The sequence below is a fragment of the Vanellus vanellus genome, assembly GCF_965231255.1.
Source record: "Vanellus vanellus genome assembly, chromosome: 1".
Lineage (NCBI taxonomy): Eukaryota > Metazoa > Chordata > Aves > Charadriiformes > Charadriidae > Vanellus > Vanellus vanellus.
Genome location: NC_138905.1, coordinates 51,783,679 through 51,855,767, shown reverse-complemented (window position 1 = coordinate 51,855,767; position 72,089 = coordinate 51,783,679). Strand labels below are relative to the sequence as shown.

The window sequence follows — 72,089 nt, the reverse complement described above, 5'->3', positions numbered from 1 at the left end:
ATAAGAAAAATTCAGGTTTATGAAAGATAACTTATGTATGGAGTTATCTCAGACTGCCCTCTTATGGCAAAATTTTAAACTGTCGGCTTTCTTAGGCTTTTCAAAGGTTTTGCAAGTTCAGTTACTGAAAATTCTAGTCTTAAAAATTACTGAACAACGAGACAGAAGAAGCCATGGTTGTCTGATTCATTTCTGCCCCATGCAGGTCCTGTCATTAATTCATCCTGCCGTGCCCAAGCACCACCAACCCCTGGTCAGCAGCTTGACCACCACCTGGTACCTTTGTGCTCACCCATCCTTCTTCCTCTGGCAGAAGTGTGCCCAGCTAGGTGTGTGTGGTTGGAAGTTTTCTCACACGCTCGTGCATGTACACGCACATAAACAGGGTTCTTTGTGTATGTTAAAGAAGGTTTGGCTTCATGAAAGTGTCTTTCACATAGGAGGCAGGCTATCAATGATCTCCAAATCCTGGCAAACTGGAGGAGTTTCTCAAACCCAGGGGCCAGCCACCAACAAGGTTTTGTGAAGCCACAGGTGAGCTCTCCCCTGCTGCAGAAAACTCCAGAAAACCAGGGCATCAAAATTGCTGGTCACTGAAATGCTCCTAGAGGCCATCTCAGCTGGCTGTGGACAAGAGCACAGACATGGGAGGGCTCAGCATGGGTCAACAACCCCAGCCATGAGTGGAAATGACCAAGTGGGGAGGGTTTCCACAGGCAGGGTAATCTGCAGCCTCCTTCCCAGACCTTCAAAGCTGCTCTGTCCACTTTGGTCCTGGCTGCTCCTCCCCAGGGAGCTCATCTCACCCCACACATGCGTGGCCAGCGTGGGGCTGTGAGTGAAGAGGGCTTCCTGCAAAGGAGTTTCTCACTGTTTTAGTGCAGGGGTGGGGAGGAATCGATCTAATCTGTGGATTCGTAATGTCCATTCAATGTGCAAATGCTTTAAAAAAACAGCAGTCACTTACTTCAGACATGCAATCTACACAAATGGTAGTGAAAGGACTAGAGAGTATGCTTTCACTGTCACCTAAGCCTTCACAGTCCATGCTGCGGTGGCTGCCTGGACATTTGGAGCCTTGCAGTGGTGGCACTGACACCTTATGTCCTTCAGCTCCCAGGGATGTTCCTCTTGACTTAAAGTGTTTCCATCAGAGATGGGGCCTTGCAGTGTGCCTGAGCTCTTCTGAATTCACCCGCTAGAGGACAGCAGGAGGTGTCACATAGCCACGGGCATGGCGAATGCATTCACGGGTGTATAAACACATCTGAAATAACAGAAAGTAGTTTGTATGCCCGACTGCAAGGAACTGGTGGCTCAGGGAGGAAGCCAAAAAGAGGCCTCTGCCCCAAAGTGGTGTTAGTTCAAGCCACCATTAGTTTCTTTTAGGACAGTGCCCTGGGTCTTCTGTAGGTATGTGACCAGGAAAAAGGCCAAGGACATTACCTGCAGCATACAGACCCTTGGAAAATGCTCAAATGCCTGGACAGAGAAAGAAAACTATAGCGGCAGTGTTACTTGTACTAGCAGTGACCTGGAGAAAAACTGTGTCTTTCATTTCTGGCCATGTAGAGACAGAGATTACTTAATCCAGGAGATACATTTACACACTCCTAACCAGCACCAGCCCATCTGAGGTACAGTCCTCTCCTGACTGCAACAACTTACAGGCTGGTGAAGGGACATACATCTCCTGCACGACAGTACAGCCCTCTGGAAGGAGTTATTTCCTCTTACAGATGATTTATAGATAAAAGAAGGTGAGCAAATACTTGACTCATGAGCATTTTTTCAGTCCCATTTGGGTCCCAGCTCTTAGCATATGTTAACTGGTCTGAGTTATGAAGTCTCAACGTGCTCCTTTATTTACATATTCCATCTGGAAAAACAATATCCTAGACTTTCGATTTCTAAACCAGGAGTCGCACCTGGATAATGCATTACAGTCCTGCAAGGAGTGAGGAGGGAGCCCATTTATATCCCCCAAACAGCAAATTTAAAACTTTTCTAAGGATTTGACGTGAGAAACAGTTATATTGTATAAATGTCAGCAAAACACCTTCCTTTGAAATTAGAAGAATATAAACAAGAAAGCACTGAGTTGCCAGAAGATCAAAACTCAAAGCATGAAACCAATGAGGAAGCAAAGTAAATACAGCTTTGGTTCCTCTCTAATGAGAAGGTGCCCCTGCTGTGGAAACCTTCGCGGCAAGAGACATGGGCTTACCTGCTGACTCTTCAGTTTGGGAAATGGGTCTGTCCTCCCTGCAGGGACTTGGAAGAAGTCATTTCTCTCCCTCAGCCATCTGCTTTCCTGTGCATAAAGTGGAGATGATCATCATTACTTTTACTGCCTTTATTCATCTTGGATGATGGATTGCATGAGCGTGAGGACTTTTACAGGCTCTGTTCCACTTGTGGGGGGAATATAACATTTAAGCCTCTACTTTTCAGGCTGCCAGCTTTGACACATGAAGCCCAGACTCCAGCCTCCACTGTGCACCCCCCAAACAAGAACAGATTTGAACACGAGACATTAAAGCACGGCTGTGCCTGTGCCAAAGGAGGCTCTGCAGGGTCCCCTGTGGTTCCCCTTCCAGCTGTTTCCTCCGGAGCCACTGGGAGTGGAGTTTGTTTCCCGGCTCTTGTCCTCAGACGCCCTGAAATCCAACAAATCCTGATGGTTTGCAAAAAGGACTCACAGTTTTGCCCCAGTCCACAACCCAGTTATCTCTCCCAGGCCACAGCTGCCCCAATGAATCTTTAAAAAGTTTTGATACTGCAGTGGGGCTGCTGGAGGCAGAGGCGCAGGCTCTGGGTTTTGGCTTTTCCCAGCTGTTTTCCCCCGTGGGTGGCTGCAGGCAGGCAGCACCATGTCTCTCCTCCCTCAGACAGAGTGGCTCGAAGCCTCTCGTAGTCCTCATGGAGGGCAGGCAGCATCCCATGCCTGCCCCCTTCTTCAGGGAGGCGGGGGAAGCTCTGCTTGAGGGGTCCTGGGTAAAGAAAATTTTAAAAAGGGCTTTTAAATCATCGAAAATATGAAATATGTGACATAATTCCTCTGTCTCCATTCTCTCCCAAGCATCAAAGCAGATAGGGGCAAGCAGGAAAACCCCATGCAAAATGCTTAAATTCAGGTCATGCCAATTCAGTGCAGTGCAATTGCCGCTTGCAGCGAGGATGATGACCTGCCTTCGCTCCAGGTTAACCTCTCATCTGGACTGGCTAGGTCCAAACCTGGCTTTGTTCAGCCTCACCCAGCAGCGCTTGAGTATGTTCAACTTTCTCTTACATGCTGACATCCAAGACATCTGATTCATTAATATTTCTCAGAGGTTTTGAGAGCTCCAAATGAAAACATGCCGGAAAGATAGCATCTTTTCCCCACGAGGTAAGAGTGAAATCTGTGCTTGAGCTGTCTGGGAGGGAGCCTGCACGGATCCGGCCCTGGCGCACATACCAGGGAGCAACAGTGGTAGCTACAGCTGTGGACCCATAGGGGTCAGTTTATACCCAAAAGAAACTCAAAGTCAGGATTTCATAAAGAATGTTGGTCAGTGTTTAACAAAATGGCATGAAAAATAAATAAATAAAAGAATAATCACAAGTATTTTTAGTTTTAATAATAGTTTTTTTAACTGAAGACACTGGCAAAAAATGGGCACTTTTTGCAGCCTTCTTTGTTTCCCATACAAGAGCCTGGATGTCTTTGCAAACTCTTTGCAGACTCCTGCTGGGTTTACCTTTCACTTTAAATAATAATTTGAAAGCTCGTCACTGTGGTTGGCATCCTTCCAACCACAAACTACCTACAGTGGTCACCACTGGGAAGCCCCAGTGCTTATCGCCAGTGACCACACCATTTAAGGCCTATGCACTGCAATTTGCAGCACAGCAGCAGTCCGGCAAGTCCATCTGTGCCCTGCTCCTAGTGCCATGCCCAAGACACCACAACATCTATAATTAGAGCAGGAAACGCCTGTGGCATTGTGATGAACACTACCAACAATTTCCTTTCTGCTGCTGCTTGCAAGAGGTTGCTGCTGACATACCCAAGGAATTACGAGCCTAGTCGAGTTGCAAGAGCAGTGTTATTTTCTCCATCTTCCTCCCTGCTTCCCTGCCTGTACTAATGCTTTTTTCCTTGCTTTTCATTTCGCTTAAGTGTCTCAGTGGAGGGACCATCTTTTCATCCTATGGTTACAGCATCCATGACCGGGAGATCCCAGCCCCTGATGGACACAATGGCAAGATAACTGTTCTGTGTTAGCGATGTGCATCCTGCCTGTGAGGCTGAAGAACAAGCACTAACCATCCAACATGGCGTGGCAAATCTGTTCTGCCTGTAATTCAGATTAAAACCAACTTCTGTAGTAGCCTCCAGTGCATGTTGATGGGCCCTGAGAGGATTGCAACGGTAGGAAGGACTAGGTTATACAGGAGCACAACCTCATAAGTTATGCCTCTATTTCCTAGTTTAATGTCTAGAAAAAGAGGATTTCTTAAAATATTCCAAAATATGCCCTTTTCATAAAGACTAAGGCCCTGCAGCGTGGGAGTAGCCCTGTCCTGTTTTTTTACCCCCAAAATCCCACCATCAAGTTCATAACATTGGGCTACATTAGCTGGATCCCATCTCATAGAGATAACACAGTCGCAGGACTCTGACACCCTTTTTGGGGACAGAAAAGCCTCTAGCAAAGGTGGGGACAGAACACCAGTTCCTGATTCCCAGCGCTCCAATGGTTGGAGAACAGCGGGACAAGCTGGGACCCCCATGAAAACCTGCTTAAAAGCAGGAATAAAGCACTACTATATCTACTCTGATAGAGATTCACCTAACTTATTTTTAAAAATTCAGTGACAGCAAGTCCATGACTGTGATGGTTGACCAGGCACTACTCCACTGCCTGTACACTTACATATTTTTCCCGGGTTCCCCTGCATGATCAGCATTGAAAATTGTGCGTAATTTCTATTTTCTTACTCCCAATGGCTATCAAAGACAAGTAAAGACCACCGGCAACACAACAAACCTCTACCCATCAGAAGACCTTTGTTACCACTCCCCCTCACTCCTGCTCTACACATGCTCCATTCATTTCCAGCTGAAGTAAATTCAGTTCAGCTTTTCCTAACAGATCAGTTTTCATCCTTTTGGTAGCTCTCTGCACCTGCCCACCATGTTTCTTAAATGACAGCGCCCACAGCTGGATGCAGTGGCTAGGCAAGGCCCTTGCTGGCAGCGGGGAGCATGGAACAAGCACCACGTCGCACCTCCTCAGCTCCTGCTGGTCAGGACAGCCTGGAGGGAGGCACAGGTCTCATGTACCTGTCCCACGAGGAGAGGCTGAGGGTTGGGGGGTGGCTCAGCCTGGACCTAAGACAGCTTTGGCGGGACCTAACAGCAGCCCGTAGTGAGAGGGTTATGGAGCAGAAGGAGCTAGGCTGCTCGCAGCCTGCTGGGAAGATGAGCGGCAACGGGCATGAGGTGAAACATGAGTTTCTGATAGAATATAAGGACATAATCTTTCCTAATGAGGACACTCAAACAGTGGGATGGGCTACCCAGAGAGGCTGTCCAGTCTCCATCTCTGGAGGTTTTCAAGATTCAACTGGATAAAAACCTGAGCAACCTGGTCTGATCTCACAGCCACTCCTGCTTTGAGCAGGAGGTTGGACTGGAGACCTCCTCACATCCCCCCCAGCATTAAGTAACCTATGGTTCTGTGATCCTATGATTTTCCAGATGACAGAATCGGATACATATGCTGTATAAGCCACTCCCCACAGAGAATATACATTTAAACCTAAAGCTGAAAGATGTTTGAAATAGAGCTCATGAGGTGTATAGAAGGACCTAATTCAGTGCTGTATTCCCAGGTCAGTGTGCGCTTCAAGGAGAGGCCTACCAAAAAGACTGATTTCGGTGAACAGCCTGGGAAGTCAGAAAGATCTCATCGCTTTGAAATCTAGTCAATTAAAAAAATCAAAGTGGTTTCAAAGGTTGTGCCTGCCAAATGCCCTTTGCCACCATCAGTGGTTTCGCAATCTTGCCCTCCCATTTTATTGCAGTGTTTTCTCACTTTTATTGCATAAAAGACTCACTCAGCTGGTGGAGCACCAGAACACCCCGAACAGCTAGAGAAAGGAAACAAGCAGTGAACCTCATTAAGCCCACAGTGTTGTTGAGGGTTTGAAGTAAACAAATGGGAAAGATGTTTCCTTTAATTGCTTCTGGTTCTAGTACACTAAGGAGGTAGTTTTACCCATATTAGGTGAAATATTTTCAGAACTGGGTTTTCAACTGGTGTTTCTTAAAGTGACATCTCAAACCTCTCACTGCCTAAAAAGAGCACATCAGAGTTTGCAACGAGCCCTGGTTCCTCAGTCGCTTGGCAGTAGAACCACAAAAATTACACCACCACCTCCTCTATGTAAACTAGAGTGTCTCATCTGTTTTGTAACTGCAGCTTTTATGAAACTTCACCGCAATAGCACTGAGTGACTGCACAGTAAACTGTGCTAAATGTCAGCACTGGATAACTAGAAGTTGTCAAAATTCTAGGTTAGGCTTAACAGTCAACACTTGATTTTTACATTTTTCTCTGTGAGCAACAAATGGCGGAGGAAAGAGAATCCTCAAAAAAAATTTACAAAAAGTGAAACATAAATGTAAAACATTCTAGCATCACTATTATTAAAACAGCATCAGGCATGTATTTAAAAAAGAAAGTTGTTACAGGCAGGAAGGTGTGTAAATATTCATGCATGTATATTCATGCATGTATAAAAGCGGCCTCCAGGGGCTGCCTTTGGGGGCTGAGGGAGCATGTCCGCTCCTGGATCTGGCCATCCTTCCTCTTCCTCCCTCTTGTTGGTGGCCAACGTTCGGGGGAGCTGCGAGGAGGCTGACTCCTGAGCTCCTTTGATGAGGGAGTCCAGCCTCCCTGGCTCCTCCCCATCATCTGGGGAGGGAACTTCCACCGTCTGGAGAAAACATCATTAGCTTACCAGCATGTTCCTAGATGTTCATTATTTTTATTTTTTCTTCACATAAGAGCTTCCTGAAAGGCACCTCAAGTTTTGGGAAGCCAGCTGTCACCCAGAAGAACTTACTGGTACTTAGCCCCATGCAGGTGAAGCAGCCCAAGAAGCACGACAACTACAATAAATTAATACCATACACTTCCTCTCCTATCCCCTGTGTCTATATTGTCAACTTAAAACACAGCCTCTTCACCCTAGGAACTTCCTCTTGCTATGCATTTCTACCACGCCTAAAGGAGCAGGATGCTGCTGTCAGTCTGTCACATCTTGTGGGAGATGAACTTATGTGGTTGCTGCTTCATGCTCTTCTGCTGTGGAGCTGCCCCTCGTGCTCTTGCGGGGCTATGCCGCGGCTCCCAACCCACCCCGTGCACCCACCTGTGAGCACTGCTCTCCAAACATAGAGTTGATACACCAACATCTTGAAGATGGTAGGAGAGACCTGAAAGGAGGGAGGCAGGGGTAAGAGCACCGAAGTATGCATCTCATCTGCCTTACAAACGACTTTGGAGAGCCTGGATGAGAGGCACGTGCAGAGGCAGACATACAGCCCCTCTTTGGGCACCCCTCTCTGAGGATCTGCTGGCAGCTGCCCGCTCCTGGCATAAGGCTCATGTGGAGACTCAGACACCAGGTCATGCCAAAGATCCACTATCTGGTACACTGTTCTGGTATAAATGAAAAGTCATGATTATTTGTTGCATGGATTGCATACCATCTTACTTCCATATGTATATGGGCATACGCCGACCTTCCATTCAAATCTGTGAATGCTTCTGAACAAATACCACGAAAAAATAAATATATGAAGCATAAATCATCCGTCAAGACCAGGTCTGTGATTCTTGCAAATCCCTCTGGAACCAAGGGAAATACAGCAAGCACAAAAAGTACACGTTGTTCAATAGATATTTATTTCTTTGCTTTCATTGCTGCGTGATGGGCTCATGTGAGGCAGCTGTTGGCTCTCCACTCCCGATGTTTAAGCAGTAACAGAAGGGAAGCAAAACAAACTGTGACCTAAACCCCTGGAAACACACAAGTAGATATAAACAGCTGGGATGGAAGAAACTCTTTTTTTCCATGCCCCCGCTGAGGTTTTATGGTCTTTGCTTCTCCCACAGAGTGATTGCTGGGCGAGAGAGATTGCAACCACCAGAGGATATAATTTAATTATTTGGAAGTCTTGTGAAGTTTGTATACAAAACTGTTCATCTAATTGCTGCAATTTGGAAAGCTGAAACGTTCCAAGGTTTGGTTGGTTTTTTTTTTTTTTCCTAATGCAACTTCTTTTTCCGGACTTGAAACCCTCTTTTAAAAATGCATGAGGAGCATTTTCTGCAGAGTCGACTGAGCACGCTGCAAACACAGCACCAGGTTTCCAGCAGTTCATTCTGGGGGACAGTACCTATGTCAATGGCAGATCTCTTGCAGTCTCATATGGATGGACTTTCTGCCTGACCCTACTCTGGGAAGGGACCAAGGGAACCAGAGGGCCCCCATTCACACCTTAATCCACCCCAAATGACAAATGCGCTATTTCATGGCCTCTCCTTATCTCTACCATCCTCCTTGTACGCCTAACTCACCATCTCCAAATTGGGGAGAAGGAACAGCAACCATTTAAACTGCTGTTCTACAGCCAGGGAAATTACAGCAAATTTTGTTTTTACAGGCGGTTATGAAAAAGCGACCCCTTTTACAGCAAAACTGCTCTTATTTTGTGTGCCACTTTCACATTCTGGTTTTGTTTTCTCCCTCTGTAATTTACTCAGCAGGGGAGAAGCATATAAATTTCCTGTGCATGCTCCCAGCAGTTTTTGCCCTTGAAAGCTCAGATCAGCAGGTAGCGAGCTGGGGTTCCCCGGGATCAACACGGGAGCGGCAAAATCAGCGCCGGGATCTGCAGGAAGCAACGAAATGACACTAACTTGGTAGGGGCGTAATTCAGGAAATGTCTCGTTGTCGCATACCTTGGACAATAGCAACCACAAGACTCGCAATCAGAGTGATAGCAGCAGTAGATAGTGGTATCTTTATAAATCAAGTTCAAAGAGGGGGAGGAGGGGGAGGGGAAAAAAAAAAGCGAAAAAAAGCCCAAACCAGCCTTTCATTTTTTCCCAGAAGCTGGTCTCTTGCAACTTGAAATAAAGTACTGGAGCAATATACTGTTCTCTAGGGGTTAATGTTACATTAATCAGAACTGACAAGCATGAAAATCATTCTTTGTTGTCTTTAAATTGCTAATTTAAGATTGAAATCTAAAACGCTTGAGCACTGATCGTTAACACTGACGCTCAAACAAAACCCAAGTACAATCATCGCTCCTATGGGCCACTACACAATTGTTTTACATTTGGTTGAGAAAACAAATGCAAAGTCTGTAACTAAATCCTAATGTATCGTTTAAGTGTTTCCATTCACAGGCTTTCTTTGGCTAAACTTCAACGAATTGTACTACAGTTTAATTGAAAAGCAGCATTTGCACAGGCATTTACATCTGAAGGCAGAAATACTGGCATTGTGTCGTGCGGTGCAATGGTAACAATAATTCCCCAAAATCCAAATTTTTTTTTTTTTTTGCAGCTATTATTTATCCAGTTGCAGTGGTATTTTAATGAGCTGGTTCTCAACTGAGGTAACCAAGCAAAGTCTGACACACTCAGTAACAAAAAGCTTATTTTAAAAGCTTGTTAATGTTTAAAAAAAAACTATTAAGGGTACAATATGTGGCTACAAAACTAACAAAAAAAAGTACGTAGTAGCAAAACAAATGGGACAAACATGTCTTCCTCCTCTTCAATGGAATTATAGATTGTGTTTGGGGCGAAATCAAGTCCAGTTTCTTTGTCCAGCTTGACTCTTTGCAGGCTCAGGTCTGTTCACAGACACAGCTCCCACTGAAGTCCACGGACATAGGCACTTGCAGCCGAAATAAGCTGAATCTTCAGGTTCACTGAAGCAAATACTGTGCCCTAAAATCACTTCTTTAACTCCAAACGCATCAGCGGATCTGTTTTGATCTGGTCCCTTGTGATAAGGAAGGAGGAATAAAGATATCTGTGATAGAGTGACACTCTATATGACTACGGATGCTCCATCGGAGGCTTGTGAGGATGAGAGCAGAAGGGCTGGGGGCAAAGCCAGCTGTGCCCACATTCTTCCCTCTGAGGAGCCGGAGAGCTACAGTAGCTGTGATATCCAGCATCCAGAGTGAAGAATGACACTTTTATCACATGTGAGCACTTTGCCTTTCTTTGCAACTACAGTGAAGCAGGGTTGAGCTATGCAGACGTACTTACCACATCCATTGACCTCGATGGGAGATCCATAGCAAATCTTAGGGCAAAACTTGCCACACAAAAGACGTGTTAAAGGCACAAGCACTGTCATGCAGAACAAGCTCTTAGAGCAGAAGAAAAGGACTCAGCATTTGGCCAAGGAGTGGGGTCATGCACTGAAGGTGCTTTGTATTCTGGGGAGGACGTGGGACGATGGCTCTCCAGGCTCACGCAGAGCAAAGGCAGCGGAACATAGGGCTGAGGGAAAGAGAAAATGAATATAGGGTTTAGAGAAAGAGAAAATGCGAGAGATTCTGAGCACTCTTTTATCTGGCAGCCGGATCCAGAATATGAAGGTTCCTGCAGAGGAGGGCACTTATCTTTTCTTCTGGTCGATGGAGCAGGCGTGTAAAACTGCCCTCGAATTAAGACGTAATCTGAGCCACATTCCTTTGTTAACCCCAACATCACTAAGAATTCTTCTAGTGTCTAGACTCAAAGTCAGATCTAATGTCAGTATAAGAAAATCAGATGTTCATGACGTCACATGCTCCTTCACATCACCCCTTGTGTATAGTAGTAGCACAAGTCTCAGTAGAGCAGATGAAGAAAATACTGACAAGCGTGTTTTCACCAGAAGGATATGTTGGATTCAGAGTGGAAGGGCGTGACTCCTGAGTCTGAATACCAAAACCACTTTTCACTGTATGCTTGTCTTTACAAGGAGCAGCTGCAAGATTTGGTGGATATGTTTTTGCTGCATTCAATTCTGTCTCTTGACACTTCCAATGCATGTTTCTTTGGCTTATATGAAAGACTGGCAGGAAGAGGACCTGTCTGAGCATCTTTAGTAACAATACCTGTGTTAGAGCTGGCACTCAGAAGCTCACCAGCAGCCCAAGGACCAAGGAGAGCAAGCCAAATGCCTAATAATGAAAAGTAACCTTAGAGCCTCAAACTTTCAGTTAAAATTAATAGCACCTGCCTAAACAATCATTTGTTAAATTTTCACTTTTATTTCAAGCTATTTTAAAATGAGAAATAATAAACAAAAAACTTCAAAGTGTCATTAAGCATTTTGGTGTATTCAACATTGTCAATAGGCCTTCAAAGCCATAGGCCCAAATACTTCTACTGTTAAACCATTTTAGCCATGGGGATGGGTTTGTCTGCATTTGCCTGGGAAGGGAAGTTGGATGGGAGCAAGACGAGTGGAATAAGCTTGACATTAACCTTGACAACGACGATTTTCCTCAAATCAGCATTAAAATGAATATTTTCTGTTTTCTTTATTCTTATGCAGAAAAGTAGGGAAATCCTTGAGAAAAATATCTAGTGATTGGTAACATCATATGTACACTTTACATTTTTTGCTTTGTTTTTAAACCTGCAGATCATTTAAAGACTCAGGAATTACTCCGGAATTCTCCCAAACTTTCATCCCATTTGTGAAAAATACATATTTGCAAAATATATCTTCTATGTTTGGACCCAGTCAAAGTTCAAAGAAGGGAGTAGGGCTGGGATCCAGTGCACCAGGCGGACTCACAGACCTAAGTATCCACACACAGGCTAAGTGCAGGGTCCAATTGCCTAAGGATAAGGCATCTATGACCACAGAGGGACCTGGGCTGGGGAGAGGTGCCAAGACCCACAGGCAGCTCCAGGAAGGTTTAGTTCTTCTGCAGACCCTCCATCATGCCTGTCAGCCTCTGCAGATGTCTTTGGTGCCCATGACCAACTCTAGGGCCTATATTTAGGCAACTAAATGTGTCTGCATTCCTGTTACAGCCAATGGAGATCCAAGGCTTGATTCAGTTGCCTGCATGTTGGCATCTAAAGCAATGTGAGAACACCTGAGTTACCTGGGACATCTCCCTGGAGGTAGTAGATATAGCACAGCACATATGGGAATTGATACCTTTCCAGAAGGGTATTCTGAGACCAGGTAGGACATCCCACAGCTCCTTAAGTGGCATTAGATGTCCACAGAATTGATTGAGCTCTTGGTCAGTGTATTCAAAGGAGTCTAGAGATTGATTCATTTAACAGGCCATCAGCTATTTGCTTAGGGTCAACCTAAAGAGGTCTCCAGTGCTCAGTTCAGCTGTCTTGGCACCAGTACCATTTGAGAGACTATAGGCTACACTGTCTTGTCTCCAGCTGCTGCTCCAGAAGTGCACTACAGTCTTGTAGGTTGTGTGCCAGGTTGGCCAGCTCTGTCTGAATGTCTCACACACCAGAAGTACCTCAGACGTAACTGATGCAGGACCCTTTTCCTCCCCTAACTCTACTGGGAATTCAAACACCTAGCTTGTACATAGACACCAACATGTACCTGTATTCATCTTGAACTGAACTGCAGCCCAGAAGTTTCATGGGTGCTGGAGAAAATCCTGTGTTATTTTCAGCGTCACACACACAAGCAATTTCTCTTTGAGTCCTGAATTTTTTTATAGATAAATTAAAATATTTTGTTTGTATCAAGAAATATGGCAACACAAGAAATGCCCAGTGCAGATGTTGCATGAAGGTAAACATGCAAACATTCCCAAAACATGTAAATGCTGGTGCATATGTGTATCAAACTTTTAGATGAGCTTTCCAAGGGTCCCCTTATTATATGCTGTTTTAAAATTCTCCCACTGTTTTAGGGAAAAAAAAAATCTATTTATCATCTAGGGCTGAACTGGAAACCATCAAGCTGCTTGTATTAATATACACAACTTTGTGATTTATTATTGCTCCCCTCATCCCATCTGTTTTCTGCGCCTCAGATGTGTAATTAACTCCACATTGTCAGCCCCATCTGCATATGTCTACACAGGACATGTCTGTACTGTCGTAAAAGCAAAAGAACACATTTCCTGATCACCAATATTGCCTTGCACTTCAGGGAAGCTGGCTGGCTCTCCAGGAGGACAATTTTCATATAGGAGCAGCTTGAACTCAAAAGCGTTCCTGGTGCAAGCAGTGTGGATGTGGGCAGCTTGAGACCAGAGCGGTGACAAACGTGACCTCACATCCGAGCAGTGTGGCTGCCAGGGTGACATCATACACTGCAAGCGCTGTCGGCACGCGGGGGCACCACTCCTAACTGGGGTGCTACGAACAACTATCAGCATTCACATCCACAAGAGCAAAAGCTGGCTGTGTATTTGTTTAAAGCTCGTTCTTCATTTATTTTCCTTACGTAAGGCTTTCTCTTCGTCTCTCCCTTTTCGCCAGTTCTGAACATACAAACCACAAAACCAGACGCAAACCTAGTGGAGACAAAGATGCCTACGCATCCAGTCTTCGCTGATCCACTGTATCACATCAACTCTCTTTTCAGATAGACTCAGAAGGTTTGGTTAACCTACCCCTCTGTTGTTCTGAAGTATCAAAACCTATTACTGTTTTATAATTATGTTTATGTTTGTCAGAAATTTAAATTTTGGTCATTTGTAAAAGTTCAGATGCTTCATTTGAAATAACAGCTTATGATGTCTCCATCCATCAAATGGACTACATAAATATTTTTTCAGTTTTATTAATGCAGTAAGTGCCCACAATGTATATAATGCTAGGGATCATTTAAAAAATACATTAAAACTATTGGAAAGATTTTAACATTGAGTCAGAGGCGGTATTTTCCCCTCCAGAGAATGTTTTTACACATAATAGAAAGATATGAGATTACATTACTTTTAGGGATTCATTACATTTTCTTTCTTTTTGACAATATATTCTATATCTGGCATCTATTTTCATATATGCCCAACGAATGTAAAATTAAATTACATTTGGGAAATCAATTTCTGACTGTCTCAATAAATCACAAACATTTCCAGCTGTAATGTCTGGATGGTGGAAAGGAGCTGGATCTTGTGTGTGTCTCTAAGGTTCAGGAATTCTCTTACCAGCCCTGAATGTTTTTAATGTGGCCATTATTTAGGAGAATAAATACATGATTGTGAGAAAGGTTAAAGGAAGGTGAAAAATTTTAAGCTGGATGTTACTAAAGGCACACATGAAGCAGGACAGATATGGTAAGACCAGCACATAGCAATTCAGTGATTTATCTGTTATGCTGGAGCCAAATTCCAATTCCAAATCAATACTTTGCAATGGATTAGCCAACGTGGCAGGAACAGAGATTGAAGGGTGCCCTAACCCCGTAAGGGTATGAAGCATGCTTAGTGAAAATCAGCGGAAATGTCCATTGACACAGGGAACCCACCCACACAAAAAAAAAAAAAAAAAGAAAAAAAAAAAAAAAGAGGAACTTTATCTATTCTGTGCTAAATCAGATACTGCAGATATAGCAGAGACAGCACAAATCTCTGTTATCACTAGAACAGGATTTTGAAAGATAGGAACTATTTGGTGAAAGAGAAAGGCGTAGCACTGTGCATTAGAGAGATGATAGGCTACCAAGATATAAAACCAGCATAAATAAATAAGACTTTTGGGGGATCTTAATTACTTTGAGAATGGAGGCTAAACGTGGCCACTTAGGGCATAAAGTGGTTGGTGGCAAGGCCTCAGGATGTGTCTGAATGAGCAACCGGCTCTGGAGCGGGGTTAAACATATGCATGGCCGAGAGCCATCATTTGCCATTTACATTGCTGGCCCTAGCCTTCCTGTGAACAACCCAGGATCAAAGACTCCCTGAATGCTTAGCAAAACCAGGATTTGGGATTATTTCTCGGTGCCCTGAACGGTAATATCCTGAGCCTCATCACCTGAGCTTCATCCACCCAGAGCACAGGGACAAGGCCTCTGGTGGGTGCGGAGGCATCAGGAGCTTGGGCTCTCCCTCTCCAGAGACTTAAAGGGGCTGAGGACCTCAGGTGAAAGCAGCCTTCAAACACAGCTGAAAAGGTTACAGTAAGAACGGTGAGTCAGTCTGGTCATGACAGTCTGGTCATGAGAGCAGATCCAACATCCACTTAACCAACAGACAGACATGCACACAGAACTGGATTTAGATATTGAGTGTGTGAATATTGTAAGAGGATTCCAGTGATGTATCACTATGGGAGAGTTAGTTTCCCAACTATGACTGCAGGAAAAAAAAAACTGCTGCTGTTACAGACGGAGGTAGCAACTTGACAAAAATAAATATAGTTATTTGAAAATTGTGCAAGTTTTCTTAAAAACATTTAAGAGGGATGTGCAAATATGTGGAATCACTGTGCATGAACAGTTATCATGGATATTTTTATTAGGCAACAGTATTCCTCACTTTAAAGTTACAAGTTAGAAGCACACTGGAATCGTGAGAGAAGCTTGGTGAGTTTACTTTATCAGTATACTCTTTAAGAGCTTCTGAAAGTACCATGATAAAGTGACCCCGCAGAAAAATGGAATTGTGTCTCTCTTGGCCACATCCTTCTAACACCACCTCAGCAGTCTCATTAGAAACAGCAAGAACTGGAAAGTACGACTGGAGGGGAACTGAGACAACTGGGGCCTATAGATTTCATTTCAAGTTTTAAACCAAAACACATTTTCTGTGATGACACAATTAGAAACGCAGAAACAGATGTGCAAGATTTTGATGCCGTCATGAAAACATCATGATGCATAATGGATCCAAAATGGGGAGGGGGGGGGGAGGATCTGAAGCCTTCACACTCCACATCAAAGCACTGCTTCTTTATTGTGGCTAAGCAGCAGCACACACACATCATGGACATGTTCTGCAATCACCAGCAGCACCATGCACCGTCTTGCTGGGCAGGTTCATTTCAACCAAAAGCCAACCTGCTTGAGCGTGGATGCCAAAAAAACCCCCCGATGTCAGCCCAGTCAGGAGGGAGTTTTCACCTCACACCTCTTGCCCCAAAGAGGGGCAGCCCGTGCATGGCTGCCCCGGCACATCCCGGGGCAGAGCAGAAGGCAAGCGCAAGCATAAGCTAACTCAATTCAGGACAAGCAGAACTGGAAAGCAGCTAAAAAAAAGAGCTGGCCGCATCTCAGAAAGTTTAGTTTTGAAAGGACCAGAGTAAAGACGCTTCAAATTTACAAAACAGGACATCTGCAGGATGTGAGCTCACAAGCTTTTTGCCTATTTAAGTTTCTGTAATGAAACCCGAGACTGAAAAACTACTTGATAGATAGGCAACAGGGGCCTGATAAAAGGTTGGTTTTTTTTCTTGTTTTGTTTTTGTTTTTAATTTTCGTGTGAGCTGCTTTGCAGAAGTTTCCGCAAACAACACGCAGAGAAGAGACGTGAAGGAGCCCGAAGTCCCCTGTACGGTGTGTGTTTGACCGTGAGGCCTCGGCACACAAAACCCCGGCAGCGGCGAGGCCAGAAATGGCCAGAAAGGGCTACTGGCAGCACCTGGCGAGCCCGGGGTGCCCCTGGGCAAGCCCAGGGGTGCAGCGCTGCCCTTTGCCTGCCGCGGAAATGCAGACAGAGCACTGCCTGAACGCGAACGACGCCACCGAAGACCAAACACGAGTGAAATAACGTAGGAAGGGACACCAGGAAGACCCCCGCCGCGGGCAGGCCCGGGACACGTCCTCTTCTTCCCGGTTGGGTGCAGACCCGCCTCAGGGAAAACAGGTGCGGGTACAGGCCGAGGGTAGAAGCGGCCCCGCGGGAACTGGCTCCAACCGCCCGCCCGCCCGCCCGCCGTGTGAGGGCAGCGGCCCCGCGGGACCGGCCCGCTCGGCCCGGCCGCCGGCCGGTGGTGGCGGCGGGCGGGGGAAAGCCGGGGGAGGTGGGAGGAGACGTGGGAAGGACTTCGGTTGCCACTACAAATCCGGTGACAGACCCGCCGCCGGCACATGGCGATCGGCCCTTCCCGCCCCGCGCGCGGCAGGTGGGTGCGGGGCCCCAGGGCGCTCGGGGGGGGTGACGGGGTTGTCTACCGGCGCTTCCCGGCCGGCTCGACATCGGTTGTGTCCCGGCGGCCCCCACCCCCCCCGACGCCTGTGGGCGTGCGGCCGCCGATGAGGGGCGGTGGGAACGGGAATCCCCGCGCCGGGCGGGGGGGTGGGGGACGGGACGGGGGGGGCGGTCTCCGCGCGGCGCTGACGTCGCTGAGGGGCCGCTGAGAGGAGGCTGCGGCTCGGGGCGCCCAAGATGGCGGCAGCGGCGGGTGACGGGTGCGTGCGGGGGTGGCCGGCGGGAGCGGGACGGCGGCTCTGCGCCCCCGCCGCTCGGGGGACGGCTGGCGGGAGCTCGGCGGAGGGGAGCGGGGGCGGCGGGTCCGGCGGCACCACCGGCTTCTGTTGGGGGTAGCGGCGGCGCGGTGCCCGTGGAGGGGCACCTGAGGAGGGGACGCAAGTTGCCGCGGGGGTGAGGGAGCTGCGGCCGTGCCAGCGGCTCTGGCCGGGGAGCGGGGGCCACGGGATAGTTCTGTCCCGCCGCGCTCGGGGGGGGTGTGTGGTGGGGAGCCCGAACGGGGCGGGTGAGGCGCACCGGGCCTTATGCGGGGGGGTGGAGGGGGCTCCCGGTACACTCAGCCATCCCGGAGGGGTCGGAAAGGCGTCGAGGTGAGGGAGACCGGGGGGGGGGAGGAGGGTGTTGGTCGGGTCTCCTGCGTGTGCTGCTTGTTGTCGGCGAGAGGCGAAGAGTCGCGCCATGTCGTGGGGCCGTTGGGAAGGGCCGGACCTTGCGAGGGAAATAGCCGTGGGCACCCTCGTGCTCCGGTATCGAGCCGTGGGTGAGCTTAGCCGGAGCGCCTTTATTCGGAATTGCTGTCGGGACGAGAGCCAGGCGGTGTCCGAGGAGGAGCTGTCGGGTCAGTCAAGAGATGCGTATTTTTTTCTAAATGGGAAGGACTTTCCCGGTGTGAAATCCAGACTCGGAAGAGGTGCTGTGTTTGTCGTTGCTTCTGTGAACATGCTTCAGTCTGAACTGTTTGTTTGCCATGAACTCTCAACTGTAGGAAATGCGCAGATTGAATGTAATGCTGTGTCGGTGTCTGGTGTCCTGGCAGCGTACTGTATAGACATTCCTTAGCTGGCGAAAAAGGGGGGGGGGGGGGGGGGAAGGTAAATGACGATCTGTATGGCTCCAAAGAAAGGCGGCTGGGGGGGGAGGGGAGGAAATGTGTGTTCTTGTTAAAGGCTGTACTGTTGAAATTCGGACATAATTTACAAATGTTCTTTTTGAAGTGTTGTTCTGATTTCCAAGTCTTACTGTTACGCCTGCAGGACTGTAGTGCAGTGTGAAGTTAAGGACATCGATGTTTTGTTGGGGCTGTTTTATTTTTTTTTTTTTATTGTTAAGAAAGCAGAAAAACAATACATCTGCCTTCTAGTTAGCATACTTGTTATCTCAAACTTTCAGTTGTTCGAGTGCCCATGATTCCTGTTTATTCGCATGAAACAGGTAGTCTGAACCTGATGTAAATCTGATTTAAAAGCCAGAATATTAATGGCACAGGTGAGCACAGTTTGTGTGTATCTGTTGGTAAAACTATGTACTGTATTTCTAGTTTAAAGCTTGAGATAGACTGATTTTTTTTTTTTTCATTTACGTGCCAAGCAATTAATTACGAAAGTAGTGACTAAGGGAAAAACATTTCCTTTTGTTTATATTTACGCTTACAATTTTAAAATTTATCAGCTGCGAAGAATAATCTTAATTTCTTGTTTACGTGAAACACAAATGGGAGAAAAACATATTTTCTTGACTTCTAGGTTGTTGGTTTTTAACATTTAGTACTTTGCAGCTCATGAGTTACCCAAAAGTGTACATTTTGCCAGCCATTTAGTGGAACTAAAGAAACGAGCACGTCAGTGAGGTTGAAATATGGCTCAATGAAAAAAAAAAAAAATCTATTTCGTATATCTTTTTCTTGCTTATGAAACTTCAGCGCAAGAAAAGACTTTTGCATACCTCTATTTTCCCAGATAACTTAATGCTTTCAGTAGTGCTATTCTGTGTGGTAGTACTTGTTATTTTGCTTACTGTTTCAGCTCAGGTCTGTGCTAAGAACACCGGGGGGCTTGATCTCTGAAGTGCTGGTCAACTAATTCACAGTTTCTTTGTGTGTGTGCACAGAACTGAACCTCGGGAGAGAAGAATGCAGAAACTAGCACTGAATAACTTTCTTTAGGGAATTTTAACGTTGGAGCATTTGCTTGTACTATTTTATTTCAGCTGCAGCTTTCTAGTAGGTGTGAGAGTGAGTATGCCATGTTTTTTAGGTTTCTTTCACCATTATCTGGTACTTTATTATTTTTCCCCCATGCTATTTTATCTTGCCAATTCTTGGTTCTAAGGTAAAGGTTTTAAATTTTGTGACTTGATGAAGTTTCAGTACTTCAGTGCTCCAAGTCTTAAAACATTCATGTGGTCAGTGTGCTGCTTGACATTCAGCTGAAGTTTTCTTGGTCTCAGTTTTGTACTTTCAGCTTTTTCAGTCTTTTTGGATATTTCTGTCTTTCTGACCAAACTCTGCATTTTGATTTCTTCACATTTTCTTCAAAGATTTCTCCCGTGCCAAGATGTTTCCTCCCCCTCCCCCCTTCCACTCCCACCTCCTTTCTCCACACATCGACGTAGGTGGGAAAATGTCATGCTGGCTTGATTGCTGGTAGGGGAGCTGAGGTTTTAGGTTTTTCTCTTCAAGGCGCTGATCTTGCGCTTTCGTAGAATCGTATTGCTTTTGTGTGAAGCTTGATTGTGCAATGCTGTTTTACACAGTGGTCATCCTGAAATCAGTCGACTACTTTTGTCCTCAGTCCAATATCTGCTTACATTGAGGCATGTAAGTAGTTTCACTCTTGATAATATTTTTTAAATGAAGAAAAACATTTTTTTTTCTGACCATATAATATTAAAAAAGAAGGGGAAAAAAAGGCCCAGTGTTTACACAGTGACTTTAACAAAACCAGAAAGGGTCGACCTCTCAGACTCCTCTGACAGCATTGCTGTATGTGACAGCCCTGTGGGAAGGCAGGGTTTAGTGTCCTTTTCTGGCCTGCTGGAAAGGACCGTTACTAATAATGTTATGGAGGAGAATCTATTTCTGTTAGTCCAAAAACACAAAGATGAGTATTGTCTCTTAAAATCCTGTCTACCATATTTAGTTATTGCAACACACTTTATGTTGGTATTACTTTAGCATTCCAGGAAGAATTAACGAACACAGTTCAACTCTGAAATTTATGTAAATTTTATCAGTGCTAAAAACTGGCTTTAGGGAAGACAGGTTGTCAGACTAGGAGAAGACATGGGAGAACGTAAGTGGTCTTATTTATCAAGACAGTATAAAAAGCAAGCCTAGTGTGCATGACTGTAAAAGAATCTCATTGGCAGCCTCTGTATAGACTACCTTGTAGAAGGAATGTTATGGAGGCTAGCAAGCTGAAAAAGTTCATCAAGCCATTATTTTTGTGATCTGTTGACCATAGCACACAAGGGATCTCGACCCCTGTAATACACTATGGCTGGTACTTAAGCTGGGAATTACTGAATGGGTACCCAGAAGTCATGGCGCCTGAAATTTTTCAGTGCAGTGAGTATGAGCTGGAGACAACTCTTAAATAAATTAAATGAGAATGATTAATATGAGCATGTAAAACTGTGTACACTTTATTAGTTTCACTACAGCTGTCTCAACTTGTTCAGTGTTAGAGTAAGACGTACACAACACGTGCTATGCTGGATACTGGCGATGTGTTTAGAGAGTTATTATAGTTCTTATGCTGATATCTGTATTGTAACATTTAAAAAGGCACTAACTGTGGGCTGATTAACCAGTCAAAGGCATTTTTTGTTAAATCTTCTAAGTACAGTTTTTATCTAAGTACCAGATAAAAAAATAAAGCTCCTTTCCTATCCGGTTGCAACGTTTTACCTGTTTCCCTTCCTTAGTGGTGTCATATCATTGTACGTTAGGGTTCACTCGATCTAATGCTTATTCTAACCTAGACATCTGTTCTGAATTGAGTAACCGATTCTTGTGTATTTCAGAACTGTAAAACTGGATAAATACTAGCATATTCAAGGATAATAGCTGGAATATAATCTTTTGGGTTCTGTCCAGATTTGTGTAAATCACTCAGCATTTTTGTAGCATGGTTTACTTATCTGTAAAACATAGAATCCTGGACCTTGATGTTCACTGTATGCTTGCATTTGTAATAGCATTACTTGTCGTGCGTGGCATAGCCTGGATATTTGACAAATCTGTGGTACTCCTCAGATGAAGTAAGCGTTTCATCTGGCACGTACTGTGCGTAGTGGTACTAGTGCTGTGTGCTATTTAGCCCTTCTAGTCAGTGACATCATGGGCACGAACACCACTGATCAAATATAATCACTTCCTGACACATTATTTGTCTCTAGATTATATCTCCCAACTAGAGATAGTTGAAAGAAAGATGGTGAAAATGTAAATAAAGAATTAATTTTAGTTAGAGCCTGCCTGTTTGTTTTAGGTAAGTGCACCTTATAGGAGAAAGCAAATACAGCAGCTTTAATAAATTTATGTGGTAGTATTTATTTGTTCAAAGGATGTAAGCCAGTGCTAACCAAATTTTTCAGTGATTTTTTTTTTGGAAGACACAGATTGGAAAGATCTGTTCAAAATACAGGTTTTTATAAAGTTTGCAGCAACTGAGGGAGATATCTAATGGTATTTCTGTTTTATAAGGAAATAAAGTTCTGTTTTTCCAAATCACTCTTTGTTTTGGAGATGTTAGGATGACATGTTAAAATGTACTTATTAAAGATACATTGTTGTAGAAAGCAGTGGTAAAATGGTCTTGCCTGAGCACAAAGGTGCAGTGATTTAATTAAGGGTTTGAGTTGGATAAAGAGCCTCATTTGTCTGAACTGTTGGCACTGTGTAAACACAATAAATTTAAGTGAACTTTGCACTTCTGCACCTGTATGCTTAGGTATAGAATTAATAGGAGCATGTTAGGATCATAGAATCACAGTGTTTGGGTTGGAAGGGACCTTCAAAGATCATCTAGTCCAAGCCCCTTGCCATGGGCAGGGACATCTTCCACTAGATCGGATTGCTTGATGCCCTGTCCAACCTGGACTTGAACACTTGGAGTGATGAGGCATCCACAGCTTTTCTGGGCAATCTGGCCCATTTTAAATTGTGTTTGTATCCAAACTTTGTAATATGTCTTTTAACTAAATCAATGCTCCTTAGAAAAAAAAAAAAAAAACAAACAAAAAAAAAAAAAACAACAAACAAAACAAACAAAACAGGCCTAATCTAAAGTGTAGCAAGTATGCTTCAGTCCTGAGCCAGAAGGTGCTGGGACTATAAACAGTCGTATTCAGACCATTTAGCCTGAATGTCGACCTGCTGAGGATAATGTTGATTGTGGCTTCACATAACTGACCGCCTTTATATGTTTAGTGGGGCTTAGTTGGATAGAGATCATGATCAAGTATGAGATTGATATACTGACATCTGTAAAAATGATACAGCTGGATATTTATGAACTGTAACATAACTATTTTTTTTTAGTTGCAGATTGAAGTATCATGGACAGAAAATAATTTGGATGATGTCTTTTGCCAGCGTGTCCCTGCAATTTCAGTTTTAACGATGGATAAGTGTAAGCACATAGGACGTCTGCGACTGGCCCAAGATCACTCCATACTGAATCCTCAGAAATGGCATTGCGTGGACTGCAATACTACGGAGTCTGTGTGGGCATGCCTCAGCTGCTCGCATGTGGCATGCGGAAGATATATTGAAGAACATGCACTAAAGCACTTTCAGGAGAGCAGTCACCCAGTGGCATTGGAAGTAAATGAGCTGTATGTTTTCTGTTATCTCTGTGATGATTATGTTCTTAATGATAATGCAACTGGTGATTTAAAACTGTTGCGAAGTACATTAAGTGCAATCAAGAGTCAAAACTATGAGTGCACTACTCGAAGCGGGAGGACTTTGCGTTCTATGGGTAGTAGTGATGATTCTTACCTTTCACATGGTGGTGCGCAAGCCTTGCTTCGGAATGAAGATCGCATGTTCACAGCTCTCTGGCACCGACGGCATGCGTTCCTGGGCAAAATATTCAGATCATGGTTTGAGTTGACGCCTACTGGAAAAAAGATTTTGGAAGAAGAAAGGCGTCGGGAAGAAGCAGAGGAAAGAAGGGACAGAGCTAGGAAGAGAAGACAGGAACGAAAGCGTCAGTTGAAAGCAGAGATGGAAAAGATGCCTCCAAGAAAGAGCAGTCGTTTACAAAATCAGATTAGAGTGTCCTCAGAAACAGCACCCTGCCTGCAAAAAACATCACAGAACATGGAATCTGTGGCAGAGTTGGAAAAAATGTATACCTCAGATGAAGAAAGATTGAAAAAAATAAGTGACTCTCCAATTAAACGAAGGCCTACAGTGACTCCTGGGGTAACAGGACTGAGAAACCTGGGAAATACATGCTATATGAATTCTATCCTGCAGGTATTAAGTCACTTACTTATTTTTCGAGAATGCTTTTTAAAGCTTGATCTCAACCAAACTCAGGAACTGCTGGCAACAGCAACCAATGGTAAAACCAGATCTTCGTCTAAACACCTGTCAATAGCTGCCTCAACATTACATGTGAATGAGAACCAAGAGAAAGTAAAGGGATCCTCTTCTGTGAGGCGGCCTAGTTTATCCTCTGGATTGAGTGGAGGAGCATCAAAAAGTAGAAATATGGAACTTATTCAGCCCAGGGAGCCCAGTTCAAAGCATATTTCTCTCTGTCATGAGCTGCATACTCTGTTTCAAGTTATGTGGTCTGGCAAATGGGCACTGGTGTCTCCTTTTGCCATGCTTCATTCTGTGTGGAGACTAATTCCAGCCTTCAGAGGATATGCCCAACAAGATGCTCAGGAATTTCTCTGTGAACTTCTGGATAAAGTGCAGCAGGAACTGGAGACTACCGGGACCAGATACCCAGCTCTCATACCTGCTTCTCAAAGAAAACTTATAAAACAGGTTTTGAATGTGGTTAACAACATTTTTCATGGACAGCTATTAAGTCAGGTATGTTTTATGACTTTTTTTTTTTTAAGGTGTGTAATGACTTCTAGTTATGAATTTATATTGGTTAGTGATAGGCATGCTTCAAAGGTTTATACATTTATAACTACTGAAGGGAGATGGGGAAGGTATAATAAACACAATTTCAGAAGACAGGTAATTTCTAAACCATGACAGTACTCCTAAAACTTTCAGTAGAAGAGTCACCTGATAAACTAAGTGTTAAAGTTGGTATTTTAAAGCACACCTTTACAACTACTGAGAAATATCTGGCTTTGCTATTAAGCACCAACTAATTTGCAGGAATAAAGAATTTACAATTTTAAGCATCTAGCTTATCACTGTAGTGATACTAGATAAAAGCTGTTAAGGAAGGTGTTAATCTTGTCTAAGTGGAATCTGATTAGGTAATGGGTGCCAAGCAGGGAATTATTTCAGTAAATAGCCTGAATTTGAGATTTATTACTACAGAATAATTGCCTGTCATGATGCTATGTATGGGAATACTAATACTTTCTTTCTCTTACAACACAAAGACATAGAAGGCTCTGTCAACACAGGAACCAAATTTGTAGGGTGGAGGTGACAGTTGTTTTCCTTTTTTCTGCCTGACTACTCTCCTTTTTTCTTCTTCTCAGCTTCCTGTTAAGTAGTTCAATGTGTCCGCTTACTATTATGCATATCCTAACTGTGTGCGCGTACAAATGTCTGAGAACTGGCTGAACAAATGCTGGTTTCTGTTGAATTAATCTGAAAACTAACCACATTGAAGCAGGAACAGGGGTTGAGAAAGTCTTGCCCCCCTTGGAATTGGTCTTTAGTATGCATGCACACGTAACTGAGGGAGTGCAGAAGCATTTAATGGATATGTTGTGTGAAGGAGTAGAAGTTTAATACAAATTAACAAAAATGTGGATGTTCCCATTATTCTGACTATTTGATTGATAGCTTAATGTTTCAGTATGTGAAGCTAGAAATCCAAGTGTTTTTTGACTAAGGTAGGATTGTTTACTGATACGATATCCATAAACTTCATAATAAGATAACAGGACTTTAAAGTTAGGGTTGTTTGCAGCATATGATAGCTTTTAGGTCATCTTAGCTTTTGTGTAGCTACTAGAAACTTGTATCTACTAATAAAATCAGATCATCCTCTACCTCCCATTTGGACCAACGTAAGAGCATTTCTGTTGGTATACTGCCTTTCCTCGGGGTCGTTAACATACCTTGTATCAGGGTTGTGCTAATTTAAGGGTTTAGTATATTATGTCATTAAGGCTTTCTATTTGAAAATCACATTCCCCTCCAAAATTGTAACTTTGTTAGTAAAACAAAGTAACTGACAAGGCTTGGTTGCATTCCAAGCCTTCTTACAGGACTTTATGGAAGAATTTTCAAGGCTCTGAAGACGCAAGCGTTATTTCAGTAGTACTGCTTCTTTCACATGTTTTTAGCTTTGTAATGTGAAGAGGCTTGTTACTAGAAACCCTCCCACCTTCCTGAAACCAGGGAGGCGAATAGTGAGAATTCACTCAAGTATCATCGAGTAAGACTGAAAGGGAATTAAACAGTTTTGAGCTATCCTGTGACTTCTGTGACTGCAACACACAGCTCTTCTACTGCAGCTGGTCAATGTCTGTTTGCAAAATACAGCCTTGATGCACTTCAGAATGGCTGGAGTGAGAGGAACAAGGAGAAGAGTGTGGAGGCTGTTATCTATAGTAATTTCTCCCTGGTTTGTTAAGCAGTTCCCACAGGCAGTGTCCAGCACTTTACCGCCTCATGTTCCCTTTGTCTTCTGCCACTTGTTTGTTTCAATTTAGTCTTCGCTAGCGCTTTTGAATGTGATATGTATTAAAAGCAAAAGGTACCCCCTGAAGATTTACATTTCTTCCTTGATAAAATATATTCAGGTTGTCGTAATGATTCAGTCCCTGGTGTTTTGCACATGGAAGGATGAGATGTAAAAAGCTGTATTAGGGAATTACTTTCCTCTCCTCAGTGAGATTCCTGCATCATGATTTTGCTAGGTGTTTTCCAGAACTGGCACAAACTGCTATAATGAAAGTTAACAAAAAAGGCAAGGAAACATCCATACAGGGCTGAAGAAAAATATGAGACTTCTTGCTATGTCATAACATCTTTGACAATGTTAGCTCTTACAAGTAAGGAGTGTATGCTTTGTCCTTGTAGGCTTAACTTTATCTACCTACTAGCTGTAACAGTATTACAGTTTCTCTCTAGAAGATAGTTGGAGCCATAGCCTGCTGCATTTATTGAAGATAGGATGGTATTTTAGTCTAGCGTATTTAATAAGCTACATCTTAATTCAGTGATTAAGGGGAATTGAGAAGCTTGTTTCTGTGCGCAGTTGCTTTCCATTTTAGGATCACTAAAAAGTTGTTATACTTACTATCCCTTTGTAATGAAAGTATTAGTTAAAGATACTTGATTCTGTGAGATACTCAAGTGCAGTGAAGTCAATCTTCTTGACCTTCAAACTTCATGAATACTATGAGCTACTTTTGATACAGTACACAGGGTCACTTACAGTGCCGATAAGCTGTATGTTTACTTAGGTTTCACATGACTTTCACCTGTGCAATAAAACATTTTCCCTTTTCTTCTAGCTGTTCTATTTTAACTTCAAGGGAAGTCATAATCCTGAGATTGCTGTCAGTCTGTTGCTATTGAAAGGGCTGCCTGGTTCAGCACTACAACTGAATTTAGGATTAAGAAAGGAGAAAACTGGGTGCGTGAGAATCTTATGCAGATTACTTTTTGATAACTAGAAAAATACTTTAGGTGATGTCAAAACAATTGCACATTTTATATGAGTGAGTTGGATTTGGTTTTGTTATGTTCTCAACTGATTTAAATTAGGTGGTTTTCATCTTCTATGTGAAATCTTTTAGTCTTTTATGAAACACTAGACTAGGTAATGAGTAACTCTAGGAATAGCATGAGTGGATGCCTCTTGACTTTTTAAAAAATTTTAATTTATTCCAATATCTTTTTCAGGATTACAGCTTTTTACTCTACAGTACAGACTGTGAAACTTCAATGCCCAGTACATCTAAGGGAAGTAAAGATAGGATCTATAGCTACAAAATCCTTCCCCTCTGTTCTTTCCTGTTTCACATGCCAGTGTTCCTCCAGTGATTGCCTGGACGAAATTGTGCTATAGCACTTACTGGGCAAAGGAGTCTGCATCTTGTAAATGTGTGCTTTCAGAGGCAGATCTGCTGGAGCAGTGGCTCATCCCTTTCAACCCCATTGGGACTGCAAGCAAATGCCTATATATATATATGTTAAATTCCCAGTTGTTTTCAATCCCTCAGTGCTTGTACTCTTGTGGGAGTTACCCACTGTCTCCTATCCTTGATCCTTCAATGCGAAAAGAGGAAAATACTGACTCCACTATGAAGTTACGTACCACTGGTAAACTGACCCATATGGATCCACAGATCTTTGAAGTACACTTCAAGAGCTCAAGGAGATTAGCCACCATCTCCCTCAAGAGTTTTTTGGCTGGGGTTTTTAAGTGTTCCCAGCTAAATAGCACCATCTGCAACAATCTTTAAATGATCTATATTTCAAGTTTTGCCCATATTAAGCAAGGAAGTGGGCAGGTATAAAAAACAAACCGGAGATTGGAATAGCATGTTTTAGCTTTCAAAGTAAATGTGTATTTTCAGCACTGCTTTGGGAAAATTGTCCCATGTGTCCACAGAAATCATACTAGCAGAAACTCTGGTGTGTGTAGTTATATCAGTATTAAGATTTTTGTCAGGATGATTTATACCGGGGGGACGGAGGCAGGGAAACTAGTATGAAGTATTTATGAAAGCTGATCTAGACAATCTAGCTGATCTAGGAAGGTAGTCTAGCAGATCTAGGAAATTTGCAGATTGCTGGCAAATGTTATGTGTAGACACAGCTTTTACCTCTTTTAACTTTTTTTTAAAAAGTTTAACTAAATTGGTTTACCCTTAGGATAATGTTGAGTACACAGGTTTTGATTGTTTAAAAGCTAGAGGGCTGTTTTAGATTGCATTTTTGAAGATTTTGATATTCACAAAAAGTCTGAGTCAAGACTATCAAGACATCAAAAATGGTGAAAGAATAGACTCGTGTTTCTGATACAGCTGATTTGGAGGCAGTCTTGATTTTGCAGTGTAGCACATATACGTCCCAAATAAATTGCCCAACTGTCCCCCAGTTCAACCCATATAGTATGAAGCTTTCAGGAACTAAAATGTGGTAGTTCCTAAGGAAACTAGATAATGGATGTTTCATGTATTTTGTGCTTTTTGGCTATTGCATTAGTAAAACTTCTACCACTGTGTTGTTAAAACTAGCAACTTCCTAAAGTTCAAAATCAGCTTCTTGTCATGAGAATTATCAGGAAAAATGACTTTTCTGTAAGCCAGACCGGATGATTCTAAATATTTTTACCTACTCTTAAATGATGCCAAAATAATTATGCAGATTACTGAATTTCTTAGTATTCTTATTTTTGTGTGTGCTGAGATATAAAGGCATATTTGCATCTAATAATAACAGTAACTTGTCAAAATAATCACTGAAGATCAAATTAGTATTTTAGAAAACTTTTTTGTTACAAAAGGTTGTTTGTCTTCCCTCAGTTGCTCAGCTTTCATTCCTTATTTTTCTGATAACAACAGTTAAGTTCACATGTATTTGTGTGCGTGCACATGCAGAATTGCTGAGGTTGGAAAGAACCTCTGGAAATCATCTAGTTGAAATCTGCTCAAAACAGGGTCAACTGGAACAGGTTGCTCAGGGCTGTGTGCAGTCAGGTTTTCAATAGCACCAATGATGGAAACACCACAACCTCTCTGGGCAGCCTCTGCCAGTGCTAGTCCGTCCTCCCACTAGAACCACTTTCTTCTTCTGTTTCAATGGAACCTCCTGTGTTCCAGTTTGTGCCCATTTCCTCTTGTCCTGACACTGGGCACCACGGAGGAGAGCCTGGCTCCATCTTCCTTACTCCTCCCCCCCATCAGGTATTTACAGACATGGGTAAGATCCCCCTGAGCTTCACTTCTCCAGGCCAAAAACTCCCAGCTCTCTCAGCCTCTCCTCATACATCAGATACTCCAAACCCTTTCATCATCTTCCTGGCCCTTTGCTGGACTCACTCCAGTAAGTCTGAAAGGCAGCACTGGATCCAGCCCTCCAGCTGTGCCTCCCTGGGGCTGAGGAGAGAGGAAGGTTCACCTGCCTCAAGGATGCTCTGCCTGATGCAGCCCTGGAGGCTTTTGGCCTGCTTTGCTGCAAGGGCACGATGCTGTCTCATGGTTTACTTGTCCCCCAGGGCCCCTGGGGCCTTCTGTGGGGAGCTGCTTCCCAGCCTGTACTGGTGCTGGGGTTACTCCTGCCCAGGTGCAGGACTTGACTTGGCATTTCCCTTTGTTGCAGCGCAGGAGGTTTCTGTTGGCCCATTTCCCCTGCTTGTCCTGCTCCCTCTGGGTGGCAGCACAACTCTGTGGTGTATCAGACACTCCGCCCAGGTTTGTGTCATCTGCAAACTTCCTGAGGGTTTAACAGAATCAACCCCTGGGGTACACCAGTAGTATCTGGGCTCCAGCTGCATTTCATGCCGCTGATCACTGTGCATTGAGCCTGGCAGTTCATTTAGTTTTCAGTCTGTCTTGCTGTCCTTTATCTAGCCTGCACTTCATAATTTTTTTTCTGTGGGCATGTTATGGGATACAGTATTCGAAGCCTTACTGAAGTAAACATAAACAACATCTACTGTTTTCCACTCACCCACTGGTTATCTGTACCAGTCATCTCACCGTCAGAAGAAAGCTATCAGGTTGGTCAAGTGTGATTTTTCCCATCATAAATCCATGGTGCCTGCTCCCAATCATCATCTTATCCTTAATATCTTTAGAAACAGTTTCCAGAATTATTTGCTCCCTCAGCCTTCCCACAGGTCAAGGTGATGCTGATAGGCTTGTAGTTCCCCCAGATCGTCCTTCTTGAAGACAGGAGTGACACTTACTTTCTTCCTATCCTTGGGATCATCCCCGATTGCCATGACCTTGCCAGGACCTTTGAAAGATGGAAGATAATCTTGCAATGCCATCAGCCAGCTCCTTATGTTCTTTCAGTTTAGTCAGGGATAGTTTCTAATTCTAGGCAAGCAGGAGCAGGACAGTTGATGTGTGGCTACAAAAGGCCCAGTAAGGGAGAAGACTAAATAAGGCTTGTGCTAATTTATGTGAAAGCTGCTCAGGTATGTAATAAATCAAGGAAGAAAATTCATGTTGAATTATGAATGAAGTGTTTTACTGAACTGGTGCGTGTTGCAAAGCAGTAAATAGTTGTTGATGGTTTCTTTGAATGCTGTTGATTCAATTCAAATTTAATGAAGATGATAAAGATATACCTAGTCAATGTAACTTTAACAAACAACTTTTTGGAGTGGTGAGGAACCCCTTAGAAACTGTTTTGTTTGGGATTTTGAAAGTCTTTGTGAGGATTCCACTGCTTTTGAATCTGGTGCCTTACGTAAAGGTCTTTGCCTAGATTTCTGTTACAGCAACACCAAACAGCAGTGAAAGTGAAGAGCAGTGGCTGTGCTGGTGTAGTAATGACTTTCCTCTACAGCAAAGTTGTGACTAGTTACAGTTTCTTCTTAGGACAAACCTATCTTGGGCGGTGAGCTTTTTTTATTCCCCAATAATTCACCATTTATTATAGCAATGCTTAGTAAGAACTAGCTTTTGATATCTCTAGGCATACTTAAGTAGAAAAAACCAAATGGTTTGATTACCTCCTGATCACGTTTAAGATGGAATCTGAGCAAAGTGCCTCCCCTCCAGCCCCACGCAGCACAGCAGAAGGGCAGTGTGCAGTGCTCTGAGAAATGAATATACCAAGACCAAGAGAGTGGAGTAGGTTCTAGTCAATGTAGTATGCAAATTACATTTAAAGTTTTAAAAGGCGGTGCTTCTTGTAAGTCTTGCTCCATTTACTTGCTCAACCAGTGTGTTTCAGGACAGATTGTCCGAGAGAAACGGAAATGTGCAATCTTTGGGTTGTTTGAAGCCCTTCAGTTTGGGTAGCATGCTGTGAGTTAGAGTGAGAGAATGCTGAGGCTGACTATCGTGTACTGCTGCATATTAAGTCTCACATTGAATAGACTATTAAAAACTATGAGAACTTCAGGTAGGTAATAGGAGGATTTGCACATAGACCATCCATGACCTGGATGCTGATTTCTATATTCTGGTATTGGTCTTTGTGCTTTTATGCGTCGCCTGAATTACAAAATGGTTGTCAAGTTGCTTTCCAAATAGGTGAAGGCGACATTTTTAAAACTGTTAATCCATAGGAGGCCATTGAATCAGAGATCGCAGTTTGCTATCATTATGCTTGTGTTATTCTGTTAAATAGATACAGATCATTATGACAGTGGTGTATGCTTATCACTACAAAGCTAAGTTATTTTTAACTGAAGAAATTATGGACTGTTATGTGGAATTCCATATTGTAGCAGCATCCTGGAAGTCCCTTTCTCTTTGATTACTTTGCTGTGGAAAAATTCATTTACTACTCTTTCTATATATGTCTCATAGAGTGAAAACTTAAATAACATTGAAAGCACAAAAATGGGACTGGCCATCTTATTATTCTTAACCAAAAGAGAATAAGAGCAGAGATGGTAACAGTTGTCTTTCTTCCATGCAAGTGCAGGGAACATAGGCTAAACAGTTGATGATGGAGTTGGCTTCTTTTGCAGCAATATGTTAACTATTTTCTTTGGCTGTATTTAGGCTGAATGCCATCCGGGGCAGTGGCTGTCCGTCAAATTATTGTAGGCACATTGATGCTTGTCTGAGTGGCCTCCATACTTAGCTTGAATCAAGCAATTTGATCCAGCTCTTTTCAGCTTGGCCTTTGGCCCATGATTGAATACTGAGCTGTAACCAAACAATTGTATATAGTACCCATGTTTCAAGGCACAAGAGGGTGGTCAGGGCAGAACATAAGGTAGAGATTTTGGACTAGCTAAAAACAGTAATTTACTTTCTTTGCTCTAATGTAAACTTCTCATGTAGCTTTGTTATAAATTACAGCATTAAGGCTTCTTAAAATAGCAATAATGGAATATAATGGGGAGGTGAAATCAAACTCTGAGTTTGTAAAATACAGTCATAAAAAGGATACGTGTCACTAACCAGATTGCTAGAGCAGTCACTTCCCTATTACTGCTGTGCATACTCATGCCATAAAAAGTTACATTGGACAGATGCATAAAGTTTTTGTCAGCCCTTTGAGTTCATGTTTGGGGGTGTTGTTTTGTTTTTTTAAAAAACTTCATATCTTGTTCAACCAACTTTTGAGCATTTAATACAATTTCAGTGCTTTTCATGAAAAAAAGAAATCTGGGTGTACTGTGGGAATGGTGGAGGAGTGTGAGATAAAGGAGTCCCATTTAGGACAGAAAGAGAAGTGATGGGAGCGTTGTGAAGCCTGTGCTGATGGACAGGCCAGTGCAGATGGATTCCACAGAAGTGTAGGGATCTTCCTACTTGTTGAGCAATCCAAATTGTAAGCTCAGGCCTGGCTAAGAAAAAAATACTTTCAACCTTTTTTTCCAGCCCTGATTTACCTCATTTACCATGGAGTGAGAGCATACAGGAGCAGTGGGCGCACTGTGGCTGATATGGTTGGGTGTATGCTTATCCAAATACATCACTGGGCTGTTAGCAAGTATGCAAATCCCAAATAACTCTTAATAAGAGTTTAACTCTGCTGCAGCCTCATGGTAGGGAGGAGTGTCTTGCATTTGAGGAAATAAGTGCAGCTCTGTCAGTACAGGATTTTGTCAACATAAGTCAGCTTTGCTCACAGTTGTATGACGAGATGAGAAGTGGTGCAACTGCATGAGTGTGGCTTGTTTTTTTGTTTCGGGTTTTTTTTTTTTTTGAGAGGCAAAAATTGGAAGCTGGATTGATTTTTTTTTTTTTTTTTTTTTTTTTTTTTTTTGGTCTTTTTCTTTGGGATAGTACTTATTACCTAGTTGGGAAAGAGGATCTTAAAATAACCTAGATTGTTAACATTACACACTAAATTTAAAACCTCAGAAGTTGTTAAAATTATCTGTACTGAGCTCATGTACGTACTTCATCCTAAGCCCGTTAATCTTCAGTGTGCATTCATGTGTAACAAATTCTTAAATAACTCATCAATTAAATAAACTTTTGGCCCCCAAAAAACCCCATTTGTACAGCAGAAATCTATTAGTCATTCTGTGTTTATGCTGGAGTTAGCTTGAACTGTGGCCAAACATATCATTTTGTCTCCAAGTCTAGATTCCAGCTCTGAATTACTAATAGCTTGTGGCTTTGAAACGTTGCCAGATGTTAGCACTTACAAAAGAAGTTCCTGTCAGTGTAAATTAAAACAGAAGATTCTCCTCTTTTCTGCCATGTAAGTTCAAAGTTGTGTTTTCTAAGAACAAGGCAGTGGCATTTTCCTTTTCAAACTTAAAGCAGCTAACAGCTTTCCTGAAAAATAGGTGCTGGTACAGAAATACACATTCACATTAGGCAGCTAATGCATAGATCATGGATAAGCTGTTTTAGCTAATGAATGCATTAAATAAGTACAAGAACACCTAGGAGAAAGGTATCAAAAAGTGGTAGATCTGTCTTTATATAAAAGATCATGAAATAACAGACAAAGCAGGGTGAATAATTGTGTAACAGCAAACCTTTAGAGGAAAATAAGGGAACTCTTGAACAAAAGTGAGTATATTTTTACGCTTGTGTAGGCTTACTAACCTCATTGAAGAGAATTATGCTGAATTTACGTAGAACAGCAACACAAAGGGCGTGCCTCTGAAATAACAATATTTGGATGCCTTGTGGATTTTCATTCCTTTATTATTACATCTTTGTATTACTTGTTCCAAATAACTTGTGGTATTTTCCTAAATAGGAAGCATGCTGATGGAGATTTAATTTGGCAATTATTTACCCTTGTGGTGCAAACTTAAGGAGGTATTTGATATTCCATTTACTGTAAAACATGAATGGTGGTGCCTTATCACACCTGTCTGTTATTCTGGGCTTGTAAATAACAGTATCTTGACAGTTGGTCCTGTATGAAAATGTTGAGTTTCTTTAATCTTTTTGGTGGGAAAGTTAAATTGTTGGGGAAGGGGGTGGGAACATGTTACATGCTTATGGAAGTTCTGTCAAAGCTATCTATCTGGGCCCAATTAAAATTCAACTTATTTTCAGAACGTGTCTTTTCTAGAGCAGTGAGGTTAGAGCTGCTTGAATTAGTGGTGAACTGCAACTTATAAGCCAATGAATACACTAACAGTAGAAAACTCAGGTAATAACTCTTTGGGATTGTTTTGTACTTTGTTGCATTGTACATACCAAGGTGAACATATCTTTAGTCTTACACGCACACTTCATATTTACTGGTATTTTTTATAGCCTTTATGGACTAACATAAAGGCTATTACAGTCTAAACAGAGCTTCACTACTGTGTAGGTCAGCTGCTAATCAAAGTTGCTCATCCACACAGACCATGGAAGGGTCCCTTGGAGGAAGACTCTAATGATGTGACACTCTTCTATAACAGAAGCTGGCTTTTAGAAGACTGCATTGCAAATCAACACCTAACGTGTTGCCATTCCAGCATAGAAGAGCTACTGCTTTTAACATACTTCCCTAAATCTTGAATGTTTTCATATATTAATTGTCCCCTGCTGTATTATCTGCATTTTCCAGGTTGACTCACTTCACTTCTTGACATTTTATTTATGTTGTCTTACTGCTTGTCCTTTCCCTAGTGTGACGATGGATCCACTTACTGAAAGAAGAAATAAATTATTTTTACCTGTTAATTTTTCTTTGAAGAAGTGTGCTTCCTAATCCAGGCTTCCCTGGAAGACTTAAAAAGTAAGAAGGATATGACTTTAAAATCCCCAGCTGTTTTGTGTTTCATTTTGTTTGTTTGTTTTAATTAACCTAAACCATAGTTTCTCTTTCATGTAAATCTTTCTTTTGGAGTGTTTCTTTTTTGGAGAAAAGACTCCCGAGACTACACCAGCTGCTTTCTCTTGGACAGTCCCAGACAGGCCACTTTGACACTGCTTTTGTTTCTCAGTAAAACTAAGAACGCTTACCTATTTGTGATAACAGTATTGGACATGCTGCTTCAGAGAAAAGAAATTAGGTTTATAATTTCTCTTGTTAAATTACTATGTCTTGGTTTTGGTTGCATCAGTTATCTGTAGGAAAAAAAAATATTCTTTTTTTTTTTATAGAGCTATGTTATGGTACACTTTAAGCAAATTAAGGGTTTTTTTGAGTGTAAACAACTGGTGAAATATTGTTTTACAGGTTACATGTCTTGCCTGTGACAATAAATCAAATACCATAGAACCTTTCTGGGACCTGTCCCTGGAGTTTCCTGAGAGGTATCATTGCAACGGCAAGGAGATGTCATCTCAGTATCCGTGTCTGCTGACAGAAATGCTGGCCAAGTTTACAGAAACTGAAGCTTTGGAAGGAAAGATATATGCATGTGATCAGTGCAACAGTGAGTAAAGGCAGTATGTACTCATGCATACGTTCTCTGTGTAAAATATAAAGTAAACTGACTGAAAGGGTGGAAGGAAAATACTAAAAGTCTTAAAAGTATGTAGCAAGCGAAGTACTAGTGTGGTCACTTGACAGCTATTCCTCCCCATCTAGAAGATGGAATTGTTCAAAGGCTGTTTTAATGTGTGATGCTTCTCTTGGATAAAGTCTGATCACACACTAATGGGGATTCTGATACTCCCAGCTGAAGAACCCATCAGCTTTTTAAATTAAGGTGACTAACCTAAGTAACCACAAGTATTTTATACTTACATCATAAAATAATCCTTGCAAAATAGCTCTCGGTGTATCCTTTTTAAGGAGGCACATACAGTGGCTATCTAGGTCCACACAAATTTGGTGGATAAATCTTAGACAGAAATACAGGGCTGTTATCGACATTTGTATTGTGTAACTGTGTGTTATGCCTCAGCAAAACGAAGGAAGTTTTCTTCTAAACCAGTTATACTCACAGAAGCTCAGAAGCAGCTTATGGTGTGTCGGCTACCTCAGGTTCTCAGATTACATCTTAAACGGTTTAGGTAAGTAGTACCACAACAAAGTGTTGCAAACTGACCAGTTCACTCCTGCTTTTCTGTTGTTAGGGGTCAATGTCTTGCATCATCAGTCTCATTTTCCTTTACTAGTATGATGAGAAATGGTTATTAGAAACTTACTTTTCTTGTTTAATTTAAACATCAAGATACGCTGTAAATAGAGAATTGACCTTTTGGATTCTAACTACTTGCTACTTTAATACCAAAATTATTTCATCCTTTTCAGTCAAAACCTACTAACCTTGCTGTGAACTCTGTTGATAAAAATTAATCTTGTGTTACCACAATAAGTAAATGCTCATGTTCACTAATGTACAAACCGTGATTGTATTCAGTGGCAGTCTCACACAACCTTCATATAACCAAATAAATTAATGCATTAGCCTGAGAGTAAGGAAGTGGAGACTGCATCTCTGTGAACTTTTAGGCCACGCATTAGTACAGAGTCTGTCCCAAATACAAAGGAAACTGAAAATTAGAATAAATGAGAAATACTAGTGATGTAGAATATGTCGGAAGTACTTCCCACTCACCATTACACAAATCTTAAGATGGATAGTTCAGAAGGTGAGAATAGTAGGTACAATAGACACATTTTAAAAGGCCTTGAAATAAAGGAGAAGTGAAAGAGGAAGCCTAGAAAAAAAAAGTGTGCAAATTTGCATATGTTTTGTGCACAAAGACAATAGTGAAGATAACACTTGTTATGTTAAATAAACCATAATTCAGAATGCTGTGTTCTTTGTTTGAAAAACTAAGTTTTCATTTGACTTACCTTTCCAGGTGGTCAGGACGCAATCATCGTGAGAAGATTGGTGTACATGTTAATTTTGATCAAATGCTGAACATGGAGCCTTATTGCTGCAGAGAGTCCCTGAAGTCTGTCCTACCTGACTGCTTTATCTACGACTTGTCTGCTGTGGTAATGCATCACGGGAAAGGGTTTGGCTCAGGGCACTACACTGCCTACTGCTACAATTCAGAAGGAGGTAGGAACCAGCTGTGAAATAAGGAGTGTGGGAGAAAGAGGTGTTCCTAATTCTAAACTGCTACGTTTACTGTCTTTTCTCACACACAAAAGGGCATCACTTGTAGCTGAACTGTCTGGTGTGAGAATTGCAGTTCGGTAGACCAAAACAGTTCAGTTTTGTATGGGCTTGTTAAACGTGTTCTAGTTATAAAGTCTCATAAATCTGAGGAGGTGTCCTGCTTTCAGCTGGGATAGAGTTAATTTACCTAGTAGCTGCTGTGTTTTGGATTTAGTATGAGAATAATGTTGATGATAGGTATTGTTGTTGCTAGGTAATGTTTATATTAAGACAAGGACCTTTTCAGCTTCCCGTAGAAGCTGAGAGGGAACATAGACAGGACAAGCTGGCCAAGGGAATATTCCATACCACAGACATGTTCAGTGTATGTAAATGGCATTGGATGGGGGGCAGGAATCCATGATCTCTGCTTGGAACAGGCTGGGCAATCTATCATTGGGTGGTGATCAAGTGTATTGCATCGCTCATTTTGTATATTCTTCTATCATTATTGTTGTTATTATCTCCTCTTCCATTACTGTTCTCTTAAACTGTCTTTAATTTAACCCAGGAGTTTTCCTTTTTTTTCCAATTCTCTTCCCCTGTCCCACTGCAGGGAGTGAAGTGAATGAATGGCTGCACGGTCCTGGTTGCCGCTTGGGGTTAAACCATGATAAGAAGCTACACTGGGCTTTTAAAATTTAGGGGCAAATGTACTAGATCAATAGAAACAGTATACTATTTCTACACAACTTGTTAAATGAGACTCACTAATTAATTATTAAATACTATGTGATTACCTCAAATCAGTGTGCTGATGACTTTTTTTTTTTTTTTTTGGTGTTTCTTCACTGCAGGGTTTTGGGTACACTGCAATGATTCGAAACTCAACACGTGCACTATGGAAGAAGTATGCAAGGCTCAAGCTTACATTTTGTTTTACAGCCAACGACTTACTCAGGCAAACAGACATGGTAAAATACCATGTCCCAGCACAGCTGAAAGTCAGCAGCACACAGAATTAGCTGATAGTTCTATGGGCAGCAGCAGCTAATCCAAAGCCAGTTAACTGTGTGTATGGTAAAAGTTTGAATTGTCATACCTATATATTTTTAAATGAAATGAAAGTACAGTATTGTACTTTTTTACTTCGAATCCGTGTACAATGTTTATATACTTTTGTATTAGTCAAAGTACTCTTTACAATTGTTAGTAAAAGTTTTTATTGACAGTAAGTACCTAGAATTTCAACACAGCTATTTTTTTAAGAAAAAGATTGCTATTTGCATTTAACTCTTACCTCAGGCTGTTTTTTTTAAGCTGGTTTTGTATTTTGATAATCTCTTTTAATTGGTTTAGAAAAATGACTTTCAATGGGCAACTGATGTTTCTCTGGTTAATTTTCTATATATGCTTCTGTACATTTTATAGTATAGTTCTAATGATATGATTCTTAACTGTCTGCAGGAATTGCTACTAGTCTTAGAATATTAACATTCACCAGCAAGGAATGTTTTACATGTCAAATAGTAACTGAACTTTTTGTAGGAAACTTTCTGTATATTCTCCATGACTAAAGTGAAATTATTTTGCAAGGTTCAAAGGTGCCTTCAAGGGAGCTACGCTAAAGATACACTGATAGAATGCGCTAAAATCTGAAGTTGAGGAAATAGAGCATGTACTTATTTTCATACAAGTACATAAAAGGAGTGTTTAATAACAGAATAATGTATCTTTACCAAGACTTCCATATTTTAGCCTTAACACGTCTGACAACTTAAAACTGAAGTGCCAAATTCAAAGTACTAACTTTGACAACTAGGGGCTTTTTATTCCACTAACTTAAAAAGCTTTACAAAACTGAGCAAAACCACACTTGCCCACCCCACTGTCATTGCTACAAGAACATGAGCACCCCCTTTCTTGCATTGAACAAGCTTACTTTAAATTGTAGCAAGTGTTGTCTGTTTCAGTAGTCTCTTAACACAAACCCCTGAAAAGAAGCTATAAAACTTGTATGAAAGCATTTTTCAATCTGACTGGTTTCATTACCTACAACTGCTGTACCTTCTCCACAGTCCTACCACTAGCATTAACAGAACTGTGCATTGAGGAGAATAACAAGCAGGAATTATCAGTCTTTCTCCACATACAGTAGTTAATGCCAAGTAAATTTTAATTGTGAAGTTATTTTGCATAAGTCCTATGCAAATTGTTACCTCATCTTCTGCAAAGTTTATACCTCAATAAAATGCCTTGATGTGGACAGAAGACCATGTGTGTACTGAAATTAGTTCCTACATTATCATTACAATATTATTATTATTTTTGAACTTTGTCTAACATAGGTTAAGGCATTAATTATAAGACTACTTTGGCTATCTGTCACTGCCTTAACAGCTGGTTTTATTCCTGACTTTTCCTACCACTTCTGTGTTTCTGAAAGATGCCATATTATAGCGAGCATGTAGAGGCCTCAGATCTCAAACTTTCTTCACCTTGTGCTCATCCTAATTAAGTGTGCAAAAGCAGTTTAGTCTGCCCCCCCCCTTTTTTTTTTCCCAAAGCCAAGGGCCATCTGCTGAAACAAAATAATCTGACAAATCTACATGCTATGGCTGTGCAGTCTTTCAAATACTTTCCTTCTCTGCTGTCCTTTCTGGTGAGGAAATGAATGTAGTTTCATTAGCTTAGTGAAAGCAAATTCTACTTTCTTCCTGTTTGTGCTGTCTTGGTTAGAACAAGAGAAGGGAAGGAGAAAGGACACACTCAAACATAGAGTTCTAGTCCTAATCCAAACAGCAGGAAGGCCAAAGATGATGGGACAATGGGTAATGGCTTCAAAGTAGAAGGGGGAGATTTAGAATAGACACTAGGAAGAAATTTTTTGCTTTGAGGGTGGTGAGGCACTGGAATAAATTGCCCAGGGAAGGTGTGGATGCCCTATCCCCAGAGGTGTTCAAGGCCAGGCTGGACGGGCCTTTGAGCAACCTGGTCTAGCGGGAGGTGTCCCTGCCCGTGGCAGGGAGGTTGGAACTAGATGATCTTTAAGGTCCCTTCCAACCTAAACCATCCTATGATTACTGCAGTCCAGCATGAGAATAAGCTAATTCAGGTGTGTTTCTCAACAGCTTCTGCTTTGGTTTTCAATATATGCTGGTTCATGTATCTGGCTCTGGACCCTTTCTCTAAAGTAAGGCTTAGACTCGTGCTGTGCTTATGTGCTTATGTTCTGCCTTGTTTCACTCTATTAAGTATTTAAAACAGCACTCTAACTGGAGCCAAGGAAGTGGCAAGGTTGGGGACCAGCAACAAAATCAGCAGAAATAGCCATAGCCAGTGCAGAAGCCTACATCGTGCTGTAGGCCTTAGGAAACCAGACAGCTATTTGATCAAAGGCCACCCACCTTTTTTAGCAGGAGCTGTTCCAAGGCAGGGGCTCCACAACTCACAGGAGTTCTGCAGAGCTGGAAAGCTAAGGGTCCAGCACCTATATTGGCAACAGGGGTATAGTTAGGTGGAGTGGTCTGTTACAACAGAAGAGACATGGGCAAACCCACCTGATGGTTCCAGAGCTCCCTCCTTTATCAGCAGGGAGCTGGTCTGGTAGCCAAGTTCCTTGCATGAAAGACTAATCATGTGAAAGCATCCCAAGAAGCCATAACCCTTGTCTCCTCTACTCACTACCACCTTCTTTTTAATCTACAGTCAGAAAAACAGGTTCAGGTTGAAGGATCTGCTCCATTGCTACAAGCTGTCTCCAGCCCCGATACCTGCTACCTGTTTACCTGAAGCTCCATACTCTTGCTGAATTTCCTCTCATTGCACAAGCAATCAGTGCTTGGAGAAACTTGATAAAGCAATTGTGCAGCAATTACTGTAAATTAAAGGTTCAGGACCCCTGCACACACATGGTAACACTCCATAAGTAGTAATTTGGCAGCCAACCACAGTGAGAACACGCACACAGACTATCACTCGACAGAAATGCTTCCAGTAATTACAGTTTTACACGCATTTGTGAGATCACTTGCTGACTGCCTTCCTCAGTCCTTCAGGAGAGGGGCTGGATTTTTTCCCCAGATACCCAAGGGACATGGCACTGTGCCTTAGTCACCTACCAAGTACATTTGAGAACAGTGCACAAAATTGTTGATAGCAGAAGGGGCCTCTGGAGATTTTAGAGTCCAAATCTGCTCAAAACAGGGTCAACTGGAACAGGTTGCTCAGGGCTGTGTGCAGTCAGGTTTTCAATAGCACCAATGATGGAAACACCACAACCTCTCTGGGCAGCCTCTGCCAGTGCTAGTCCGTCCTCCCACTAGAACCACTTTCTTCTTCTGTCTCAATGGAACCTCCTGTGTTCCAGTTTGTGCCCATTTCCTCTTGTCCTGACACTGGGCACCACGGAGAAGAGCCTGGCTCCATCTTCCTTACTCCTCCCCCCCATCAGGTATGTACAGACATGGGTAAGATCCCCCTTGAGCTTCACTTCTCCAGGCCAAACACTCCCAGCCCTCTCAGCCTCTCCTCATACATCAGATACTCCAAACCCTTTCATCATCTTCCTGGCCCTTTGCTGGACTCACTCCAGTAAGTCTGAAAGGCAGCACTGGATCCAGCCCTCCAGCTGTGCCTCCCCGGGGCTGAGGAGAGAGGAAGGTTCACCTGCCTCAAGGATGCTCTGCCTGATGCAGCCCTGGAGGCTTTTGGCCTGCTTTGCTGCAAGGGCACGATGCTGTCTCATGGTTTACTTGTCCCCCAGGGCCCCTGGGGCCTTCTGTGGGGAGCTGCTTCCCAGCCTGTACTGGTGCTGGGGTTACTCCTGCCCAGGTGCAGGACTTGACTTGGCATTTCCCTTTGTTGCAGCGCAGGAGGTTTCTGTTGGCCCATTTCCCCTGCTTGTCCTGCTCCCTTTGGGCGGCAGTGCCCCCAGCTGGTCCACCAGCCGCTTCTCCCTGCTTTGTATCATCTCCAGACTTGCCGAGCGCACTGACACATCAGGCAGGTCGAAGTAGCCCATTCTTCAACTGAAAAATAATACCGTTTTCTAGTCCCAGGTGGTAATAAATATATGCATCCAGACAGCGTGCAGTGGGATTATATGCCTTCACTTTTATCTAGTGGTAAATAAGGCTTCTATACAGCTCTCTCCAATTTAAGGGATTCAGAAATTTTGCCTTATTGAAGAAAGAATGGTAACTTCAAAAACTGGGGAAGCAGACATCTAAAGCTCAAAAAAAACTGGGCAAAAGGCTTACTCTTTGTCTTACCTGCTGACTAGTCTACGCAGCTTTTTTTTTTTTTTGTAAAGCAGTGTAGCTTTGCAAAATAAGAGACATGTTTTCATCAATATAAAAGCAAAGCTAAAACTCTATGACTTTTAACCTTAGTTACAAACATTGGGTTACTGCCATGACAAAAACAAATCAAAAATTCTGAAGAGTCACAGCACAGTTGTCTAGTAATTTTTTCATCTACTTTAGAAGTACTCAAACATTTCAGTTTGTAAAAACAGAACTGCCTCCTGAATCCCTGTAGAAAAAAAACCATACTATTGAAAAAAATCATGCTACACTGTTCTCAAGTTACATCATCTTTATCTCTAAACACACCTTCTCAAGACCATTTGGCAGAAACATTACTTTGTAAATGGACTTAAAAAAATATACTGCCTGCCTTTGTGTATGGACAGCTGATAGATGTTCCACAGAATACAGAGTACCAGCAAGCTGGAAGTGCAAAAGCCTGGCAAATGATTAACTATAAAAAGCCCAACTTTCTTCTTCCTTTCTTTAAGAAAAATATTTGAAATAAGTATGGTTTGGCAAAGTTCCTCTACCTCCAACCACCACCTATAGAAATCAAATGAACAAATTCCAGTCATGTTTACAAATCACATCATTCAGTTTCTGTGATACCATCTTACTCTGGTTTTGTACTTTTAACATAATATGGATATTATGTTGATAAACTGAAGATAACATGAAGTTGAAAGATGCAACAGCAGTTTTCTCACTATAACAGCAACTTTACCTCCCTCCTTAGATGCCCTATTTCAGCCTCCTCTTTGAAAAGTTAGTTACACTCGCTCTTTAAATGCCTGCTCCCTTGCAAGCCAGGCTGCTTCCACAAAGCTTGTGCTAGAACCGCTTTGTTATTTCACAAGCTAGAGCCTAAGTAGAAGAGTACATCCTCAGGGACAGACCTTGCAGTTGCTACATAGCACCAAGTCTATTTCCATTTTTCATAAAGTCTGCCACTAAAAAAGCGAAACCTTGATCCTTCTAGTAAGGCAGTATTTTTAAAACAAAATGTGAAGTGCAAAAGTCCCAAGGAAATCTACTGCAAACACACAAGTGGAAAGAGTTTTAAACAGGAGACCTGCGACTCTGAATACTACTACCTCTGTGATTCAAATAAAAGCAGTAGAATCTGGCATTTAGATGGAAAGCCCCTGTAGTTTTAACAAATGTTTTTATATTCTACAAAGTACCCATGCTGCAGAAGCTTGGAGAAACAAAGGTGACCAAACCCACCCCTCCACGTGAGACTTCCACTTTACGGCTGGCAGCGTTTGCCTCCACCAGCCCTGTTCGCCCTGTTCTCCCTGTCCCACAGAGGCATTCGACACTCGGCTCCCGCGCTGCGTGGCCCCGCACCCAGCTCCAGCCCAGGGGCACACTGCCCAAGGGGAAGCACCAGGGCAGCTCCAGTGCCCACTGCTCGCTGCAGACAGTCGCTTTCTTGGCAACTGCTAGAGGCTTTCACCTAAACTCTGATAACAATACAGCTTTTTGGTTGGGGACAAAGTTAAGTTCACTTTGCTTTCGCAAAAGTTTCTGCCTCATCCTGCTCCTTTGGTGCAGGTAGAGCGGGCAGGCTTCAAACGTTTCAATGACCTGGGAAAGACTCACGCAAACTGACAGTTAAACACAAGACAAAGTAACTTTGCTATTTTACAGTCAGAGAACTCATAAAAGGGTCCACGAAATTAACAGATTTACTTAGGTTGGAGACTTATTCAAGCAGGTGATCGAAAAGCACAAAACCACCCCAAATCCCACATCTAAGAGGAAAAGCATGTTGTTCAAGTCTAGAATTAGTGTCCTGGTTAGGAAAATCTTTAGCCATACCTTCATCAAAAGGACAGATCATGAGTTCCAGCTGTACATTCTCTAATGACAAGTATGTCTCAAGGTCTGCATGAAGGAAAAATCCTGCAAAGTAGGTTCTGAACTCTCTTACTTTTGCACCTCTAATAAATGTACTCTCTACAAAAACAATTGCCATTTCTGGTGCTGCACATACTTGAGAAACAAGATGATCCCCATCTTCTGGCTATTTGGGGAAGACAGAATTCAGTATCTGGCTCAAGTCTTTGATAAGCTTTAGATTTCATCAAGTGACAAGACAGTATGGTCCAGTTATCAGACAGCATGGCCAGGACTTTATAACTACACTTCCAGCAATAGGAAAAGGCAGCCTAAAGAGCATGAAAGCAGTAGAGGAATTTATTTTGTTAAAATGCAAGGTGCAAGGAAGAGGTGGAAAATAGGGCTTGCCTTCTATACTGACGGGTGTAAATGCAGGATGGTCAGCAGCACAGGAAGCATTTATCCAGATAAACCAAATTAAATTTAATGGCAACAAATAATCATCATGTTCTGCAAGTATTTTTCTGCAAAACAATTCATTATGCATGACCATCAGCTTCCATATGTGAATTAGCACACAGCCAGCAAGTTAAAAATTTAAAGAACAGGCCATAGTCCGAAGTGCTCTGCTAGTCTGGATCTTCCTATTGTGTTCACGCAAAAGAAAAGACAAAAAGAAGAAAACAAATAACTGATCCTAAGTGTTCTTGAAGTAACCATCAGGAAGATAAAGAAGCCTGATGCTGTAGGAACAGTATCAAATGTCACTGAGCTACTAACAAACAATCTTTCTAGAAAGAAAAGTCTGGAATTAGCAGAGGCTGAGAACCAAACCAGATTTGTCTTACTTGTTTCTAGCAGTATTTGTAGTAACCAGGCTTGTTACCAAAATAGGGTGAGCTGGAAACCATTAATCCTACCCTGTTCATCACAGATCCTTTCAAGTGCCAGTTTTTACTTTGCAATGCACAAGCGCGTACACTAGCTACTGTTTGTTTGGAAGCTGAGACACATGCCCACACAGCTGCATAAATTACTTAAAACTCATTGCTGGGATGCCAAGACTCCCAAACAGCAACAACGGGAATACACATTTCAGTATCCTATTTCATCCATTTCTACAAGCGGTACTAAGATTAAATAATACTTACAAACAGAAAAAAACCCACACTGACATCTATTACTTTTAAAGCAGTATGACACTGCTCCCCTCTAAACTGCAGCTCACATACTGGAGTTTTAAAGGGCAAACGCTGCAGCTTTTACCCGAAGACAGAGGGCAAAAGAAATGATATTTCTAAATTAATATGAACTCCTCTATAAATAAACACAGGCTGTCACTATACAGGAGCAGATGAAGTGTCTCTGTTTCCTAAGCAGTTAAAGGCACTGTTATTGACCTATTAAAGAAACTGTTGTTTGTGTTACCAGTAACTATGTAAAATTTTAATATGCAAGTCATGCATACACACACACACACACCCCCCCACTGGAAGACATACGGCATCCAGGCCTGATGAGCCATGGGATTTAATTCACCTTTACAAATGAGATTCACCAGTCAGATTTGCTGCAGCCAGAAGATGGATAATGACCGCTTATGTCAAGAAAACATCAAATACTCCAGATTAGTTTGCTTGTATGGAAGAACTTTCAACTCTCCAAAATAAATTAACGTTTTCATTGTCCCCACAACTTGTCCAATCTAATGTGTACTTAAAGGAGACTGGGAATCACATGAGACAAAATTATACTCCATGCAAAAAGGCACGCCAATGGCAAAGAAGATGTAGGGATACATACTAATATTCACAGTTGACTTCAGCCCAAAGTTGCATGTTGCTGATAACAGCAAGAGAGAATACAAAATGCATTTGCTGTGTTCCAAATACAGCTAAACTCTAAGCTGGAGACTAGCACTCTCAAAACCAAGTCACAACATGCATCTCTACTGAAGTCACATTCTGTCCTGCAAAGTGTTGATGACTTCTTGCCCTGTATCCCAGCACTGACAAGACTATTTAAATAAGCACTAAGAGGCAAAGGTTCATATTAAGGGTCAGACCAGTCCAGTTTCAAGACAAGAAATGGCAAATCAAGTTTGTAAAATATTTAATAGAGCATTTTCCCAGCAAACTCCTGACCAGAATCATAACCAGACTTCTAAAAAGTATATATAGTTTTAGATCTGAAAATTTGTCTTTATTTTTTACAAAATGGATTCCAGGAAGTTTAAAAGGCAATATCATAGAGGACTTGGGCGCAGAAATCAGGTGTAGTCATTCAAAGCATTCAAGTAGGAATATGGTAATATAAATATTTGAAAAGCATCTTTTATCATAAATGTTCAAAACAAAATGTATAACTCATTCCAAACTAAAAATTGAGCTTTATAGCACATATTTCCCTGAACAGAAAAAAATAAGTAACTTTTGAAATATTTCTAAAGGCCTGAAAGCTTTTTTTTCTTGGTTAGTTACATTAGAAGACTTGCCTTTGATTAAATTCCTTCCTTTCCAAATACGGAAAGTATTACATCAGTCCACTGTTAAAACAGACAATATGTTGCAAATTAATTCTGGTATAGTATGTTCCAACAAAGCCTAGAGTATAAAGGTGCTGAGGTGGCTTTGAGTTTAGTAGTCATCTCCTCTGCTGACAACCTCCTTGCACGTTGGGCGCAACAGTATAGTATGCTCAAACTGTGCTGTGTACGAGCCTTTAATGTCGCATAAGGGAGGATATGGATCCACTATGCCCAAGTCGCACAGGTTCTTCAATGCCATTAGGTATTTACTCTCTCCCAGGCGATCTAGCCATCTGCGGCAGAAGGCAAGAGTACCAAAGTTTTCATTGATAACGTTTAGCAAGTGTTTTGCTCTTGGAAGCCTGAAGAAAAAAAGAACACCACGTTTGAGAAGAAAGAGGTATCATCAGCAAGCATTCATGACAGAAATACACCAATTAAGAAAAGGGTATTTTAAGGTATTTTAAGACTGCCCAGTCTTGGGATGTCTTTCTACATCAATCAGGTGTTCCGTTCACAAAAGAAAGTGCATTTTCCTCCTGCAAAAAGATATCCTTCAAAACAAATCTGAATGTTGCCAAACACACTGGCTGTCCATTTCAAATAGGGGAAGTTAGATTGTGAACATATCTGCATCTAACTACTCAACGAAAACTAAACGCAGCGACAAGAACCATTTTCTTAAATAAGAAAAGGAAGATCCATTTTATGAAGAAAAACAGAACTCTTCCTGATCTGAAGTGGCTAATAATTGGAACTAGTTTAGGCATAAGCTTGGTGGTTTAAACCTCTGAAGATTTACTTTTGAAGTCAAACATTCAGTAAGCTTTTTATTCATACTTCTAACGATACATATAAATAAAAATTAGAGATTTATAGATCTGGTAAGAAATAAACTTATTTCCAAATATAAGCAGTTCCTTTCCCTCCCTTAGATTAACACACACACACGCCCCCACCATTTTTCATATTGCTAGATTGTTCTATGAAGCGAAATAGAACTATCTGGAAAAGCATGTCTGCCTGCTATGTTTCTAACCATAATAACCTTCACTTCAGAAAATATGTTGCACTCCTACAAATGCATAAATGCAGTCTCAATGAAAACTGAAAATTAATAAGCTATTTCATTTTATAGGAATACGCTGAAACAAGAACTTAAAAAGCACAAAATATCCATACAAACAAAACAGATGACGTGAATAGCTTGGTATATTCCGGGAACAGCACTAAGACAGATTGTGGCACAAAACCATAACACAAATGTTGATTTTAAAAAATGCAAATCTATGCATTTAATATGCAGACTAATATACAAACACAATCTATATATTTTTAAGTATAAAGAATTACTAATGATAGGAAGTTAAAAAAACAATCTAGATTTCTGAAGACATAACCCTGTATCTTCTCCATTTCCAGATCCTTTCTAAATCTGGAGCAATATGGAATTATTCCAATCACAGCATATTTCATAACAAGAACATTGTTAACACCACCCTTTGAGTCCTCCGACAGCCTTACTGATCAGTGAAGAACCTGCACTGTATCAAATGTGAACCCTAGGAGGGTGGTAGCTCTAGCACAATATACCAGCGCAAAAAAAAAAAAAAAGAAAAAATCCAACCTTATTGGCACATGCCCAACATCAAAGTTCTTCATATAATGAGAACACTCCATATCATCATGAACAACACCTTTTCCTGTGCTACCGAAGGTTTCTATAGCATATACTTCACCTTCCTAAGGAGAGAAAGAAAAAGGGAACATGTTGCAATATGAAAATGTGACATCAGGCCATTCTGATATAATGATCTCAATAAAATAACTTCTGAATACAAATAATTAGATGTGAATAGATTAATCACCAAATCAATGTAGAGAAGAATTCAATACAGAGATTTCACACAGTAAAGTTACAGACACTTCCAAATCACCAGCTACTTATATTAGTACCATTTTGTTTCAAGCCATAAATATCAGCATGTTTCTAGCCACAATTTCTCAAAGTCATTGCAGTTAAAACACTGTCAAAGTATACATCTAACATAGCTACGAAACTCCATTCTGCTGCAAAACATTTGCCAACTGGAAGTTACTCTCCTTTGCTATTCAGATAGAAGTCCTAGGAAATGTACAGTTTAGACATAGCAAATAGATGTTGATTACAGAGACTTACTGCACTGAAGAACTTTCTGCCCAATTTCTGCAAGAATTTTCTGGTAACAGCTGCTAGTATAAACCCTTAACCTGCTCATTTCCACTCCACAAGATGAATTTCTTCAAGAACTGAAGGTGATATATATCTGCAAGGGCATTATCAAAATTCTAGCCAAGAACATACTGAAATACCATTACATAAACTCATTTCTGCCAAGTGCATTCGCATATCCTTGATGATAGGACTGTGAAAGGGACTTAACAAGATCGGGCATAAATGTCAGTGGACAGCTGGAGGTGTTTTTTTCAGTTTATTAAGCTACTTTGAAAGTCACAACCCAAAAATAAGAAGCCATGTGAAAAGCAGTAACATGGGCTTCAAATTCAAGACCAAAACTTTTCAAGATGCCCTGAATATACAACTGATTTTTAAGAAAAAACACACACACAAACCCACAAAAAACCCCACACAATGCCACAAAAAATATTCACTTTACACTCATTTTTTCAGAATAAGGATCGTCAGAAGCAGTATTTCTCTTCATCACAAAAAAATTCATTGGATTGCAGTTTGATACTATAATTAGCACAGTACAGTAAGAGCTTGGCTATGCGCCACATTCTTCATTGGCAAAACTCAGTCTTTGACGATGTAGGATTGTGTCCTAAGTAATCTACAGAAGCTGAAGAACTTAAAAAGTGTCTTCTCCCAACTGTCTGGATATTCAGTTAAAACAATCTCAAAGCTCTGAAATCTTTAAGTAAGATCTGCGTAAAGAACACTTAAGTTTTATACTAGCAATATACTGATGATGGATGATATACAAGACTTAACCATTCACTAAGCTAAAACAAGAAGAGCACACAAGCTTCTTATACCTTCCTCTTCCAATACTCTTTAATTTCTTTGCACACTGGTATAGGTAAGATGATAGTTAAAACTTTGTCTTTTTGCTCACATCATTAACAAGGTGATAAACAATTACGATACAAGTTTTGGGTGATGAGAGTGAGCCTGTCTCAAAAAACAATTCTGTCCAGAGCACGCTATTCAGCTCTTAGAAGTCTTATTTACTCTGATAGGCTTTACTCGTGATCATTGCTGATCAGTGATCAGGCTTAGAATGAAATTAAAAGCTTCTTATCTCATTACCAACCTTTTAAATAAGCCTTCTTATCTTATTAGCACATAAGCTTACATCAAATTGGTGGCTAAATCTCACATTATGTATTTTAATACCGCCTTTCTGATTGATATAGTTTGCTACATCACGTACAGCAATTTCTCTTCCCCTGCTCCAAAATGCTATTCAAACAACATCTTTCATCTAGCCTCTCATATTAACTAGAAAAATGCTTAATTATTTTGTATCTCTACAGAAAAACTGCACTGGAAGCTTTTCAAGAAAGATATCATATCTAACTGTACTTGCAAAAAGTCATCCAAAGCTACCACACTACAGAAATATTTCTTAAGAATTACCTGAGCCAGAGAAGATTGTTATTTTGTCTTTTTAATTACAGAATGAACAAAAAAGGAAAGTGTGAATGACTGGCAAGTCCAAACACCTTTCAGGAAAACTCTGGTCCCCTCAAGTTCACCCAAAAATCTGAATTCCTGTCCTTTTCTCTGCTCCTAAATGCAGTGTTGGAATGTAGCACTTAAATAATGTATACACATTAGGAAATAAATATGCAAGAGTTTCCATAAGCACCACTAAGGCCATTCAGATTGCAAGGTTTTTTTTTTTTTCCAATTGTTTGGTGGTTTGTTTTTTAAATAGCAGTGTCCCAAAGCTTCAATTTCAGAAAGTGTTAGATACCAGAACATTCCACAGCTAAACGGAGAAGCCATTGAGATGAAACAAGAGTGATCACTCCGCTACAGGAACACTACAAAGTACAGCAAAGTTTTTCCTCTGTTGCTATTATCCACCGGGACCACAAATACTACACGTTCAGATTGCACAGGAAATAGTAGTCTTGCAGTGACAGTTGGGGAAACTTAACAGAATGATTAGAACTCCATTTACCTCCATTCTTGTGGCTTCTCCTCCTTTCACAATGGGCACTGTTTTTCCAGCATGTATCCTATATGGCCCAATCGAGTGTCCATTCAAATTGCGAATTGGTTTCACTTTTGAAGAAGAATAATATTAATATTACAGGCAATTTCCTAACAAATGTTAAACCCTTTAAGGCAATTTAGTTTGTTAGCCCATATTGAAAGTACAATAGTGACTCATCATATTGCAAAGGAACTAAACACAAAACTATCCACACATTTTGTACAAATTCCAGCCAAGACATAAGTTAGTTTTTTACGCTATATCAAAACTTCATTATTAAAGATTAGCAAGTCCAACAGTAACAAGTCTATTAATGAAGTCAAACAGCAGGTATCAAATAATTTGTAGATTTTGAAACAGTTTAACCTTCATCTTATCTGTTACAGATACAATACTTAGAAGGATGAGCCAAGAACATTCCTCCAGAGGAACGGCAAGCCAGCCAGAAACACGTATTTATGCAAGTCACTCATACCATACTTCTAGTACAGAGGTCTTTTCAATATGATACAAATAAATCAGTATTTGTATAAAGACTCACATACTCTCAGAACAACTATCTTCATATAAAAAAAGAACTTGCCTTGGTATGTTTTGCCATCAATTTCAACCTCATAAGATTCCATAACTTCTTGTATGGCCTCCCCTACATCACAGAGACGTACATCTATTCCAGCACACTGAAAATAAAGTGCAAACATAAATGGAAAATAATTGCAAAGTTTACTGTAAGAGACTTAGTAAATGACTTGCATAATGATCATACCTTTATTCCAGTATTTGTGGCATCCTTTACAGCTTGTAATAGTCTGTCATATTTTGGATTGAATGTGACTGTAAAAGCACAGTCAATAATACGACCTGAAATCAGCAGAAGTTAATTACCATCACAGTTTTTGCACTGAAGAATGTTCTCAAAAGTTTAATTCATAAATGAAAACTAACCACTAATGTGTGTCCCAAAATCTATTTTGCAAATATCATCGTACTGCAGGACTGTTGGATCTCCAGCATTGGGAGTGTAGTGGGCAGCACAATTATTCAGAGAACACCCAGTAGGAAATGCAAGACCTGCATTTAAACCATTTTCCTTTATCAGCTTACGTGAACAGTCTTCTAGTTTTTCACTGAAAGGCAGAGGGGAGGGAGAAGAAAAAAGAAAACATAATCGTTGTCATTAATATTTCTTATGATGACTTCAAATAAATCAATGCAAGAACAAAACCTCAGAAAAATATTCAAGCAAATGTTATAATTTGAAATCTTAAACTACTTGTATGCTAACTAGGAGACCCAAGACTGGAAAATATAAGTGCAACATAATGATTTTCAGTTCTTGGTATTGTTTCTTTTACCCTTCTTAGGCAAAACTGAGTACTTCGCTAGCGTTTTTACTCTAAACCTTAAATATCCATCCTTTACAAGCTACATTTAACCCATTCTTCCTGAGGCTATACAACTAAAGTTTAGGCAAATTAAATCCATTTTTTACAATTACTGGGATTTAAAAGGGAAAAAAAAAAAGAAAAAAGGCAATAGTATAGTACTCTCATTTATTAAAAAAATTTCAAATTAAGGAAGGACAATAATATTGTTTGTAATTTAAGCGATAACTGTGATAAAACAAAGCCTTGAGACTAGCATTTGTTCTTGTTTTTTGTCTACTCTCAAGCTGTTAGCTACTGGAAAGCTACAGATACATGTCCACCAGTGCATACTCCTATAGCGGCAGTGAATGATGTAAACTGCAGGTCACGTTAGCGCACCAGACTGATTTTATTTAAGAAAGCTGTTCACTCAGAGCATCTGGCAAAAGAAGAGAGCTTATTTTAATAGGCAAGTCTACCCCATAGCCTGAGATACTTTTAGAAGAAAAGTCGTGTTTTGAGAAAACTATTGCTTGTAACAGTCAAACTGCATAATTCAATGTGACAGATTTGTTTCAGCCAGACTAGTGATTATCAAAGCAGCTGTCTTTCTTCACTTTCCCTGATGGTATATTATTTCTTTCCATTATCCTCACACAGTTACCTTGAGGATCAACTCTGATTAGCTTCCATACTATTCTAGTCTTGTCAGCACAGTCCTCAGTCATACCAGGCTGAAAGCACCTGATTTTGGAAGCTAAACTGTCCTGGATCAGTGCAGTACTTTGACAGTAGACATTCAATCTAGATAAACTGAAGGACAGAAAAAGGAATAGTTGGAAGAGTCAAGAGAATTGGCCCAAGCTAATTTTTTCTTTAAACTTTACCTTAATCAAACTCATGTTTATCTTAATCTATTTGCTCAGTTATTTCTTATCAACTGAGAATAACACAAAGAAACATTGTGTTTCTCCAAAAACATCAGTCCGTTAAGACTAAATATAGACAAAATCTTTCTGCCCTGGACTGAGTACACAGCCATGCCATTTTTATGCTGCTTCGCCCACTCCCAAACGCAAACAGCACTTGCATTGCTCATCCACATAGCATTTCACTGACCATTCTGGCAAAAGCCAGGATGTTTACTACTGTTATTGCTGCTTCTCTTAGCACCACTGCAGAACTTACGTGCAAAGTAGCCAGGGCACTGAACACTAAAATCAAGCATGTGCTCAAAATAAGTGAACAGAACCGAAAGCTCAGTTTGAAATTCAGTATGATCCCAGGCCCTGCAAAGCTGCATAAGCTAAGAATATGTTTTAAGAGGAAACTTAAAGGAAATAATTGGGGATGCTGGTTGCATACTTCAAACAGAAATCCCTCCAACTCTCATGACACAGTGAATTAAGCACACAAAATTGAGAGTAAATCCCTCCCCCTGTGGAGAAAGAAGAAAAATCTACAGTAGAAGTCTTTGAGAAGATCTGTGTCCTCACCATATTTCTATCATTGTCATTCCAGGTTTTATCCAGCTCATAACGTATTTCCTCACTTGTCTGTGTGCCTCTGCAGCCTCCCGAAAATCATTCCAGATTTCCTCACTGGCTTGGTCTAGCGCTTTCTTTTCTTCACTAGTTGTTCTCCAAGCAGCAGTTCGCCTTCAAAATAAATAGTGTGTCATGAAAAGTTACTATAATCACAGTAGTCATTACAACTTCTGTCTAAAGACTGCAAAGTGTTTACTAACCAGGTCTACATTCCCGCATGCAACAGAAAAGAACCTGATCTATAAAGTTTTCTGAATAAAGGAAACCTATAAAAATCTACCAGCACCATAGACTGGCACCTGTGAAAGGCAGTAACACTGCAGAACAGAAAAATCATGTACACATCGAAATTAAACTCAGTTTATTCTCTTTACGTTTTCAAAAGCCTTAACTCTCAACCCTCCCAAAAGCCCAGAGAAGCAGTATGCTTGAAGGATGCGTAATTCTTTCCAAAAAGACAGAATGGGTGTATAAAATTCATATTAGTGCCTGCAATTCTAGCTCGAGTTTAGCAGGGAGAATCACTGCAACATGCTCTGCTCATACAAAAAGTTTATTTTTTGCACAATCTTAATAATTCAGACACTGCTCTTCCTGTATGCAGAAGAATCTCAGCACTGTAGTGTAGGTACTTGGCCCAGAAACTGTTACTGACGCAGAGACAACCAGCTCCTTCAAAATTTAAGAGCCTGTAGTTCCAGTATTACTTTTGCTCAGCCTCAGAATATTTAGGTAATAACACCTAACACAGTGCATAGTAACTATGACACATGCCAGGAAGTTACTTTCTAAATTTGCTGGATGATGAATTAACATTTGTTCCAGGAGAATGTAGGTTCATAGAACAAATTCAAGAATAATTTTCAGTATAAGACTAAATATAAGATTAGTTTTGAATACATTTTTTTTAATTATGCAAGAAACCATACAACTGAGGTTCCAAGAAAGCAAACAAACAAAAACATAATTAATTTAAGCATTCCAGCAACTGCCAGAACTTAACTAAAAGACAGCTCTTCTGACTACAAAGTAGAGATACCCTTTAAACGGTGAAGCTGGAGCCCTGTAATGATGCAAAAAACCCTAGTGATAACTCAAAGAAATCCATACATGCTAGGGAGGACAAATACTACTAAACCCAATACACAGCTGCACATCCCGGTAGGTGGGTCATAAAAGAAAAGAGATGATAGACAAGATGGACCAAAGATGCTGAACTACAACAAAGTTTCTGAATTTAGAAATTAACTTTTACCTTTATGTAAATGAGCTGATTCAAAGCAAACATCAGAATATGCAGAGTTAAAGGATTTCTTTATGAAATCCAAAAGTGTAGTTAGTTACCTGTTTCACAGACATGTAACTTGGCTCTGCTTTAAGCTTCCTTCACAGCCAAAAAAAGGTATGAGTGAGCCAAGAGATTATGCCCTGCAATTTTGCTGCATTTCGAACTGAGTATTTTTTACAGTGTTAAGAGGCCTGCAATCCTAAAGCGGAGTTGAAAAGATAAAGAAAGATAACAGACTATTCTGTACAATTTTTCCCAGGATGACCAGAGGATTCACATATTTTGAGACCCTTTTGCTTGTTTCCCTTGAACTTCCTGGTCCACTTTAGCTGAAGTAACAACAGTGCAAAGGAGAAATCCCATGCTTATTTTTCTAAGCAGTTTTCTTGCTCCAATAGCAGGCATCACACATACTACTCTTAGAATTTGCCTTAACACTGGTAAATGCCACACACAAAAAAAAAAAAAAAAAAAAAAAAAGGCAACAGACTGCAACACCTGAGCTCCCTTACTGCACTTGGAAATTGGACTACTCCCAGCCCAGTAGTCACGGCACAAGACTGAAAAGGAGAACTGCAGAAAAACACTGGGGAGAGGGACACGAGGATCCTTTCAGACTGCTCTGAATTCCAGCAGGGAACACCCTCTGGTAGCAAGAGCTGCTGACAGAGTCTGGGCAGCTGCTGTGCAATCAGTCATGGACTTAAGTGCAAACTCCAGCAAACTGGCAGGAAGCCGTCCTTGCTCTATCCTATTGTATTTCAGCATATAGTGACTCCATGCAAGACAACTGGTGGACAAAATAGCCTCTACATTTAAAAATACTGTATCAGACATAAAGTGTTTATAAAGTGTTTTGCTGCCAAAGCTGCACCACTGCCACCTGGGAGCTCAGGAATGGAAGTGACAAGAAATCCTGCTTAGGCCTAAGCACTTCAGGACATGTGAAAAGTCAACTGATCAGATGAAGGTCTCACACCAAACATCAAGTGCTCTGACAGCTACGTGAGCTAACAAGCTTTTCTGAGGACAGTTTCCTAATGTGCTGGCTACCACATAAGACAGCTTGAGAGGTTCACCTCTTGCTCCAAACCATTTGGTCCCATCTTTTCACTCCTGTTCACAGCCCTCAGCTTTCACTACTACAAATCTTTATAGGATTGTGCTGTGCAGATTTTAGTGATGAAAGAATTCCAGAAAATAATTTCCCCGCACTATTTTAACCCAGATAACAGCACAGGGGCAGAAACAAGAATTCCTTAAGCCCACTTTAACAAAACCATGTATCATGAAATATTGCTTATAGCTTTTCCACCCTTCCTGTCACATCATTTCAAATTCAGGTGTCTTCAAAAAAACCCCCCAATACTGCAAGCCTTCAAACAGAACTAAATACCTGAGATATAAAAAAATTAAAGCTGTTAGTTTGTTGTCTACAAGAATTGATTCTCTGCTATTTTTTTTCCCTGAAAATTGAATTATACCCACTTCTAGTTTAACTTCCTGGACAAAAGTCTAGGTTGACGATAGGTAACTTTAGAAAGCATATGACATCAAGAGTTAAGAATAGAAGTGCAACTCAAAAAAAAAAAAATAAATCAAAGACAAAATCTTACTGACTTCAGCATGAATAAGAGAAGTGGCACAAAAATGGTTCACCAATATATAAAATGAAACTATTATTCAGAATAGGAAATATCCTAGCATTCATGTCAGCTACTAATTTAAGTAGCCACTTATGTTAGGAAATGCTAAAGTAGCATCATAAGATTTAAATATTTAAATTAGGAACAAAACTAAGCATATTTGCTTAAGCAAATTATATAAACTATTCCAGGTTCCTTAGAAGAGCACATTCTTTTTCCACAGCAGAACACTCTTGGTACAGAAAAGCTGTTCCGCTTAAATCCTGTTAGAAAAGGTAGTTTGGTTTTGTTGTTTTTTTTTTTTTTTTTCATCTTTTCAAATGAATAGTAGCAAATACAGAACAAAACATTAATCTTCAATAGCTGGATACATAACAGAGGTGTAAAAATAGTGTGTCATTTGTTATTAAACTATGAACATGCTTAAGATGTTTATAATCTAATTTCCTGGATTGCTTAAATCATGTCCTTCTGAATGTGGCATATGTGTATACAGACAAACACTTAACTCTTAAGCATGAAAGAATCACGTCTGGATCAGCCCATCAGGACTATGCTGTGAAAGTTCTTCACTAGCATGCTAACATTGTGCACACAAACAAGGCAGTCATTTATAAAGAAACATGAGCACACCTTGTGATCAAACTGAAGTAATTAAAAAGAAGAAAAGGCTTCCTCAAAACTAAATTCTAATCTCATAAAAATGAAACTATATTATCTGTGAATACCTGAACACAATTTATAGGATGTACTAGACTCTTAACCATGTTGCTTACACTCTATATTTCAAAATAATTTGATTCTGAAAAAAAAGTAATTGAAAACTAAACATGGCTTTCTGAAATATAAATATTTACCTACTCCCCCCCTTTTGGTTTAGCCTTTTTTTTTTTTTCCCCCAGAGTTTTGTTTCAAAATTTCCTAGTAAGTTTTCAGTAATAGTTGGTCTTTACATTCAGATTTCCATACAATTCAAGCCAATTCTGCCCCCACCACCCAGACGAGTAAAATATAACCTTCCACAACACTTCATGCAGGAAAAATCAGGAAACTCAGTCAGGCTGGTATATCCTAGTTCCTAACAAAGCATAAGGAAATGGTGGTACCCTACAAAAACATAAGGATGCAGATCTCCATTCCAGTAAACAACTAGAAGCTTTTGCTTGTTTAGTATAATTGCACATTATTCCCACATCACTATGAATTATATAAAAAAAAAACCAGTTTAGGTTATAACAACTATATATTCACACAAATCAAAAGAATCAAAGTGCAGAATATACCACTCAGGCTTTTAAATCAAACTGTCTTACTCTGAGATTGACATATGTCTACCAAAGAATAAATAAATAAAAATAACAAGAAGTTGACATCTAGATGCTCCCAAAACTGCTGCATATCAGTGCCTCATCTCCCTAAATTTTAAACCTTCACTCAGTTCTAATTCAGACCACATTTTTCTTACAAGCTGCCTACTGAAATCCTGTTGGTCCCCTGGGTCTCAAGGTCCCCTGCCTCATGGCAATTTTGCTCATACAGGCTATACTTTTAATTAAAGGGTAGGGAAGGAGGAACGTTTCTGGGCTGAAGACTTCTATTCATTAAGTTCTTAGATGATCCAGTTAGGAAAACAAAACAAAACTCCACAAACCAAACAAAAAAAAAATCCCCAAAACACACATTACAATTCACTTCAACCATTTAGTTGTACATTAAGAGTTTTGCAATACAGCACATCCAGATGACAGCATTTATTTTTTAAGCTTAAAACACTCACCCATCTTGTGTTGGTGGGTATTCACATTCTTCTCCCTTTGGGAATACGTTGCTGGGAAACAGATCACATATTGGAATAGAAGGTGGATCTGTCTGGACCTTAGCTGTTGAGTATAATTAAAGAAAGTTTTACATATGGTACTCTGGAAAGACTAGGAATCTTCTTTCAACCATAAAAGTTATTTAAGATCCCCCTTACTAGAATTTGGGCTTCTACCAAAACAACATCATATCACAATGCCCTCACATGACTTAATTTGGCCAACTCTCAAGGTGGCATTCAGGGATACCAGAAAGAAGAAAACTCAGCCACACTTAGCCTACAAACCCAAACTGCACCCCAAAAATTTATTTCAACTGCCAAGAACAGCACTTACACATGCTTATACCAAATATTCATGCAGTCTATCTTTATCTTTGTGCTTGATACCTACGTCCTTTCTTCTTTTTCTTCTTCTTCTTCTTTTTCCCTGTTGCTCCATCTCCTTCACCCTCTCCATCTACTGGAAAGAAAGTGCTCACGTGAACATAAAATAACCTTGAAGAGCCAAAGAATTTTGAATGAGACACAAAGCCATCTGGACTATCTGGAAACACTTCTTTCACAGCAGAATTTAATGGATTAAAAGAAGACAGCTAGAAGCTGCCACCAAACCATTAGCATTTTCAGTCCCTGCACGCAAGACAGATCTAATACTTTCTGAATACTTTCTGAAGTTGATGACTTAAACATATCACCAAAGAAAAAAAAAAAAAGCAGCTCAGGGAAAGACTTTTCAGAAAGCCCTACTTCAAATTCATCTATTCTCAATTCACCCAAAAAGATGTCTGGGGACGAGGGAGGGCGTGAGAGAGAACCGTGTTAGACACAACAGCTAACAAAAAGTTAGGAACTACTGCTTCAAACCCATCTCCTGATGCTTCAGCTAAAGGAACTTCATGCATCTATAAAGATAAAAAACCCAAACAAATAAAGATGACAACACTTAGGCCAGGTTGAGTTTAATCTGGAGATAAGAGGGAATGTCACAACCAGCACTGAGCAAAACCACTGCGTGTGGGATGTACCAGCGTGAGTTTTCAGAGTGCACAGCACATAAACACCAGGAATCGGCCACACCATGTTACAGTCACATTTGGGAGTTAACAATAACCCCGTGGACTTCACATTTGGTTACATCTAATGCTTAGTTACTTCATATACAATGAAGTATTTTACTGATGTGGTACCATCTAACTAAGCCTTATGGACCTAATGACAAGTTCATTTCAAAATGGATAAGTACTAGTCATCTACGTTTTAGAACATTTATTTTTATCTAAAGCAAAAATTAAAATTGAAAGAACTTTTAGAATCAAGTCAAAGCACTGCCATTTTTAATGCATTTATACAGAAACTTGTACGTGCTCATTTATTTAAAAAAAAAACACCAACCAGTTGTTCCAGTCACAAGATTTCAAGTCTCTCATGATGGTCAGTGTCATCCGCATTTTTATGCCATAGTGACTGCTTCAATCCTGCAGCTGGGGCAAATTTCAGTAATGTGTCACCCCTGCCCCTCCCCAGCTCATTTTGGCATTAAGTATCTTATACTTGCAATTTTTTACAAAAAATTAAAATAATTTGTACTAGTATAATTACAATGTAGTCCAGCCTACCAGACTCTCCATCAATCCATATTTCATAGACAGCCAAATATCCTTAATAGCACATATAAATTTATTTAAAATGTGGTAACTTTGCCACATTTCTCTTGACCTTGAGCTGTGCTCAAACCATTCATCAAGAAATGAATTAGACATGACTCCAGTTCATTCACCAAGTGATTTTTGTTTTAAATGCTAGGCCTAAATAGCAAAATAAAAAAAAAAAAAAAAAAAAAAAAAGACAGCATTTCTTAAATGTTGTCGCTGATGCTATCTGCTTATTGTGGCTTTTTCATACATCACTGCACGTGAATCTGCCAACTGCAAACCAAACTAACCGGGCCTACGCTCTCATGTCCTTGAAGACTGCTGCAGACTAACTGCACTGCCAGAAACATAACTACTGCATCTGCCCAATACCCTGTTTGTCTTCAGGTTATTTAGCTGGTAATGAAAACAATTTTCACCAGAAAAGCAATTTAAGATCTTTGCAAAACTGAAGCCCAACCTTATGTCATTTTGGTACAGCTGTTTAATAACTGAGCCTAATGTGCAAAAATGTAATCTATCAGCATGTTTTAACACTGCACTGGAAATCTGAAGAGCACTTCCTAATCTCTCCTAGATTTCAAAAGGTATACTGTCTCATTTCTCAGGCAACTTAGTTATGGGCTTATCAAGGGGAAAAAAAAAAAGGGAGGGGGGCTAGGTATTTTATTGGTTTTAATCTAATGCAGCACCATGTCTTAAGCAACACCTCCGAAACTACACTATTAAGATGGCAAGTGGTGAGAATCAGTACAAGCAAGAACACACAGTTGTCTTCAAAAAACCTAAAGCTTTTCCCTGCAAAAAATATTGTTTTCCTATAAACATGTCCAAGTCTAATATGTGGAAAAAAGGCAGATTATTATTTCAGTGATAGGACCACATCATTTTTTTTACACTTTCTAATACTGTAATACTAACTGCTAATACTGTAAAAAGCATAAAAGAACACAGCACCTGATCTGCAACTAACAATGTTATTTCTCCTGAGATGGAACTACAACTATTCTATTAATTTTCAAAGAACTTTTTTCACTGTATGAAGTTTTCACTATCCTTCTCAATATTTCTTACTTTAGTTGCAATGATCACAAAGAACATACTGCATTAATTATATTTCAACTCCATAACCTGAAATATACCATAAAACAAACAATCCATAAGAATATGCTCCTACAGAAAGTAACTGCATAAAACTGAATGCTATATATAGATTAATAATGTTGAAAGATCAATTTATTTGCAATTTTATATATCTCAGCACACTTAATTCATTTTTTTAAAGTTCTATATCTAATTTATTAAATTAAACTCTGGAATGATGAATTCCAGTAATAGTTAACTAGGAATATTTCTAAGAACAATAAGGACCATTTTAGGGTGCTGAGCCAACTTTAAATGCTAGTTCACAAGAAGGAAATTAAACTACTAACTTAAGAAATGTATTTTCTTAACTGTCTGTTTCTATTGAGAACCACTCATCACAACAAAGGAAAGACAGCATTTCGATCTGATATTCCTACAGAAAAGATGCATCCAGCCTACATTTCAATCCCAGACACTTCCAAGGCACTTGCTTAGAACATCAGCTGTACAGCACAAGCAACACACAAGGTGTATGCCTTGCTTATTAATCTCTCCCCAGTCAGTTTTAATGAAAAATTAGGATTACACATGAGCAGGCTTCAAGTCACTGGTAAAGACTCTAAGACCTTCTATTAATTAAAATGCTCCCTTAAAATTTGCCTCGGTATTTTTTGTTCTAAGCCAAGAATAAGAGACAGAATTTGGAACATAAATTTATACTGACCATAGTTATGCTAGTGAGAATGATTTATAGCTTACCTTACCTTAAACTAAACATTTCCCTGCAGTAATAAGATCCTTGAAAACAAGAAGCTTTACAAAGCTGTTATCCCTGTTATTTTTTATACGTATATATGTGTGACAGCTAAATGGTTGCCAAAAAAGTAAAAAGTACATATAGTTGCATCTCAGTTCTCCCAAGCTAAAAAAAAACCAACACACCACAAAGAACCAAACCCAAAAGACATCCATAGAGGTTTGTTAAAATGGGGAGTCTAGGAAGAAGATGAAATTGGAAGTCTCAAGATAAAAGATAAGTTACACTTGCCTTCATCATCATCATCTTTTTCTTTCTCCTCCAATGCTTGTTTATCCAATTGTTTTGCTACATCATCGACAGCACCTTCCATTTCTTTATCTGTTTCTTGTCCTGTTTGTAAAATTAAAGTATGACTTACAATAAAAGAATAGCTCCACATTAGTAAACAACCCCCAAAACTTTATAGAAATATTACGCTGTACTCATCCTACTGACTACCAGACTACGTGCTGGGTTTTTTTTTTGTTGTTTTGTAAAGCAGATCAAATGCATAAGCTCGTACACCACTACAGTGACAGGTACTGTTATCGAAACTTGCGTATAGAGGTAGCATTATCTAAACACTTCTGATTACTTTTTTTCTGCCAGGGTAACTAATTCTTCTTGCCATAGCAGCAGCCTGCTCTTGTGAGATAATATGGGCGTGAAGTAGATAATTATAAAGGCACAGCATGATCTTCACTAACTGCTGGCCTGCTAAAACAAACCTAAACCGTAGTTCCTTTACACTCTTTGCCCGAACTTGCTCCAGCTCTCTCAGAGAAGCTGGGAGGGGTACAGAGACTCCATCATGCGGGATGACTTTTACAGCAGCAGCCTTACGCCTTTCCCCCTTCGGGGCATAGGGAGGGGATGAGGGAAAGGGTGGCTTCCCCTGCGCGCACGGGGGCAGCCAGGACTTCCCTCGCCCCGGCTTCCCTGGTGCTGAACGGCAGCAGCAGCATCCTCCCGGCGCCCGCCAGCCCCCTCCTCGCCGAGGAGATCCCTCACAGCCGCCACGGGCCGGGACAGCGGCCTCGGCGGCGCCCACGGCCCTACCCGCGCCCCGCACCGCGCCACCCTTCAGCCACCCGAAGGCCCGTACGAGGCCCGCTCTGCCGGGTCGCAGCTCCCTCAGGCCGCCCCGCCCGCCTGTCAGCGGAGGGTCCCGGCGCGGCGCGGCCCGGCGCCTACCCGCGGGGCCCGCTTTGCCCTTCTTCTTCTTCTTGCGCTTCTTCTTGGCACCATCCTCCCCGCCGAGCCCCGCCGCTCCGCCCTCCCCGCCGTCCTTGTCCTCAGGCTCCGGCGGCAGCTCGCCGTTGAGATGCTTCTCCGCCTCGGCGGCAGCGCTGCCCACCTGCCCCACGCCCGCCATGTCGCCGCGGCCGCGCCGCCTCCCACACACGGTGCGAGCGAGCAAGAGAGAGAGCGGCAGGGCCGGCCCTGCGCTCTATGGTGAGCGCGGGGCACGCCGGGAAGGCTGGAGGACTCCGCTGGGGAGGGGAGGAGGGCGAGGCCTCCCCGCGCACCGCCCTGCCCCGGGCCGGGCGGACGGCCTGTGAGGGGAGGAGGGCGTCGTGTAACGGCTGTGCGCGGCCGGCTGCGGCTGTCCCGCCGGCTGTCCCGCCGGCTCTCCGCCAGCGTGGCGATGCTCTCGCAGCGTCGCGGCCCCGCTGTCCCCCGCCGCCGGGCCACCGGTCCGCCGTGTTGGGCGCCGCGAGGTGCCGGTGCCACGGCGGTCCTCAGCTTCTGTCCTGTGCCCGGTCACCTCCTGCTTCCCGTTTGTAGTCCCCACTGACAGGCAGAGCGGTGGCCAGGCGCCGTTTTACGTGTGCAAATGTGGGCTTTTTTAGGAGGGGTGCGTGCCCTTGGGTTTGAAGGGCCCTTTTTATTTTGGGTCCCCTGCGTTTTCCCGCGGGCTGGAATTGGGGGATCCCAAGTCAGGTTGGGTCAGTTTCACATTAAGTGAGTGTCAGTTTGGAGGGGGTCAGTGGCACAAGATGGCAAGCTGGTAGCCATGGCAAAGGAAGGGTTCAAAAACGCAGACTGAGGGTTACTCTGCCTTCATCAGCAGGTATCCCCCTGGGGAAAATGGAATTAAAAAAAGGGAAAATCTTGCTAAAACAAAGCAGTCCTTTCCCAGTAGGAACAGGTGCTGTGAATGGTTTTATAACATGTAGGATTGTTAAAATTTTACAACTTGAGAGCACTGAACAAGTTAACCGAGTCACATGAGAGAGAATTTGTACAGCAGGAAAATTATATAAGAAAAAATAACTTGTTCCAAGTCCCATGAAGCGAAAGAAGGAAGATTGTAATACTTGGTAAAGGGCACTGCCTTGTTCCTTTTCCACCACTACCTATAAAACCAAGGAGAAATAGCCATATTATCAGCATACACTAGTAGTTCATTAAATCAGCCTAATTCTTAAAACTCCTGTACTGTACTGATCTTACACTTTTTACAAGTTTTCTACAAGTATAACCATGCTGGCTAAAAATACTATTTTTTCTTCCTTGCTGGCATACTTTCACAACTCTTGCCTTAGATGTATTTATAGTATAATACAGTTTGTAACTTATAAAGGTTCTGAAAAGGTCTTATCCTGCATAACTGTGTTTTGAAATGCTTCTACAGCCAGGTCTTCATAGAATCATAGAATTGTTTAGGTTGGAAAAGACCTTGAAGATCATCGAGTTCCAACCCCCCTGCCATAGGCAGGGACACGTCTCACTAGACCAGGTTGCCCAAGACCACGTCCAGCCTGGCCTTGAACACCTCTAGGGATGGGTCCTCTCTGGGCAACCTGTTCCAGTGCCTTACCACCCTCAAAGTGAAAAACTTCTTCCTAATGTTTAATCTAAACCTGCCCTCTTCCACTTTAAAGCCATTCCCCCTCGTCCTATCGCTACATGCCTAAGGAAAAAGTCCTTCCCCAGCTCTCCTGTAGGCCCCCTTTAGGTACTGGAAGGCCACAACAAGATCTCCCCGGAGCCTTCTCTTCTCCAGGCTGAACAGCCCCAACTCTTTCAGCCTCTCCTCATAGGAGAGGTGGTCCAGCCCTCAGATCTTCCTCGTGGCTCTCCTCTGGACACACTCCAGCAGGTCCACGTCCTTCTTATGTTGGGGACTCCAGAGCTGGATGCAGTACTCCAGGTGGGGTCTCACAAGAGTGGAGTAGAGGGGCAGAATCACCTCCTTTGACCTGCTAGCCACAGTTCTTTTGATGCAGCCCAGGAGACGGTTGGCCTTCTGGGCTGCGATTGCACATTGCTGGCTCATGTTGAGCTTCTCATCAATCAGCACACCCAGGTCCTTCTCCTCAGGGCTGCTCTCCAGCCATTCCCCGCCGAGCCTGTATTTGTGCTTGGGATTGCCCTGACCCAGATGTAAGACCTTGCACTTGGCCTTGTTGAACTGCATCATGTTGGCTTGGGCCCACCTCTGCAGCCTGTCCAGGTCCCTGTGGATGGCATCCCTCCCCTCCAGCATGTCTGTCTCGCCAAAGAGCTTGGTATCATCGTCAAACTTGCTGAGGGTGCACTCGACCCCACTGTCCATGTCGCTGACAAAGATGTTGAAGAGTACAGGCCCCAGTACCGACCCCTGAGGAACGCCACTCATCACTGCTCTCGACTTGGACATCAAGCTGTTGACCGCAACTCTTTGAGTGCGATCGTCGAGCCAGTTCTTTATCCACTGAGTGGTCCATTTGTCGAATTCATGTCTCTTCAATTTAGAGACCAGGATATTGTGTGGGACAGTGTCAAACGCTTTGCACAAATCCAAGTAGATGACATCAGTTGATCTTCCCTTATCCCCTGCCACTGTAACCCCTTCATAGAAGGCCACCAAATTTGTCAGGCATGACTTGCCCTTGGTGAAGCCATGCTGGCTGTCACCAGTCACATCCTTGTTTTCTATGTGCCTCAGCAGAGTTTCCAGGAGGATCGGCCCTGTGATCTTGTCAGGCACAGAGGTGAGACTGACTGGCCTGTAGTTCCCTGGGTCTTCTTTGTTTCCCTTTTTGAAAATAGGGGTTATGTTTCCCCTTTTCCAGTCAGCAGGAACCTTGCCAGACCGCTACGACTTCTCAAATATGATGGCTAGTGGCTTAGCAACCTCATCTGCCAGTTCCCTCAGGACCCACAGATGTATCTCATGAGGTCCCATGGACTTGTGCACCTTCAGATTCCTCAGATGGTCTCGTACTTGATCTTCACCTACAGCGGGCGATTCTCCATTTTCCCAATCCTCGTCGTTGCATTCTGCATCAAGGGTAGTGTGGCTGTAGTCCTTGCCAGTGAAGACTAAGGCAAAAAAGTCATTGAGTACCTAAGCTGTCTTGCCTTGGGAAAATTGGTAATGCCTTGTACCTCACTGAGGCACAAATTCTGACCCCTTGGCCCCGCTGAGGCCGGCCGCTCGCTTCCATTCTCCCCTCCCACCCCATGGCTCAGACCCAGGGGCAATCCCTCACTTCTGGCCTGCTACAATTCTCCACAAGCTCAAGGCTTCAAAAAGACAGCACTAATGCTCTTGTACCGATCAAACAAACTCCGTCCTGGTCTGTGCAGGTGTCACAGCAGCGTGTTCTCCAGTGCTTTTGCTTGTAAGAGCACTCAAACATGGAAACGTCCAGCTGGGCCTTTCATGGGACCGGGCTGGGTGCAGGGAAGGTGACTCCCAGGGCTTAAGGCACGTTCGGAGCAGTGAGACATGCCTCACCAGTCGGGAACTGCCGCGGTACCACTTGTTCCCCCTTTAAACCATGTTGTTACACGCCAGTGTCAATACAACTGGACCACCTCCAGGAGGGTTCTGTTACTATGGTTAAAGCAGACTAAACCTTGCACAATAGAGCAGATGAGCCATTTAACACTCGCTGCTGTTTTCCTGCTGTTTTGTTGCCCCTACTCCAGTCAGAATTGATGTTGTCCGAGGCTGATGAAGAGAGCCATGGAGGAATAGCTCTTTCTCATACTGAGAATGGATGACACAAAAGCATGTGCACTAATGTTGCCTGGAACACTTCCTGTTAATCGCTTTTCATTCTAGTTTTCTAATTAAGTAGAAGAGGAATCTATAGAGCTTTTTTTTTTTTTTTTTGTGGTTGGCGGCAGGGGGGGACATGGGGGTAATATTCACTGAATTCTCTGTTTTGAGTAATCTTGGATCTTCCTGTTGTACATTTATTGTAGCTGGGCACTGTAATGGTCTCAAGGGATCCTATAGCAGTGTCTCTACTTTTGTATTTGATTTTAATCCATTAGTCTCTTGTATACCAGACTGTTCTTACCCCTCACTCTATCCCCTTTGGTGCCTTTGACAGCTTGAAAAAGAAAGTCGCTAGGTTGTGTTCCTGATCCATTTGCTCTGGTAAGTGCCAAAGCAGGCACGTTGCCACACCATGGACTTTGTTGGCTCTAGAGCTGAAGTCACAGATAAAGGAGGCCATAAAGTCTACAGAAGTCCAGGGAAACAGAAGGAGAGATATTGACCAGAAACAGATTAAGGGAAAATAAGGCAGGTAAGAATACATCTCATGCCAGGGGCTGCTGACGTGAGATCCAGAAGTAAGGGCATCATAGGAAAAGGGACAACAAGCAGAACAAATATTTTTGTGATCAGCTGAATTAATGAAGCCAGTTTTCTCAGAGGGTTGTTTCTTTCTTCCCCACAATAACCAGCACCATTCAGAATCACTGGGGTGCCCCAGTGAAGAGAGTGATGACTTGTGCTTTAGTGCTACATGTGCAGCTGGGCAGCTGACTGGTGCCACGCAGTTCAGCAGAGTTTGGCTTGCCTTATTTTTTTTGGTGGGGACACTTCCTTGGGCCTCTATCATCTACCCAGCTGCTGATTTTCACAAAGTTTGTCCAGGCATTGTTATCTTTGGGTATGTTTTTCTGCAAAATCTGGCTGAAACAGGACATTTGCATAAAGCTCCTTTCCTTTAAAAAGTAGGCTAAAAATAAATCGTGGAAGGGAGTCACACTTTACTTACCAAAAAATATGAATAAAAAAACCTAGCAGAGTGAAAGAAAATTGCCAGTGAGCTAGAAGAGGCAGGATTTAACAGTGTGTCTCTGCAGTTTGAGGTGATGCGATGCACTGGGTGCTGTTCCTGGCTCCAGGAGCACTCTGTAAGCTGCGTTCATTAGGCTTGCAGAGAAGAGGGCACGTTGACAGAGCAAAGTTAAGCACCTTCCAGGCTACGCTGCTTCCAGCCCCAGAATTAGTGCTATACTCTCTATAAGAGAGTACAGATAGCAAACAGGATAATAGCTTGATAACCAATGTGCAAAAATAGGAATGCTGAATGAAAAAATTGCGAAGTGTCAGTAAGAAGGTGGACTGACTGCATTAACAGAGGAAACATTAATGTGAACAGGCTGACAGCTGGACTCCACATTCCCCACCTGGCTGCTTTTAAGAGGACCTGGTCTCTTTAGAAGCAGAGAGAGCGGGCCACCTCTTGCAGCATGCCCTTACCAGCTCAGATATTTTTGCCCTTCTTCTGTTATTGCCAGTCAGCTGTTCCTAGCATTTAAAATACATTATAGTAATGAATGCTATGTTTTTCAATTTCATGCTATACTAGGCAGCATGATAAGAAGACAGCATTGGACAGGCCATAGGCCAGAAGAGACATGTGAATACCATTTTTAGCTGGAGAAACATGCTGGGTTTTTTTGTTTTCTCACAATGGCTATTCCTTTTTCTTAACCAGCCTGCTGGACAAAGGCAGGCAGTGGCTAGGGAGTTAAGAGAAGGGCTGAATGCAGTTCAAAACATGGTAACTAAGCAGAAGGACTTGAAACCCTTTCCTGAAAGACAACAGAGTCTCACCTCTTCTTTTGCTTCCAAGGAGGCAGCTCCCATTGCACTATTTTCCTATTAAAATAAGTTTTGATCTTCAGGAAAAGACTTCTTTCAGGTTATGTTATGCTTTCTTTTGTGTATTATTTTCCAGCTGTATGTAAGTGTCAAGAAATGGCATAGAATGGAGTGGGGGAGCTGTCTCTCACAGCTGCAGTTTAATCCTGGAAAGAGAGGGAGGAAGGACAACTAGAGAATAAGTGGCCTATATCAGACCCAAGAAGAGTTGAACAGAGGGATGTTATATTTGTTTTTCTGGGAATGATGCCATTATTTGTGTGTTTATGACACTTTAATACTCTTTTTCCTAGCTTAGGGCCAAAACTCATGGTCCTTACTCAGCTCTAAAAATCCACTGAAGTCAATGGGACAATTTTTATGACCAGAGGTTTAATATTGGGCCTAAAGACTGGATGTAGACAAAGAAAACGTTTCTTGTGTGAGAGCAAATATGTCTTCTGAACTCTAGATGGAAAGATATTCCCCCTCACAAGTTGCTGAGAACACAGGACACTTGTACTGCCTTGGCCATGATAACCCATAGCATTTCCTGTGGGAAGGAGAGCTGTCACCAAAAAGTGCCTCAGCATGAGCAGGATAAAGGCCTTCCTTAATTGTGAAACTACTTCTTCTCTAAAATCTTACCTAAAACCTAGATGAAGTAGCTAAATCAAAGTTAAAAGTGACAAAAGCAGCCAAAGAATTCACATTTAACTGTTCACTGTGGACTTCTTTCTACATTCCTTAGTGATTTCTTTTTTTTTCCCACCAAACAACCAGTTTGATTACAGCCTGTCAGCCATAATCCAAACATACTGGCTTGTGCTGGCTAGTGTCACAACATCTGTGTCCTTTGGAGGACAGATTTTCAAAGGATGCAAGAAGTGCTTCTAAAAAGAAACAAATTTAATCTGTCTTACTGCTGAAAGTCACCTTGAGAAGCACAGACCGCTGTTTGTGCACTCAGACTGGGACAAAGCAAACGCTTTTCAGTTTGCATGAATAGATACATGCTGTGAAATATAAAAATAAGTCAGTTTATTGCCTCCTCTGGAGCTCATTTTTAAAATTGCTTTTAAGCAACAAGATTCACATGAACAAAACAAGCCATTGTCTGAGCCAGGACTTCAAAAAGGCTCCTTATATTTCGTGATAAGGAGCTATTGCATAAGGCATGTATGCAGATATGTGCGTTAGGATGTGCTACAGTGAGCATCTCCCTGACAGCAGATCTCTGCCTGTAGGGGATGGAAGGCTGCAGGGTGTCAAGGGTCCCCATGCTGGTATCTTTCAAATATTTTTTTTATTTATGATAGTCATAACTCCCCTTTTTTAATAAAAGCATTTTTATTGATGTACTCAATGAGTCACAACTGCAAGTGCAAGCAGTCTTCTTTTTCAGATAACTAACTGAGACATTGCCTATCCTCAGAAATAATGGTAGGTCATATCTCATGAAAACACTAGTTTAGAGCAGTATGAACCTAAATTATCAAAACCTGATATTTTGATCTTCAGTTTCATAATCAGCCTCATATAATTTAATCCACTGATGCAGTCATGTATTCCCATTCTTACAGTGGTGGTTCATGCATTATTTGAAGCAGATTTTCAAGGCCTCACACACAAAGTAATTCCTCAGCTTCACTGTGAGTGTAAAAAACATGAACAGTTTCTCACAGCCTGCTGACATAACTGTTTTCCTCTGGGGTGTTCCACCCTTTCTTCGTTCTAGGGAGTAGTGGGACCAATGTTTACAGCTGCAGCGCTGGAGGCAGGACCTGTATATTTTTTTGACAAGGTATTTTCTTTTATATCCAGGATATTATTCTGCTTCCCTCTTCCCCTTCACACCTCCTCCAATCTTAAATTGGAAACATTCGTTTTGTTGTAGGTGAAAACAAGAATGAAAGAAAATACCAGAAGAACTGTCCTCATATTTCACTACAGATCTTCCCACTGGCTTTACTCCCAGTGTGACGCCAGTAGTGATGGGAGCAGGGAAGTTTCTGTCAACTAGTTTTCAGGGAAGACGTGAAAAGGAGTCCCAAAGTAGATGTGGCCAAGGCAGAACAGGAGAGATAGGGGAGGCACGTGACCAGAACTGGCATCCTACCATGCAGTGTGAGCAGAAGGAGACGAGTGGGAAGGTGACAATGTCCTATACCTAACCCTAACTCCTTAAGGTGTAGTACCTAGTGTTCATTTCTGCTGTCAGCATTTCATGAGTTTAATGTATTTAACATACAAATCTTGAGCAGTTAGTTAAAGAATGCCTCATAATAGCCTTGTTCTACTGTTTTGGCATAGGCTGAACAACAGCATAGTGCACAGCTCTGTGGATTTCATGAAGTTTATGTCTGCTGACTAATGTATCGGGAGCCAGTGTTCACAGCATTCCTCTGGGGTGTGACTCCTCCGGATAACTGGTTTTTAAATTCAGGTGTCATCACCTTTGCTTTAAACTGATATTTTTGTTCCAAGGACAAACCTTATTTGCCTAACTTGCTTTTGAATTTTAGAAATTTACTCCAGATTGTTTCAGTCTATGAATACATTTGTTTGCACTCAAAG

General features: G+C 41.6%; 2 protein-coding genes across 3 annotated transcripts; one reads left to right on the top strand and one right to left on the bottom strand.

Moving 5' to 3' along the window:
* The first annotated feature begins 17,093 nt into the window (after positions 1-17,093).
* Positions 17,094-39,780, top strand: USP44 (ubiquitin specific peptidase 44). The gene is made up of 6 exons (XM_082485612.1): positions 17,094-17,147; positions 22,776-24,290; positions 35,691-35,889; positions 36,364-36,472; positions 37,271-37,476; positions 38,373-39,780. Exons 2-6 carry the CDS (start codon positions 22,857-22,859, stop codon positions 38,567-38,569), a joined length of 2,145 nt encoding a protein of 714 aa, XP_082341738.1. The 5' UTR covers positions 17,094-17,147; positions 22,776-22,856; the 3' UTR covers positions 38,570-39,780.
* A 6,987-nt stretch (positions 39,781-46,767) lies between these two features.
* METAP2 (methionyl aminopeptidase 2) lies at positions 46,768-64,079 on the bottom strand. Of its 2 annotated transcripts, none has more exons than XM_082483909.1 (11): positions 63,827-64,079; positions 62,882-62,983; positions 59,487-59,555; positions 59,054-59,156; positions 54,292-54,453; positions 52,374-52,555; positions 52,195-52,289; positions 52,012-52,108; positions 51,393-51,496; positions 48,827-48,942; positions 46,768-47,561 (listed from the first exon to the last, which is right to left on the bottom strand). In XM_082483909.1, exons 1-11 carry the CDS (start codon positions 64,005-64,007, stop codon positions 47,309-47,311), a joined length of 1,464 nt encoding a protein of 487 aa, XP_082340035.1. In that variant the 5' UTR covers positions 64,008-64,079; the 3' UTR covers positions 46,768-47,308. The 2 variants fall into 2 exon arrangements, with proteins under 2 accessions (XP_082340035.1, XP_082340036.1); XM_082483910.1 differs by having other exon boundaries at positions 59,487-59,552; positions 63,827-64,077.
* Positions 64,080-72,089: the final 8,010 nt, after the last annotated feature.

Coding starts and splice junctions, on each gene's coding strand:
- USP44 (XM_082485612.1), top strand. CDS start 22,857: ATGGATAAGTGTAAGCACATAGGACGTCTGCGACTGGCCCAAGATCAC. Junction 24,291..35,690: donor ATGGACAGCTATTAAGTCAG/GTATGTTTTATG, acceptor ATTGTTTTACAG/GTTACATGTCTTGCCTGTGA. Junction 37,477..38,372: donor CTGCTACAATTCAGAAGGAG/GTAGGAACCAGC, acceptor TCTTCACTGCAG/GGTTTTGGGTACACTGCAAT.
- METAP2 (XM_082483909.1), bottom strand. CDS start 64,007: ATGGCGGGCGTGGGGCAGGTGGGCAGCGCTGCCGCCGAGGCGGAGAAG. Junction 62,984..63,826: donor GGGCAAAGCGGGCCCCGCGG/GTAGGCGCCGGG, acceptor TTTTACAAACAG/GACAAGAAACAGATAAAGAA. Junction 59,556..62,881: donor AAAAGATGATGATGATGAAG/GCAAGTGTAACT, acceptor CTTTCTTTCCAG/TAGATGGAGAGGGTGAAGGA.